The 72089-nt window shown below is 41.0% G+C and overlaps 1 protein-coding gene and 1 non-coding gene across 3 annotated transcripts; both read left to right on the top strand.

The window, feature by feature from the left end:
- The first annotated feature begins 9517 nt into the window (after positions 1-9517).
- Positions 9518-57595, top strand: FBXO3 (F-box protein 3). Of its 2 annotated transcripts, XM_056135507.1 has the most exons (12): positions 9518-9670; positions 15065-15154; positions 18667-18830; positions 28696-28810; positions 30398-30602; positions 35517-35562; positions 37272-37356; positions 38266-38388; positions 39806-39921; positions 41360-41550; positions 46476-46535; positions 56411-56547. In XM_056135507.1, exons 1-11 carry the CDS (start codon positions 9567-9569, stop codon positions 46497-46499), a joined length of 1263 nt encoding a protein of 420 aa, XP_055991482.1. In that variant the 5' UTR covers positions 9518-9566; the 3' UTR covers positions 46500-46535; positions 56411-56547. The 2 variants fall into 2 exon arrangements, with proteins under 2 accessions (XP_055991482.1, XP_055991475.1); XM_056135500.1 differs by lacking the exon at positions 46476-46535 and having other exon boundaries at positions 56411-57595.
- Positions 45883-46004, top strand: LOC130017279 (small nucleolar RNA SNORA28). The gene has a single exon (XR_008791374.1). It is a non-coding gene; the product is annotated as a small nucleolar RNA SNORA28 (small nucleolar RNA).
- Positions 57596-72089: the final 14494 nt, after the last annotated feature.

A 72089-nucleotide genomic window follows, 5' to 3' on the forward strand; every position in this document is an offset into this window, starting at 1 on the left:
CACTGTCCTCCCACTGTTCATCTATTTACTCGAGAGGGCACCAGTAACGTCTCCATTGTGAGATTTGTTGTTACTGTTTTTGGCATATACCACGGGGAGCTTGCCAGGCTCTGCCGTGCAGGCGGGATATTCTCAGTAGCTTGCCGGGCTCTCCGAGAGGGACAGAGGAATCGAACTCGGGTCGGTCACGTGCAAGGCAAACGCCCTACCTGCTGTGCTATTGCTCCAACCCACCATATTTCCTAAATAAAACATTTTTTTTTGTTTCATGATCTGGCTTCACTAGAAAATCTTTTCTGTGGGGAAGAGTCAGAAACCTGAAGGGACTGGGACTGACATCTTTTCCTGCCAAGAGCACAATCTCCACTCAGTCAGAGAACAATGGCTCCTCCCCAAACTCAGCAGGCCAAAACCAGTTTCCACAAGGAGTCAAGGCCGACTCAGAGATAATGTGTAAGCTTCCTTCACCGACTGGCAAGCCCAGTGTGGGCGCACTGTGGGAATCTATGCATACCTCCATGCATCCTTATCTCCCTGGGTGAGGTGGAGGTGGGCCACACAGAAGAGTAAGCGTAGTCTACCTCCTCTCTACGCACTCCCACACACCACACCTGTAACAGGTGCTACTCTGCTCTATGAAGGCTGTTAGGAAAATCCTTCATTAACTTAAATCATTTCTACACTGCTCTCTCTCTCTCTCTCTCTCTCTCTCTCTCTCTCTCTCTCTCTCTCTCTCTAAGAGAATAATTTGGTGAGTATTGAATAAGAAAATCTCCATTTTGGGACATAACTCGAAAAGACAACCACACAAAGGGTACTGCTCAACACACTTCAAAATAGTTACCAAACAGGACACGGGAAAAATCAGCCAAGGCAAGCTCCTAGTTCTGCACCCAAGGTTCAGACGCAAGACGTGGTTTTGAACACAGGCCGTCACCCAGATATAGGATGGTGGGAATAGAAAAAGGCTCTGCCTGTTCTCATGGGAGGCAGAGGATGCCCTTGCAGATGCCAGCCTACAATTGTGACACCAGAAGGAAACAAGTCAGCAAGAAAATACAGGGCACAGATAGCAAAAAAGAGATGCCTGTCAGCTCTATTTCTAACAATGTCTGCCTCACTTCAGCATCAGGCTTGATTACATAAGCCCAGATAAAATGCAAGACTTACTCAGGACACACTGTTCAAGAGGAAAGGTTCACTTGCCACCTCTATGAAAGTGCCCCAATTCTCTAGCAAACATTTTTTTAATAATTTTCTTGGTAAATTCTTTTTTAAAAATAATTTAATTTTTAAAAAATTAAAACACTGTAACCTACAAGTTGCTCATCAAACAGTTATTTCAGTCACTTAGTGTTCCAACACCACCAGTGTGACCTTCCCTCCACCACTCTCTCCAGTTTCCCTCCCAACTCCAACTTGTCCCCTTGGTCACATAACACATTTTCTTTATATTGCTACTCTGACAAAACTTAAAGAAATGGCATATAGAATGCTCAGAAAATAAATCAGTGAAAGCCAATTTGTGATTGCTGTATGATTTTCACCTGTATAAATAATGAAATTAGAACTATTAATACCGTAGCACTGTCCTCCTGCTGTTCATCGACTTGCTTGAGCGGGCACCAGTAACATCTCCATTGTGAGTCTTGTTGTCACTGTTTTTGGCATATCGAATACGCCACAGGGAGCTTGCCAGGCTCTGCAGTGCGGGCAGGATACTCTCAGTAGCTTGCCGGGTTTTCCAAGAGGAAAGGAGGAATCGAATTCGGGTCAGCCGCATGCAAGGCAAATACCCTACTCGCTGTGCTATCACTCCACGCCAGAACTATTAATACAATATAATAAAATGCCTATTCTCATTTACATAGTAAGTTTTCAACTCTGGAATCTAAACTATACTGCATTATGTTTTATTTTATAATTGGATCTCATTATGGTAATCAAATCTTACCTACCATTAATAAACCTTAAAAATATTATGTGCTAATGTATCTTGGAGTTTACATGAAATAGGTAAGGCCCACATATGTATTTTTTTCTCCCCCTATACTTTATTTAAACACTGTGGTTCACAAAGTTTTTCATGATGATTTGTTAAAGTAAGTAAAGTAAAGGCCCTCCCGTTGATCATCGATTTGCTCGAGCGGGCCCAGTAATGTCTCCATTGGAGACTTTGTTGTTACTGTGTCTGGCATATCGAATACTCTCGGTAGCTTGCCGGGCTCTCGGAGAGGGGCGGAGGAATCGAACTCGGGTCGGCCATGTTGGCTGCGTGCAAGGCAGACGCCCTACCCGCTGAGCTATCGCTCCTATTGCAACACCAATTCCACCACTATTATCACATTCCTTCCACCACTGTCTCCAATTTTCCCAACCACCCTTCAAGCCTGCCCCTATAGCAGGCCCACAGGAATTTATTTCATATCATGTAGCCAATACATATGCTAACAGAATGATCAAAAAATATTTTCTTAGGAGAAAATTAGTGTAAATTGTTGCATCTCACTGTGCACTGTAACAATGTCCTCCCATTGTTCATCAATTTGCTTGAGGGGGCCCAGTAACGTCTCCATTGTGAGACTTTTTGTTACTGTGTTTGGCATATCAAATACATCATGGGTAGCTTGTCAGGCTTTGCCGTGCAGGCGAGATACTCTCGGTAGCTTGCCAGGCAAGCAGAGAGATGGAGGAATCGAACCCAGATTGGCCAGGCCAGCCGTGTGCAAGGCAAATGACCTACCGCCGCGCTATCGCTCCAGCAATATGTATCTTACCATGGATCTTACCATGGATCTCACCATGGAGAAATTAAATCCTTGTATGAGGAATTACTAAAACGTTACAAGGTAAACCTTCTGTATTAATGTTTTTGTTATTTGAGATTAGTTGGCCTCTGCATTATTTCCCATCCAATCTAGTATGCTATTACTGGAATATCAGTGTTGTAGAGTTTGGATATGTAGTACAGCTGCAAATTCTGCTGCAAGCTCCAGGAAATCCAGATTATTCAATTATATGTTACAGCTAGACTTAATATTTTAATGGGGCAGTGACTTTGGGGTGTGGATGTGACTACTAAAGCTTTCAGAAGTATAGAAAGGTAGGGGGAGGTAGTACATCCCTATTCCAAGAAAACCTGGAGATTTCAGACACAGGGACCTGCTGTGTCTCCTGGTGAATTCTTTCACAGACCCACACACCTGCCACTCCCGACATAGCATACACTTAAAAATCAGAGCGTAGGAATAACCTAAAAAGAGAAGTAATGTTTCTAAGACAGGCAAGAAGTTTATTCGAATAGTACACATCCAAGGAGTCAGATGTAGTCATTTTCTAGAGTGATAGGCACTGTTCCTACACGAATTCTTAGTTATATTGTTACAGAAACAGTCAATAAAGGGGAAGCACAATCAGGCATTTCACAGAAGAGGGACAACTCTGGGGCGGTGATTTCCTGGAGGCATGGTGACACCCGAATATTCTCACAACATTTGACACTTTCTAAGCTGACTATATCTATTGTAAACTGTCGTGCGTGTGCGCATGTGCGCGCACTGAACTACAGAAGCAGCAATGTTCTTTCCACCATTGTTCATAAACCATCTGTCTGGCAGCCTTTCTGCGCACCAGCTCCTAATCTCCACAGCCCCTGTCTGTTTTCTCCTCCCAGAAATTCTGACAGCCTACACTGGGTTCCTCCAGGTTTCTGGGCTCTGCAGACGGAGGGGTGTTCTGACCAACCTCCAGCAGCTCTTCCACCCTGGGTTTTCCTTTTGGGTAACATATTTGTGTGGGAGAGCTGGTGTCTGACAATTCCATCTTAATCTCATCACACAAAGAGGTTTGGTGCTATGTAAGTGGATGTTTGAGAATCTGGAGAAAGTTTCATGTCCTTGGGTGGCCCAGATGGACAAGACCATTTCTAGGAACACTTTAGCATGAGACAGAGTGAAATGTGAACCTTCCCAGGGGATTGCGAAGACAATCACCACCAAAGGCAATGGTTTAGATACGAACTGTCAGGGGAAGGGCCCCGAACAAACAGGAGATGGGTATGTACATGTGATCTGGTTATCTGAACTATGGCACAAGGGTCAAGCAACCTGATGGCAATTCTCCAAGATGGCAAATGACTGACTGGGACTGGCAGCCTGGGGAGAGGGACCAGGAAGGGCAGTTCTGTGTCCAGACACATGGAAGAAATGCTCACCTTGCTTCTTCTTCCTGCTACGCCCCCAAGTATTCCTTGGGGATGTGACAGGGGGATGGTGGGGCATATCTCACTGTAGAGCACATGTGTTGGATATGTGAGGCATTGGTTTAATTCCCAGCACAGCAAAATGAATAAATAAACAAATAAATAAATAAATAAATAAAATATTAAAGCTTGTTTTTAAGCATGCATTTCCCCTTTTGTCTTTGGGGCCTCTGTGGCTTGCAGAGTAGTGTGGATTCTTTTGTTATTTTAGATTTTGGTATTTTGTTCACAAACGATCTGTGGTGTGTGGGGAGGGTGGGGGAGGGGGAGAGGGGTTGGGCCACACCCACTGATGCTCAGGGACTGCTTTTGGTGGGGCTCAGGAGACTATCCCGTTAGTCGTCGATTTGCTCGAGCGGGCGCCAGTAACGTCTCCATTTGTCCCTGTCGCGTGCTAGTGTAGCCCAATGGTATCTGTTCGCTATATTTGATGACTATATTTGATGTTTTGGCCCCCAAGACCTCTAATCATTCGCTTTACCGGATAAAACTGCGTGGCGATGTTCCAGCCACCACCATGCTGAGACCACTCTCCGCACACATGAAGGTACTGGCAGAGGGACAAATCCACGCGGGTTCCGGGGCCGAGATCTCCAAGCCTACTCGGATTGGAGTCGAGCATCCTCCACCCAGATCCTCCAAATTCCAGTAGGCGGGGGTCACACCCACCACCTGGCCCCCTGGCGCCGTGTAATCCCATCAACGGCCAAGACTCAGAGACTATAAAATACAGCTCTCCGAACCGCGCGGCCGCATTCGCGGCCGTGCGACATCTTATCAGGACATCTTTTTATGACATCTTATTATCTCATTCCTACTTTGGACAAACTTGCAGACTATCAAATATAGCCTGCCCACAGGGCAGAGTCTGGCAAACTTCCCGTGGCGTACCAAATATGCCAAATACCAGTAACAATGATGGGTCTCATTCTCCTAAAGACCCTTGAATATAATCTCAGGGCTAGGATGAAAGAGACGTTACTGGGGCCTGCTCGAGGCATTCGACGAATAACAGGATGATGAAATGAAAATGAAATGAATATTTGATGTTGGGGACTAAACCCTGATCAGTTGTGCACCTTACCCATTGTACTATCTTCCCAGTTTATGCATTTAATTTTTCCTTTTCTTTCCTTTTGTTTTTTGGGCTACAACTGGTGGTACTCAAGACTTCACTCCTGGCTCTGTGCTCAGGGCTCACTCCTGGGGAAGCCTGAAAAAGATATGTGGTGCTGGGGATCAAACTAGGATTGGCCTTGTGCAAAGTGAGTGTCTTACCCTTTTTGGGATCTCTCTGACCCTTATTTTGTTTTTATAAAATATTGCATTAAAGTATTTATCTTGCTCACTAGGGGTGAGTTTTCATTCTTTCCTCTTAAAAATAATCTCTCAAATTTTGTGTCCCACTAACACCAGGCGAGTGTTATTTTTTTTTCTTTTTGGGTCACACCTGACAATGCTCAGGGGTTACTCCTGGATCTGCACTCAGGAATTGCTCCTGGCTGTGCTCGGGGGACCATATGGGATGCCAGAGATGGAACCCAGGTCGGCCTCATGCCCTACCTGCTGTGCTCTCTTGCTCTGGCCCCATGTGTGTTATTCTTAGCTTAATCCCGTAACTTTATTTTTGTGTTGTTCTGCATTAGATATTAGTTATCCAAGTAAAGGGGAGGAAATGCATCAGAATAAAAGAAAAAAATGCAGTGTTTTTGAAACTGCTAGCTCTTGGATTTAAAATAAATAGTCCACCTGGGGGAGAAAGCAGATAAACTTAAATTAGGGTCAAATACTTTTAGAAATACTTACCTTACCCATAAACAAATATGGTTGCCTCGTGAACAAATGACTACCTTATCTTTAGCCAACCAAACTGAATTTAAACTTCTAGTTCACTGAACATCATGGTAGACCCTGGAGTTATGAGGGTAAAAAAGATTGTTCATAGTCTGAGGAGAAAGACAAAGAGAGATTAATGAATGTGAATCCATTGACAAGCATTCTCAGTAATATATCCATCACTCATCTGGAAGTACAGGGATAAAAAAAGAGGGCTTTTTCACTTTTGTTTTTCTGCTTAATGACTGTCTCATTTTACCTGTGGAATTTTAACTTATGGAGAATGGCATGGAGATACCAAAGAAGATACTTTGTTTTTTTCTAGAAAGGGGGCCACATAGGCCATGCAACTCCATTGGCTAGAGAGGCAGAAACAGATATAAAGGACAGCTGAAGCCAGTTGATTGGCATTTTGCCTGAAAAGGCAGGATAAAACAATGTAATCAGCTTTGGAGCATCTAATTTGAACAATCATTATGGTCTGGGGCTTTAGGGGTTCTCTAGATGTCTGATACCTGACTGGCATAATATAGGATATACTAGCATGGTAACTGTGAGTTTGATAAAGGCTGTGGCTACCCCACACATGAAAAGATTTCTCCCAAGTTGTTTGTTATTTTTGGAATTAGCCCAGCTAGGGTAGTTCCTTCCAGGGACCCCCACCTCTCCCTATCAGCAAAAATTTTAGGATGTCAAAACATGAGGTGAAGAAAATAAAATCATGTCTATACAGTGCATAGGAAAGGGTTATAAATGCTAGCTAGACAAAATCATCCATATAACAGTATGATGGAGCCAGTAAATGAGGGGATTTTCTTTGGGGAAGGTGGCAATAATTTCCACTTTTTTAGACAGTTGGAAGGAAACTTTCTTTGGGATATGGGAAAATTTAGTGATGCTGTATAAATGGCCTGGGAAATTCACATTTATTGAGCAAAATTAATTGCCCATCTTTCCCTAAGTATCAGTCTTTATATATATATATGTATATATATATATATATTTATTGGCACAGGGTAGGAGGCTCTGCCTTGTTCTCTCCCAGGAGCTGAGTGTGATAATCTCTGGATCCTGGCTGTTGTTGGAGTTACACGGCAGTTGGTGGGTGTAACTGTCTAGTTACTGGCAGGTCCAGTCCCAAACCGTGCAGGCTTGGAGATCTCAGCCCCGGGTCCCACACACCTGGGTTCCTCTGCCAGTTCTTTTATGCATGAGGCTCATGCAAGTGTGTAGAGAGTGGTCCCAGCATGGCCTTGGCTGGGCCCTGGTGGTCTTCAGCTGTTGGGCCCTGGTGGAGACAGTCAGGCACAGGGTAGGAGGCTCTGCCTTGTTCTCTCCCAGGAGCTGAGTGTGATAATCTCTGGATCCTGGCCGTTGTTGGAGTTACACGGCAGTTGGTGGGTGTAACTGTCTAGTTACTGGCAGGTCCAGTCCCAAACCGTGCAGGCTTGGAGATCTCAGCCCCGGGTCCCACAGCTCCTACCCTGTGCCTGACTGTCTCCACCAGGGCCCAACAGCTGAAGACCACCAGGGCCCAGCCAAGGCCATGCTGGGACCACTCTCTACACACTTGCATGAGCCTCACGCATAAAAGAACTGGCAGAGGAACCCAGGTGTGTGGGACCCGGGGCTGAGATCTCCAAGCCTGCACGGTTTGGGACTGGACCTGCCAGTAACTAGACAGTTACACCCACCAACTGCCGTGTAACTCCAACAACGGCCAGGATCCAGAGATTATCACACTCAGCTCCCAGAAGCGCGGCCACATTTGCGGCCGCGCGACATCTTATCATCTCATTCCTACTTTGGACAAACTGGCAGGCTACCAAATGTAACCTGCCCACATGGCAGAGTCTGGCAAACTCCCCGTGATATACCCAATATGCCAAATACCAGTAACAATGATGGGTCTCATTCTCCTAACCCTGAAAAAGCCTTGAATATGGCACTCTTAAAAAAAAAATCTCAGGGCTAGGACGAAGAAGACGTTACTGGCACCTGCTCGAGGCAATCGATGAACAACAGGGTGGTCGTGATCATGATATTTATTGAATCACTATGGGAAAAGTTACAAAGCTTTCAGGTTTAAGTCTCGATCATACAATGAACAAACACCTTTCCTTTCACCAGTGTGTTTTTTGTTTGTTTGTTTGTTTGGTTTGTTTGCTTTTTTTCCCTTTTGAGTCACATCCAGCCATGCTCAGGGGTTACTCCTGGCTCTGCACTCAGGAATTACTCCTGGTGGTGCTCAGGGGACCATATGAGATGCTGGGAATCGAACCCTGGTCGGCCACGTGCAAGGGAAACGCCCTACCTGCTGTGCTATAGCTCTAGCCCCTTAGTACCATTGTTGAACAAGGAATTTTCCTGTTTGCTTGTGTTTGGGGGGCCACCCTTTGCGGTGCTCAGTACTACCTCCTGTCTCTGTCTTCAGGGATCACTCTTAACTGTGGTGCTCAGCGGACTCCAAGATTAACTTGATTTATCCCATCCCATCAACTTTGCATTGACCCATAGGCTGCAAAACCTCCGTGACGACCAAATTGAGAGCGATTGAGTCTCTGATTCAATCAATAAGCACCTTTTAGTGGGGGAAGGGGTTGCAATTCTGTCCCTGATAGTCACTGCCCCTGTTTTCTAGGAGTCTCCCGCCCGTCAGGAATGGAAGAGCGGAACTCTTCCAGTGTAGAGGAGACAAGGCTGCAAAATAACAGTGACGACCAAGTTGAGAGCGGTTGACTTCTGGATTCAGTCAATAAGCACCTTTGACTTGGGGGCAAAGGGCTGCAATTCTGCCATGGGTGGTCACTGTCCCAGTTTTCCAGAGTCTTCAGGAATGAAAGAGCAGAGCTGTCTACAGCCGAGACAGAGTCCAGTTGTTATGCTAGGGCACGTGGGGCGAGCAAGGGGGCGGATCATGGGATGGTGGACGAGGAACAAGGGTCCTTCAAGCATGAAGAGGAGGCGACAGGATAGTAGTGAAGGGTAGAGGACTGAAGTGTGCACGTAGTGGGGCCAGTCTTGGACAAGGAGCTTGTGAAATACCGCTTCTAGCAGAAGACCTGCTAACAAGGAAAAAGAGAGGGAACCTGGGCAAGTTCTAGGGACTGGAAACGGGAGGAGAGAGCTCGGTAGGTCCGAGAGAGAGCGAGCTCAGCAGCAGCAGGGCAGCAAGCACCGCGCTGCAGCGAAGCGCAAAGAACCTGGAGCGCCCCGCAGCTCGCTCTCTCTAGACCAGCGCCCGCAGGGGGCGGAAGAGGGCGGGCGGGGCAGGGAGGCGGCGGTGGGCGGAGTCTCCTCGGACCCCGCCCCGGACCCCGCCCCTGGGCGTGGCCGCTCCTGCGGTTACATAAGCAACCTGTGCCGCCGCCGGCGGCGGCGGCGGCGGCGGCGGCGGCGGCGGGGGGGCGGGCAGGCTGGGGGCGGGGCTGGGGGCGGGGCCAGGCCAGGTCGGTAACGGCCAGGCAAGATGGCGGCCATGGAGACGGAGTCCGTGTCGCTGACCCTCGAATCGCTGCCCACCGACCCGCTCCTGCTTATCTTGTCTTTCTTGGACTACCGGGATCTGATCAAGTAATGGGACGTCGCTCGTGCCCATGTGCGCGGGGTGTCAGGGGGCTGGGGGGCCGGTGAGGGGCGCGGGGGGAGGTAGGGGAAAGAACGCGGGCCAGGCAGGTGAAGGAGGCCCGCGGCCAGCCCGAAGGTGACCACCGCGTGCCTGGGGCTCCCCGCGCCCTGCAGGGCCACTCCCGGGGCGCTGGCCGACCCGGGGAAAGAACAGGGCTCCCCGACACGCGCTCTTCCTCGGGTCCCGGCCCGGGCCCGAGGGGGGCCGCGAGCACCCAGGCCGCAGAGAGGCCCCGTTGCCAGGCGGGGTGGGGGTGGTGGGTGGGTGGGTGCAAGGGGGAGGTGCTGCGTCCCGGGGCTCGGCCACCGCCACCCGCCGACCACCTTGCGCGCGCCCCTCTGCGCCAGCTCGGGCTCAGCGCCGGCCGCTGCCGCCGCCGTGTCCGAAACCCCGCGCGCTTCTCTCTGCTCCGCTCTGCCCTAGGCCTTGGGAGACGGGGTCAGGTTTTGGGGGGCTAATTGCAGGGTACGAGACACCCCCCCTATACACACACACCCGCCACCAGCGCCTCCCACCAGACCCCTCTGGCGCCCTCCCACCGCCACCCTGCACCCCTCGGTGGTGCGCTAACGCAGCATCGTTATCCTCGGGCTGGGCTCGTTGGGCACTTGGAGGCTCCCCTTAATAGTTTTTGCTCTCAGCCTTTACTTTCGGTTGCATGGAGAAATTATTATCATCATCATCAATCATCATCATCATCATCATCATCATCATCATCATTATTTGGGGCGTTTTGGTGCGTGCTTTCTTCCGGTGGCCCGACGGTCCAGGGGGCTGATCTTGTCACCGGGGCGCTTGGGTTTCCCACATTACCAAGCCTCGCTTCCAAAAATAAACACCGGTTGCTGTTTCGGGTGGCGAAATGCACAGTTCCTCCGGCGCTTGGGACTGTCTCGGGCGGCGGGGTGGGAGAAATGGCGCTGTTGACACCCTTGCCATGGCTGGGAGAGGCATGGCTCTGTCTTTCTTGTGCCACCATGTATTATTTCAGCGCAGTCGCCCTCCTTAAAGGAGGACAGGCTGGGCGAGATTTCGTTTGTTTTGTTTTTGGATTAAGCATCCGGATTCTGAGCCAATGGATGACGGGGCTCGAGTTTCAGAAATAACAGTTATTGGTAGATCTCGGTGGACCCAGCTAAGCGGCGGCGACAGGGATACTTCCAGTTTTGTATTATGATTTCTGTTCTCTCACTTGCCTAGATAATAGCATTTTCTCTACTATAAAGCAGAAATGAAGTTCTGGAAGAAGGCTATTTTTTTTTCCTCTTTCTCCCCGAGAAGCCTTTTAAAGCACTTGCTGGTTGCTCCTCATTGGGACTATTTTGTTGCTTTAGAATCTCTTTAAAATTTTTGCTGTCGTATTCGTTTGATGTGTGCCCTAGCTTGCTGACCTTTCTAACCTATGATGCCACTTGTTTACAGACCATAACCTGAACTTCTGGGAGCATTTAAGGCCCTTACCTCTTGGCAGGAAACCAGGCCACTCTGGCCAGATTAGACCCCTGTCAGCGGTTCCACTGGCTTGTTGCATTTGCTCTGGTGGCTTGAGCTCTTGACCCTTTCAGGAAGGGACAGTCTTGCTGGTGCTGTTGCCGTCTTCCCGGCCTCCTTTCTCAGCCCGAACAGATAAAATGTCTGTAGGCTTGGCTTGGCTGATGTCTCTTGTGGCCTGTTTACCTCCGCAAACGTGGCCCTGCAGCTTGGGTGCAGAAACTGCCTCCTTTGGCCTAGGACTTATCATTTATTCAGCAGAAAATTATTTTTGAGAGCCTGCTGTGTGGCAGCCTGTCAAATGTAGGCAAGATTAAGTCCCTCCTGTCATGGGGCTTATCGTTGAGAGGACCAGGAGAGACAAGTGCATAAATTAGAGGAGGCACCATGCAGAATGGGGGAAGAAAACAGTTCTGTGAAGGGGAGGGAGGATTGATCCAAACGGGAAGAAGCCGCCAGAGAGATCCTCAACAACGTGGGGTAGTCCTGCGATAGTGTGTGCAGAAGTTGATGAGACAGTAGCACGACCTGTAGGAGGAGCTGGGAGCCTGGTGTTGCAGGAGGTAGACAGTGACTCACAGGCAGCGGCTTCCAAGGAGGCTGGTGAGATCATGCAGGACCTCGTGAGCCAACATGATGGAGATCGATTTTCCTTTTACATGCTTCCGGTAGTTGAAGTTTGGAAGAAAAGCGACATAACCCCTCCACACCTGTTTGTGGAAGTAAACTATGTTGCGTTAGTCTGTGTTCATGAGAGAAACAGGACAATTGACGGTGTTTATGTGTATGTGTGATTCATTGTAAGGCATTGACTCACAAGTTAGGCTACTGAGAACTTCCCTAGGATCTATTGTTTGCAGGCTGGAGACCCAAGAAAGTTGGTGGTATAGTTACAGGGAATAAAAGCCGGAGAGCTAATGGTTTACATTCTAGTGTGCTTCTCCATTCTGAGGACCAGGACAAGGAGATCCAAGTCTCAAGCTCACCCAGCCAATCAGAAAGCAAATTTAACAAACTTCTTTTTGAGGGGTGAGGGTTTGAGCCACACCCAGCAATGCTCAGGGGTTACTCCTGACTCTGCGCTCCGAAATCATCCCTGGAGGTGCTTGGAGGAACATATGTGAAGCTGAGTGCAGGGCAAGTGCCTTGCATTTCGTATTATCCTACCTCTCAACAAACTTTTTGATCTAATCAGGCGCTCAGTGGATTCCATGATCCCCACCATCACTTCCGAAGGTCACATTATTTACCTAGTTCACAAATCTTTTCCAGGATGAGCTTCACAGCACACTCAGCAATAATGTTTTACCAGCTCCCTGGGCATCCCTAGCCCAGGCAAGTCGATATATATTCATCACAAATGCCATAGAGTTTTATTCAGAGAAAGGTTTCCAGTGTTTCCGAACTCTTTCCAGCACCTAAAGCCCATGTTTGCCAACTGTCCAGCCCGTTGCTGTTTTTAAGATTTTGGTACTTATGAGCCAAATTGGATTCTGTTAGATTAGATTAGTCATTCGAGATTATTGTGTAATTCCAGCTGCATGGTTTGACCCTGGGATTGCCTGAATCTGAGGTTGTACAATACCCTCTCCATTTCAGGTTGATGTGTTGTGTACTATTCATTTTAGCTCGCATTGTGTTAGCGGGATTACATGAGGCACTTTTTATTAGTTTGTTTTGTTTCTAGGGATTAAACTTAAGCTCTCACACATATAGAGATTTGTTCTTACCACTGCTCTGCATACCTGGCTCATGTGGCAATTTTTAAACAGCCTTACATCTTAAGTACAGATTTTACCCTAAGGCATCTGAATCACTTTAACAGTAGGTTTTGATGTACATTAAAATCACCTTTAGTGCTTATTCCAAACAATGTTCTTTCTATGTTGTTGAATAACTCTTGAGATCACGGAGAGGGAAGAGATCAGATAAAGAGGGAAATGGACGCTAAATTCACAAAACTGCAGAGATTCCTATTTACAGATGTTAAGCTCAAAATTTTGAGTTTGGCAGAAAAGGGTAAGGACGATGCTTGTGGAAAATGTGAAACCCAAGACTGAGTCAACAGACTGAAGCAAATGCCAGCAGGAAACCTAGATTTGATCCCTGACACCTCGTGGTCCTTGGAAGTTGAGCCAGGAGTAGCCCCTGAGCATTATTAGGTGTGCCCCTCAGTTAGAAAACAATGGCTATTAGATTTACCACAATTGGTCTTTGATGTGCCCCACTATCACCTTGACAGACCCCATGTGATGATGTTAATTGATTAACTAAATGATTGCCCAAGTGAAATCTTTGAAATGCCATTTTCAGTAACTTGTAATTCTTTTCTGAAGGATGGGAATTTATTTTGCTAATTTTAGGCTCATTTTTTTGTGCAGATTGTTATGTATGGTAGGATTTACAGTATTGGAGTAGTATTGTATTAAAGATCTCTGTAGGTAAGAAAACTGATTGTAACATTCCATTTTTGTTGTTTTTGATGTTACCTGGGATTGAACCCAGAGCCTCACACATGCTGATATTGCTGAGCTATACCCCCTGTCTAGCGTTCCATGTTTTGAGTAGGGGATACTAACTTGAGTAACTATGAATATTGATTCAGAACTGTTAAGAACTTGCCATGCCTGGTAGGTTGGTTCTTCAATCATTGCTATAATTAACCTCCCCCCCCCCTTTTTAAAAAAAAACTTTTTTGTCATTCCTATGGTGATCATGGCTTACTCTTGGCTCTGACTTTAGGGGTTACCCCTGGTGGGGTCAGGAGACTACATATGGTTGGGATTAAAGCCAGGTCAGCAGTGTGCAAGGCAAGTGCTCCACCCATTTTGTTAATTTCCTGGCCCCTAAAACCCATTTTAAAAATTATTTGGGGGAACTTGCCTTGTACATTACCAACCCAGGCTCAATCCCCAGCATCCCATATGATCCCCCAAGCACTGCCAGGAGTAATTCCTTAGTGCAGAGGCAGGAGTAACCCCTGACCATCGCTGGATGTGGTCCCCAAACAAACAAAAATTTATTTTTTGTTTTTGAACCACACTCAGTGGCTCAGGGCTTATTTCTGCTTAGGGATCACTCTTGGTGTTTGGGGATCATATGTGCCTAGGATTAAACCTGAGCTTCCACATAAGGCAGGCTCCCTGCACATAAGGCAAGCTCCCTGCCCACTCTACTATCTCTGTAGCTCCCTTAAGCCCATTTTAACTGTAATATTTCCTTTAAGAAAATAGGGGGGCTAGAGCAATAGCACAGGGAGCAGGGTGTTTGCATTTGCACATGGCCGACCTGGGTTCGATTTCCAGCATCCCATATGGTACCCTGAGCACCACCAGGAGTGATTCCTGAATGCAGAGTCAGGAGTAACCCCAGTGCATCGCCGGGTATGACCCAAAAAGAAAAAAAAAAAAGGGATAGCTAAAACACTTCAAAGGCCCAGGTGTTTGGTGTCTAATGTCTCATAGAACTAAGAAAAAAATATCCTCCAAAGTAAAATCACTTCTTTCATACCTTGAATAATTTTTCTTCACATATATAGAAATAATTACTGCCCTAGTAATGGAGGGAAATGCTTTCATTTGGAATTAACACAAATGAGTTATGTTTTTATGAATTTTCGTATGAAAATTCAGTGGTAGAACTTTGGGGTTTGTGAACTCTAATGGTTAAGATTTTACTATTCATTTGCAAGAAATTGCATTAGCTAACTTGCAGGTTTTAGAAGATTATGGGTAGAAAGTAGAAAATAAGAAAAGCGATAAATTGAAGCTTAAGGTGAAAGATTCTCATCTTTGTTTTTGCATTGTCTTACTTTCTTTTATCCTAACTCTGAATCTGGATACTGCCAGTTGTTGCTATGTCAGCAGAAGACTTAGCCAGCTCTCAAGTCATGACCCGTTGTGGAGAAGACATTGTAAGAAATACTGGCTGATATCTGAGTGAGTATTCATGGAGTATGTATCCTTAAAAATCATCCTCTTGTTTCCATAACATCAGTCTGTCCTCTCTCTTTATCTTCTTGGTGCCTATTAGCAAATACTGTTGTTCTTTAAGCGTCTGTCCTTGTCCCACTGTTCTTCCCCTTATGTGAATTCTGTTGCACTTACTGTTATTGTTTATCATAACTACTTTTTTTAATGTAGGAGTATCGCTATTTATTCAGCCATTGATTAGACTGATAGAATTGGGCATGAACTCTACCTTTTTTTTTTTTCCTTTTTATAAATTTATTGAATCACTGTGAGAGCAGTTACAAAGCTTTCGGGTTTAAGTCTCGGTCATACAATGATGAAACTCCTGTCCCTTCACCAGTGCCCATTTTCCACCACCAAAAGCCCCAGTATACCCCCCCCCCCCCATCCCACACCCTCCCCCTACCTGTGGGGCAGAAGATTTCCACATTACTCTACTTTGATTACATTCAATATTTTGACACCAGACTCACCATTATTATTTGGGATTTTATCCCAACACTCAGATCTGCTGAAAAGGTAACCATACACAATTTGTTTTCTATTGCTGGTTATGAATAATATATGATGTCACAGCCACAGTAGTGGCTGCACGATTTTGGAATTCTGAAATTTTAACAATTAAATCTGGAGGGATTTCTGCCAAAACCTGCTGGGTTCCGAGATTTGTGCCTGAGTCTCTGGGAGTATGGCCGTTAAGCAGCTTGTTCAGGAGCCAGAGAGGCCGTTCGTGGGCAGCTACCCGGGGTCTCGTTGGGGAGGGGAGGAAAGGGCCCGTTCCACCCCCATGCCATGAGGCCCCACGTGTCTTGTCACTGCGGGCCCAAACCTGACTGTCCAATGGCCTCTGGAGGATGGCGGCTACCGAGCCACCAGGGGTAACAGGACAAGGCACAAAACCCTACATAACTACTTTTTAGTGCGCTGAACTCCCAAACTTTAATGTCCATCCCTGAGATCCCCCCATTGAGCGCCACGCTTGTTTGTATAACTGTCTATTGGAACTTTCCATTGGATAAACCCCCCACTCCCACCTAAGGGTCCCCAGAACTCAACAAATGTAAATAACATTTAGCAGAATAAAGCTGGAGATGTAAAAGGTGTGAGTTGGAAACGATGAAAGGATGGGAATGCTGTTATCCTTGGTTGGAGTTGGTGAAAGAAAACTAGGGGTTTAAGTGTTCTTAAAGTTGCAAGCTACTTACAACAACTAAGAATTGGAGATATTGTACACTGGGAGAGGAGGAAGAATGGCAAAGAGGAATTTTTTTTTTTTCTTTTTGGATCACACCCGGCGATGCACAGGGGTTATTCCTGGCTCTGCACTCAGGAGTTACTCCTGGCAGTGCTCAGGAGACCATATGGGATGCTGGGAATCAAACCTGGGTCGGCCGCGTGCAAGGCAAACGCCCTACCCGCTGTGCTATTGCTCCAGCCCTGCAAAGAGGATTTTTAAATGTTGGTTTGTTCTTGGCTTTCACTTGGGAGCATCAGTAGATAGTTGTACATTTACAAGGTAAAGGTAAAGGCCCTCCCGTTGATCGTCGATTTGCTGGAGCGGGCCCAGTAACGTCTCCATTGGAGACTTTGTTGTTACTGTGTCTGGCATATCGAATACTCTCGGTAGCTTGCCGGGCTCTCCGAGAGGGGCGGAGGAATCGAACTCGGGTCGGCCATGTTGACTGCGTATAAGGCAAACGCCCTACCCGCTGTGCTATCGCTCCAGCCCGGCAAGCTACCGAGAGTATTCGATATGCCAGACACAGTTAACAACAAAGTCTCCAATGGAGACGTTACTGGGCCCGCTCGAGCAAATCGTACATTTACAAATCAAGAACCAAAAGACATAAACATTTACTTATAGAGGTAACTTTAGGAAATAACAAGTTTCCTCTGAGGGGTTACTCTTAGAAAAGGAGATTAGTTTTTCATTATAAACCCTTTGGCACATTTAACTTTAATGATATGTACATTATATTTAAAAAATACTTTTCATCTAGATCTTCCCACCCATGAACATTTAAGCCAAACCATAATTACAATTCTGTCTGGTTTTGGTGATAATGGCGATAGGGGTTTGGAACTACTTGACCCCTCATGGCTGGTGGCTCCTCCTGGCTCTGTGCCTCAGCTCAGGGTCAGTCCTGGCACCGCCAAGGGGCTTTGAGTGCCCGAAAGTACACCTGAAAGGCGTGTGCCCAGCGCTTTGAGCCATCTCTCTGCCCTGCTCTTTGAAGTCAGGTCTCTTTTAAAACTCTATAGTTGATAATGTTTTTAGGAGTAAGCTGTAATTCATACCCCATATACTAGTCACATATTTTATCAAGAATTAAGAAATTTAGGGGGGGAAATTCAGTAAAGGGATGGCCGATAAACACATGAAAAATTACTCAGCATCACTTCTTATTAGGGAAATGTAGAGCAAATCACAGTGAAGTGCTACACTGGTGAGAATGGCCTCTCTTAAAAAGAGTGGAAGCAGCGGCTAAAGGTGAGGATGTGGAGAAAAGGGAACCCCGGTGCACCCTTGGTGGGGTATAAATTAGAGCAGCCTCTGGAAAGTGATATGGAGCGTCCTTACAGACAAGCAGGGCACTTCTAAACATTTATCTGGAATGAAAATACTCATTCAAAAAGATATTTGGACTCCTTTGTCCCTAGCAGCATTAACAAAAACATGAACTCAACCTAAATGCCCATCCACAGATAACTAAATAAAACTATGGTAGATATATTTGCCATTAAGAGATAAGAAATCATGCCTTTTGGAACAAAATTTGAAGTGATCATGCTAATTAAAATAAGTAAGGAAATGAAAGACATTATCACATGATTTTACTTTATGTGGAATTCTAAAGCATATGAACTAGCAAAAATGAAAACTGACTAGAGCCATAGTTCAGTGGGCTGGGTGCAGGCTTTGCATCTGGGAAGCTTGAGATCTATCCCTGGGACCCACATGGTACCCCAGCTCTGCTGGGTCATCTTGAGTTGAAAGTGGCTCCAAAACAAAACAACCAAGCTAATTCTCTGAGTTGGAGAGAGGGTATGAGAGGAATAGGTAGAGGAACTTTGTCTTGGAACAGCACTAAAGCTTTGGTATTGCATATGGTGAGTCCTGTATAGATAAAGCACGTAAAATTAATACTTCTGAAAAGCTTTAGTATTGTAAACCAATCAGAAACCAGTTTCAAAAAGGAAATGTTATTAGAAAAAGAGAAAATACACAAATTTACCCAGGCTTTTCTATTTCTGATAAGTCTTCAAAATGAGTAAAAAACAAGTGATTCAAATCCCACTATGCCAACAATAACTCTGATATTTTTTTTGATGTGTGAATCACTTTTATCTAGTCTTGCTTGTGACTAAAGTAAATGAAAAGAAAGGTGAACGTAGTGAAATTCCTAACAAAGTCTTTTGGTGTCTAAATTCATGCTAATTTAATCTTAGAAGACTTTTAATCTCATTTTCCCATCTAGGGAAGAGAAATCACAGAAGAATCAGTGCTGGAAATCTCTCTTCATAGATACTTATGCTGATGTTGGAAAATATATCGACCATTATGCTGCTATTAAAAAGGCCTGGGATGATCTCAAGAAATATTTAGAACCCAGATGTCCTCGTATGGTATTATCTCTGAAAGGTACTGGAAATAAAGAATCCCTTCTCCCTATTTTAGTTACTATGGCATAAATAAGCAAATTTAAATAATTTTGAATCTATCTGTATTAATATGTGCTAATTCAGCATTACCTGTATTTTATATTTTGCATCTGCCAAGGAGATCAAATGCCGTTGTTGCTATAGGATTCTTTGCTCTAGTGCTTCCCTATTTCTGCCTTTCTTCATCACCCACATGATTATGTATTCGGAGGAAACACTGAACTCTTTTTTTTTTTTAATTTTTCTTAGTGAAACACCATGAGGTACAGTTGTAGACTTACAAATTTTTGTGCTTGGGTTTCAATTATACAGTGATCGAGTACCCATCCCTCCAGCAGTGCCCATTCTCCACCACCCCTAATCCCAGTATCCCTTCCACCCCCCATTCTCCCATCCCACCCTGCCTCTGTGGCAGGGCATTCCGTTTTGTTCTCTCTCTCATTTTGGGTGCTGTGGTTTGCAAAAGAGGCACTGAGTGGCAATCATGTTCAGTCTATAGTCTACTTTCAGCATGCTACTCCCATCCTGGGACAATCCTCCCAACACCCATTATTTGGTGCTCCCTTCTCTATCTGAGCTGCCTTTTCCTCTAGCATGTGTGACTGGCCTCCAAGCCATGGAGTAAACCTCCTGGTACTTATCTCGGCTATTCTTGGGGGAAACACTGAACTCCTAATCCTTAAACTTGTTTTAGGTATGGTGAATTCAAAATGCTGACATTGCTTAAGGACAATTTTTGTGATTTCTTAAATCTTTTTTTTTTTTTATTAAAAAGCTACCTTTTGGGATCAACTCTTGTCTTTCCTAATTTTATTTAATTAATTAATTAATTTTTTTGCTTTTTGGGTCACATCTGGCAATGCATAGGGGTTATTCCTGGCTCTGCACTCAGGAATTACCCTGGCAGTGCTCAGGGGACCATATGGGATGCTGGGAATTGAACCCGGGTTGGCCACGTGTAAGGCAAACGCCCTACCTGCTGTGCTATCACTCCAGCCTCCTCTTTTCTGATTTTAGTACAAGTAAATATTTGCTTAATATGCTTAGTATTGGAGAAAGACTAATAAAGACCTGAATCTTTAGGAGTAATTATAGTACAATAGAATAGGAAAAACATCCCTGTTTTAACCTGTAGAGATTAATAAAAACTTAAATTTGAACTGAGGTCTCTCTGACCCTAGAATCTATGCTCATCTCCAATGCTGTTATTGTCCAGTTGTGTCAGGAAATGTTAACAGACTCTCATAACTCCTACATGTTATAGATACATTGCTACTTACGTGGTTTTGCCTTGAAGTTGTAAAATTTTTTCATACTGCTTTACTAAAAGGAATTTTATTCATTTGATTTTGCTCTGCTAAAATTGGGATAAGTTTTTCTTAGATGCATATCTTTTGAACTAAGATCTTGAAACAGCATTCCTTTACATTTCACATTTCTATGTAACTTCCCTGCAAATAAGATTTGCTTGTAAGTCATGAGCCCATGAGCTAGGTAATTAACACTGAATAACTAGAAGGTAGAAGAGAGAATAATTTAGTAGAGTGTCAAGATTTAAAGGAAAGTACTCTTTTACTTATTTTTTGGCCACACTTAATAGTGCTCAGAGATCACTCCTGGAGAGATTCAGGGGCCCATATGGCATGCTGGGGATCAAACCCAGTTTGGCCATGTGCAAAGCAAATATCCTATTGCTCCGGTCCCTAAAGGAATGTGCTCTTGATTAATGTTTGCAATCATTGTTTGTTTTTTCTTGGAAAAAAGCATAAATAATTTCAAGAGGTAAATAATTCTGAGTAGGTATTTGATGCTGATAAATAAGATAGGTAAGATTTCTAAGAACTATAAATAAGAGCAAGGTACTCAGTTTTATTCGTTGTATTATTTCATTTAATTTGCCAAAATTCCTTGAGATTGACAATCTTTTATAGGTGAAACCTAAAACACAAAAGCTAAGTAAATTGTTTGCACCAAGCAGAAAATAGAGCTAGATTCTGAATATAGGGCTGACCGCAGAACTGTGGTTTTAATAGAAGCTGAAAGGGGAGATGTATCCTGTTTCATTTAGAATCTCTTAGCACTCTTAGAGTGAAGAAAGATTTTTCAGTGTAGCATCAGGCATTTGGAATATGAGAATCTAGACGTGGTTCTTCTTTTAGGCACAGCTACCAAGAAATGAAGAAATTAAGAATGTATAGCAGCCCCTTTCCTTTTTGGTTTTTCTTTCGTACACTCAATTTGGTGTTCCCAGGCTTCTGCTCACTCTTTTGTCCCTAGTGATTGGATATGAAGTCAGGGACTTCCTTGACAGGGCCTGTTTTATTCCCTTGCTCTCTGGTGCTTTGCCTTAAGTTGGAATAGGATAAAGACTCTTTGATATGTGGATTGATGGGGAATTTTAGGACAATGAGTTTTAGTACTGAATTAGGAACTCATCTACTTACTTTAGGGACCGTAGTCAATATCAAGGTTATGGAGTTGGTAGAGAGAAAACTAGAGATCAGATAGGCACTGGGGTTTGAAAGTTTTTATGGAATATTTTGAAATGGTTCTTTGTTAACAGATCTTTTACCTATCTGAGGATATATATCTTTAAATTTTAAAATTATGTTTTGTGTTAATTTATAACTTTAGAATTGGGAAGAATCTTAGGGATTAATAAAACCAGTGGTTAGTAAACTTTTACCAGGTAGTAAATATTTCAGTCTTTGAGGGATAAATTATTTCTGTCATAACTAATTGTTATTGTGAGAAAGGAGACATAAATAACCAAATGTCATGACAGTGTTTAAAGAAAAACATTTATTTAAAGAACCGTGTAGTAGGCTATAGTGTACAGTCCCCAGTTTTCATACTAGTCCCTTCATGTTGTAGGTGGAAGAACAGGCTCAGAGAGTTTGGCTGACGTATGTACAGTTTCATAACTAGGTAGGGACAGAGACAGACCTCTAACAGAGGTTTCTTGGCTTCAAGTAACTTTCTTACCACTTCCGCATGCAAGTTGGCAAGGGAGCAAGAAATATAAGTGATCTTTATTACACACTTGACACTTATTTAATTCTTACTATAATTCTCTTAGGTAAGTGATATTCTCCATTTTGAAGGTGAGGAAACCGGATTATAGAGCTGAAATAGGGACCAGAACAATAGGAGAGAGAGTAGAGTTTGGACCTCGAGTCCAACCCAGGTTCTATCCCCAGCATCCCATATGGTCTCCCCTGAGCACCACTAGAAGTAATTCCTGAGTGTAGAGCCAGGAGTGACCCTGAGCATGGCAAAGTGTGACCCCCCCCCCCAAAAAAAAGTGGAACTAAAAATTTTGTCTCAACAAAAATCTGTTTTTGTTCTTTGAGGTTTCATAATATACAGCAGTATAAATATGAATGTTTTGGGCATACAGTGTTATTGCATCTCATCCACTACCAGAATACCAGTATGCTTCCACCACTGTCCCTAGGTACTTGCTCCCTCTCTCTCTTTCCCTCTCCCTCTCCTTCTCCCTCTCTCTCTCTCTCTCTCTCTCTCTCTCTCTCTCTCTCTGTTACCTCAGCAGACTGAGTTCTATAGGCAGAACCTCAAGATTTGATTTTCCATCAGTCATTATCTGTTCTTTTCTATTCCACATACGGATGAGGACATCTGGTATTTGCCCTCCTGACTCTCTTAGCTTAGTGCCCTTCAGTTCCATCCCGAAAGGCAAGATTTCATCTTTTCTTATACCTGAGTAGTGTCTATTGTGAATACATACTACAACTTCTTTATCACTCTTCTATTGTGGGGCACTTGGGTTATTTCTATGTGTTGGCTATATTTATATATATTTATTTATATATATATATAAATATACAATATATAGCACTGTAGTGTACATCATTGTGCAAACATCTTTTTGAATGAATGTCTTTGTGTTCTTGGGATAGATGCCAAGGAGTGGAACTATGGGGTCATTTGGAAATTCTGTTTTTAATTTTTTGAGAAGTCTCCATAGTGTTTTTCATAAGAGGTGGAACCAGCCGACATTCCTGTCAACATTGAGTAAGAATTCCCTTTCACCACAGCCCTGCCAGCACCGGCTGTTTCAGACTATTTGAAGTAGGCTATTCTAACTGCTGTGAGGTAATATCTCATTGTTATTTGATTTGCATTTCCCTCATAATCTGTGATGATGATGTTGAACACTTTTATATGCTATTGGCCATATGTCTGTCTTTGAAGAAGCGTCTGTTCAGCTCATCTTGCCATTCATTTTGATGGGGTTGTTTGTTTTTTGTTGTTGAGTTTTGTGAGTGCTTTATATATCTGGGATATTAGCTTTCTTCAGATGTATGAGACGCAAATGTTTTCTCTCATTTCGTGTCTTTTTATTTTAATATTTCTTTCACAGTGTGGAAGCCATTTAGTTTGATGTAATCTCATTTATTTTTGTGTTTCAGTTTTCTTCACCAGTTAACTTGAATCAGGAAAGACACCTCTGAAGTCAGTAATGGGGTTAATTCTGGCTGTGTTTTCCTGAATGGCTTTGGTTCTAATATTGAAGCCTTTAATCCGTTTTGAATTAAATTTTGGTTGTGGTGTGAGATAGGGGTTCAATTCTCTTCTATACATGCGGTTAATCAGTTTTCCTGGTGGTGATTATTGAAGAGGCTCTTCTTACTCCACTTCATACGCTTAGCTCCTTTGTTGTAAATAACTCACCATACATCTAAGAATTTATCTCCGGCTATCAATTCAATGCCCTTGGTGTGAGAATTGCCTTTATTCCAGTATCACAGTTTTGATTAGTTTGGCTTCATAATATAAAGTCAGGAAATTCAATTCCTCCAATCCTATTATTTTTTTTTCCCTGAGAATTACTTGTGCTATTTGGGATTTTTTTTTATTTGCATCACCATGAGTTACAAAGCTTTCATATTTGAGTTTAAGTCATACAATGATTGAACACCCATCTTTCCACTAGTGTACATTTTCCACCACCAATATCCGCAGTATCCCAACTCCCCAGACCTTGTCCCCTCCTCCCCCTGATTCTATGTCAGACAGTTTCCCTCTTACTCTCTCTACTTATGGGCATTAGGTTTGCAATACAGATACTGAGAGGTCATCATGTTTAGTCCTTTATCTTTTAGCACATATCTCCCATCCTGAGCAATATATTTGGGATATTTGACGATTGGTTCCACATGAATTTCAGAAGTCTCTGTGACCTTGAAAAATGTGGTGGGAATTTTGACAGAATTTATTTAATTGACTCTATAGTGTGTGCAGAGGGTGTTTATTTTATCACTTAACTTACTTAATCACTTAATCCCCGTAATTCATCGATTTACTCGAGCGGGTGCCAGTAACGTCTCCATTCATCCCGGTTGCGTGCTAGCGTAGCCCAATGGTATCTGTTCATTCTAAGAACATGCAGAGCCTCAAACCGATCATTCGGGGTCTTGACGAAGAAGTCTGACCATCTTGTAGGTGGGCGTCCATGTGATCTTTTGATGTCCCGTGGAATCCAATCAGTAATGGCTCTAGTCCATCGGTTGTCTGTAAACCTCATTACGTGTCCAGCCCATCTGATTTTTGATGTTCTGGCAAATGAGACAGCGTCCCTGATTCTTGAGCGTTGACGAAGATCAGAACTCCGGATTCTATCCCTCATTTGAGTGAATTGTGATATTCCAAGCATAGCTCTTTCGATTCCTCTTTGAGAGACACGAATAGCGTTCTCATCCTGTTTTCGTAGGGTCCAGGTCTCTGAGGCATATGTTAATGCAGGAAGAACAGTGGAATCAAAGAGATGTGCTCGTAGCTGGAGGTTCTTTGTCCTTTTAGTTATTTCTTCAACGCTCTTGAAGGCATTCCAAGCCGCTCTCTTCCTCCTGCGCAACTCAGGTGCCAGGTCATTTATCATGTTGATTTCTCGACCTAGGTATATATAACTGTTGCATTCGGAGATGGTGGTTCCATTGAGAGCGAATGGAGCGTCAGGAACAAGGAAGGCTGTTTCTCATAAACATTGTCTTCGTAAGATTCAGCTGTAGTCCGACCTTTCCACATTCACGGTCAAAGTCGTTCAGCATTTGTGCCGCTTGGCTAATGTTTGGTGTTATTAGAACGATGTCATCAGCAAAGCGGAGGTGGTGTAGTTGCCGACCATCTATCTTCACTCCCATGCTTTCCCATTCCAGTCGTCGCATGATGTTCTCGAGGGTGGCACTGAAGAGTTTTGGTGAAATGGTATCACCCTGCCGAACCCCTCTCTTGATATGGATGATTACTTCTTTGTAGAATGGTGAGATCTTGGTAGTGAATCCGCAATAGAGCTCACGAAGGATCCTGATGTATTGAGTTTGTACGCCCTGATTGGCTAGGGCTTCCATAACCGCTTCCGTCTCAACAGAATCAAAAGCCTTCTTTAAATCAATGAATGTTAGACAGAGCGGCATCTTGAATTCCCGAGAAACCTCAATGAGCTTAGTAATCGTGTGGATATGGTCGATGGTACTGAATCCTTTTCGGAATCCGGCTTGTTCACATGGTTGTCCTTCATCTAGTGTTCTGCTAATCCTATTCAGGATGACTCAAGTGAACAGTTTGTAGATGACAGACAATAGGCAGATTGGGCAATAGTTGCCAATGTCGTGGATGTCTCCCTTTTTGTATAGTAGTACAGTCCTGCTGGTTTTCCATTGCCCTTCTGGAAGATGTGATAGATCCATCATGATGTCGGAGGGCAGTCATCTTGGTTTTGTAGTTGGTGAAGGACAGGCGGGCATTACGAATGCTTTTCCCAGCTTCTGCCGCATCTACCAGTACTGCTGCTCTCTTGTTTTTGAAGTCATCCTTGATGGCTTCTCTGCACTGCTTTGCCAGTTCGGATGTTCGCTTGTGGTTGCCTGAGGCATGTGCCAAGCCACGTTGGCGAATAAGTTCAAGAGTGTTCGAAGAAAGGCGTTTTTTTGTGGTTATCTCTCCCTTGGCATTCCTCGCACAATCATGGAGGTGCTGAATCTTTCGATCGTATTCCTCATCAGTGTTGTCAATGACGGCATCTTCCCATGTTGCCGCAACAGAGCCAAAGAGCTCCCAGTTGGTGGTCGTTCTGGGAGTCCTCTTCTTAAACCTTGCATTCTTTTCTCCTCGTTCTGTGAGGTAGAATTTTGCACAAAGAAGACGGTGGTCTGATCCCGTTTGGAATTTTGGGACAACAGCAACATCGGTTAGGCAAAAATAACATCAGTTATTTTTTATATTTATTTATTTATTCTTTTTGGGTCACACCTGGTGATCCACTAGGATTACTCCTGGTTCATGCACTCAGGAATTACTCTTGGCAGTGCTCAGGGGACCATATGGGATGCTGGGAATCAAACCCGGGTCGGCCCCGTGCAAAGCAAATGCCCTACCGGCTGTGCTATAGACCCAGCTCCCGGATGTTTATTTTAATAGTTAATTCTTTGCACCTGTGAACTTGAAATATTTTAAAACTTTCCTTGTATTGTATGTTCCTTTAATAGTGATTTATAGTGTAATAAATATATATATATAGCTTCATAGTGATTCAGTAAATAAGGCTTTCACCTCCTTTGTTGATTCCCAGGTACTTGATGTTTTGCACATAGTTGTAAATGGATTTTTGAAAAGTTCTTTTTCTTCTACATCATTACATATAAAATTTGAACAAAATTTTTTGTATTATTTTGCAGTCAGCTACTTAACCATATATGTCATTGTTTCTACGACTTTTTTTGGGAAGACGGGGATGCATGTAGTTAGTCTTTAGGGTTTTTTGTTTGTTATCTATCAGTAGTGATAATTGAAATTATTTTACTATTTGACCTTCTAATTTCTCTTTCTTGCATAATTGCATGGCTAGGACTTCTAAATTTATGTTGAATTATAGTGGTGAGTGGGGACATCCTTGCTTTGCTTCTGTTGTTGCAGATCTTCAAAGCTGAAATAATTTGTCAGACATCACAGTAGCTGGTAGAAGTATTTGAACTGGTTATGCTTGGCTCCCAAATTCTGTTATGGTAGTATGTCTTTCTAAATCTCCATTTTATTCCATTATAAACATTTCTTTACATATTCTTCTTTCGCCACATTTAGTGGTAGTTTTTACCTTTTTACTTTTTCCTCTTTCAAAAAACATTCTTAATAGTTATGGCAACCGTGACCCATAATGTTATGAATGTTCATTTTTTCATCCAACTTCAAATTAGGAGCTATTCAATTTATTTTCTTTTACCCTAAAATTTTTTTTTTTTTTGGGTGTGGGGTGAACCGGGGTGGGCATACGTATTTTAATACCCGCAGGTCAAGAAGTAGAAAAACTAAGCGTTTCTAGGAGCCTCCCCCTTTCTTCTCCCTTTTCTCTCTCTTTGAGTTGTGGGGCCCAGGCCCAGCGGAGTTTGGGGCCCATCAGCAGAGCAACCATGTTGTTGATTGCAGATACATCATTTATCTCATTTTGGAATTTAAAAAGAATGTCTGAAGCTGTGTTATTATGTGTACAAAGTTAGATATATATATCTCTCTCTCTGGGAATTTAGCCTGTTTGCCATTGCAAGAAGTCCTTCATTATATATATGGTTTTTTTGTTTTGTTTTGTTTTGTTTGTTTGTTTGTTTTTTTGCTTTTTGGGTCACACCCGGCAATGCTCAGGGATTACTCCTGGCTCTACACTCAGGAATTAATTCTGGTGGTGCTTGGGGGACCATTGGGAATCGAACCTGGGTTGGCCACGTGCAAGGCAAATGCCCTACCTATTGTACTATTGCTCTAGCCCCAGTCCTTCATTACTTCTGCTGATGCTGTTTGCCTCACAGTTTATTTTGTGTGATTTGAGTAGTCTATCCTAGCTTGCTTTTCTGTATCTATATCTCTTAAGATGTACCTCTTGGATGTGATTGTATGTTTGTGTTTGTATGTTTCCCCCTCCTTCCTTATTTTTTTTTTTTTTTTTTGGTGTGTGTGTGGGGGGAAGGTGGTGATTTCTGGGTTGGGAGGACCTGGATCACACTATTGTGGAGGTGAGGGTCAGGGGATGTCACACTGGCAGTGCTGCTGAGATCATTCTTGGAGAGGGTTAGAGGGGTGACACTGGGGATGTAGTTCATGACCTCAAGCTTCTAAGGAAGGCATTCTACTCTATTGCATGTTTACCCCTCAGTCCTTCGTTAAAAAATCTGTTTGTCAACCTGTCTCTTAATTAGATTCTTTCATCTTTGCTTAATGTGATTGCTAGTGTTTTTGAGTTTAAGTATTCTTTCTGTGTGTGTGTGTGTGTGTTTTTCTCACCTTTATAGCTATTTTCCTTTTTTGTATTCTTCTGAGATTCTTTTATTACATCATACCTCCTTAATGCAAATTTTTTTAGTGATTTCCCTAGAGATTAAAATATAGAAATTTTACTCAATTCAAGTCCAGTATAGATTAGTAATTTTACCTCTTCTTGGCTGATAAAGACCTTAAAGTTTTTATTAACTCTAATTTTCCTCCTATTCTTATTGTAGTATAGTTTTTGTCATTCCGACTTTCAACATAGTTTTATTCTGGATGCATTATTATATGTTCTTTGTTATTTTAGATTTACCTTTGTATTAACCTTTTCTGGTAGCCCTTTGTTTCTTCCTGACTCTTCACGCTTCCATCTGGGATAAAGGGAGCTCCCCATTGGAGGAAGCAGGTGGATTCCAGCAACTGCAATGGAGTCTGCCAGCTGACAGAGAGCATGGATGAGAATTTTATTGCTCTAATATTATTTTTCTTTTTAGTGGGTAGATTATTTTTCTCTTGGATTTAAGACTTTTTGTTTATAATTTGTGTGTGTGTGTGTGTGTGTATTTTTGCAGAGGGTGCCCGAGAAGAAGACCTCGATGCGGTGGAAGCTCAGATAGGCTGTAAACTTCCTGACGATTACCGATGTTCCTATCGTATCCACAATGGACAGAAGTTGGTGGTTCCAGGGTAAGATATTGACTCTTTTGGTGTTTTTTTATGGGGTTGGGAGGGATTCTCCTGGTGGTGCTTGGGGGTCCAGGCACCACCCACCACTATTCAGCCTAGCAGTGTAGGACTGATGGTATGGTGCTCCGGCTTAGCCATACAGTGGGCCACCAGAGTCACTTCAGTGATACCAGGGGCGATAAATTAAGTTTGTGGAGGCCATATATAAACCATGAGCTTCACCTGTTTGAGCGATCTCCTTGGCCCAGTTTTGGTTATTTTAAATAATACAGGATACCTTCTAGAATGAAAATAAACAAGTTTTATTTATAGTTCCTTCCCTTTTATTATTTATTTTGCATTATTGAATATTGAACCCAGGGCCTCATTCTTTCGAGGCATATTCCCTACCACTCAGCCACATCCTTGACCTTTGTAGTTGCTCTTGAAGATAAAGAATGGAAGAACTTTATTTTTTCTCCAGTTTGTTAAGACAAGACCTGTAGCTTGAATTTGTTTTTACCAAAATGAGTGTTATCAAAAAAATAATTTCTAGGAAGACATTGTTATAAATCACAATGAAATCTGACTGGGGAGTTTGGACCTGTGAATCACAGAACATATGCATATAGGTAAATTTTTACTGAAATGGGTCGGATCATTGGCATGTTTATCCCGTTACTGGCCAGGATAATAGCTTGGAGTGCCTAAAACAAATTCTCTGTGCCATACATGTCAAATGCAGATATTTGTATGGAGCTACACACATGTAATGACAGTAAATTTAGTTTTGTTCTAATCAGGTGTAACCTATAACTGAATGGTCTGACTTAAACATCCTTTTAGAAAATGATACTAATTATAGACTGCTTTTTTTTGAAAGCATACAGTGTAGTAGAAATAAAATTTAGTCACATATTTAAAAGATGTATTCTTTGACTCCTTTTGTTCTTTTATGAAATTAAGCGATTTCAGAGTCATTGCACTAGTGAAAGTCAAATAAGATTTCTGGGAATTTTTTTTGGGGGGGGCACATCCGGTGATGCTCAGGAGTAATTCCTGGCTCTACATTTAGAATTACTCCTGGCTATGCTCAGGGGACCATATGGGATTCTGAAGATCAAATCCAGGTTAGCTGCATGCAAGGCAAATGCCCAACCTGGCCAAGTACTCTATGGCGTGCTGGGGATCGGACCCGGGTTGGCTGTGTGCAAAGCAAAAGCCCTACTACTGTACTGTCACTCCAGCCCCTTTACAAGCAAGATTTTTTTAATGCCAGCATTTATACATTTAAATCTTTAGTTTAAGTCACATTTTTACTATTTACAAGTTTGGGTTTATTTGCTTCTTTTAGGTGTGGCTTTAGGAATCGAATTTATGGCCTTGCCTCACACGTGCAAGGCGAGTGCTCTCCCACTGATCCACATCCCAGCCCGAGAGTTTGAATTTAATACACAGCAATAACAGTACTTTGGGAGGGTAGTGATTTCTAACTGATAAGTGAATCTATTCTTGTAATGTTATCATTTTGAAATTGCTGTTCTTCAAAAAGATGAAGCACATCTGTTTGGCGCGGCAATTGATTAAACTTTGAGTCTGTCTTCTCAGGTTGTTGGGAAGCATGGCGCTGTCTAATCACTATCGTTCAGAGGATTTGTTAGATGTCGACACGGCTGCTGGAGGCTTCCAGCAGAGACAGGGACTGAAGTATTGTCTCCCTTTGACTTTTTGCATACATACTGGTTTGAGTCAGTACATAGCAGTAGAAGCTGCGGAGGGCCGAAACAAAAATGAAGTTTTCTACCAATGTCCAGTAAGTAGCAAGTGTGTTTAATTGAGGCTTAAAGATGTGTTCTAATGAGTGTATAAGTGTGTGCATTCAGCATGTAGATGGCTAGAGAATATTATGCATTTTAATTCTGGGCTTATCTAGCTAGAGGGTAAATATTTGTACATCATTTAACCATCAGACAAACACAGTACACACAGGGAAAGCTGAAATTTGTGATAATTCATTTTACGTTCAAGGAAAATGAACGAGTTTTTGCTGGTGTCACTGTCATTTTTGTCACTGTCACTGTCCTCCCGTTGTTCATCGATTTGCTTGAGTAGGCCCAGTAATGTCACCATTGTGAGACTTGTTACTGTGTTTGGCATATTGAATACATCACGGGAGCTTACCAAGCTTTGCTGTGTGGGTGCGATTTTCTCCGTAGCTTGCCGGGCTCTCCAAAAGGGGCAGAGGAATTGAACCCTGGTCGGCCGTGTACAAGGCAAACGCCCTACCACTGTGCTATTGCTCCTAATTTTAAAAAAATTAAGCTTTGAATTTCTTTCAACTTAAGTTCTGCTTGTAGTAGAAACATTTGGAATTTTTTCTTCGATTGAGTTGTCAAAAAATAAGGACTCTGTGTATAATTGAAACCAAAGCACAAAAAATTGTAAATCTACAACTTTAAAAAAAATAAAATAAAATAAAGGGAAAAAAAAAAATTCTAAGGAAACCCAAGCACAAAAATTTGTAAGTCTACAACTGCACCTCATGGTGTTTCACTAATAAAAAAAATAAATTTATTAAAAAAATTAAAAAAAAAAAAATAAGGACTCTGGGGGACTGGAGAGATAGCACAGTGGGTAGGGCTTACACGCGGCCGAACCGGGTTCGATTCCCAGCATCCCATATGGTCCCCTGAGCACCGCCAGGAGTAACTCCTGAGTGCAGAGCCAGGAGTAACCCCTGTGCATTGCCAGGTATAACCCAGAAAGCAATGTATTGCAGAATCTGTGGTATTTTGTTTTGTTTTTGCAGTGCTGGGAATCAACCCAGGCCTCACACTTGCAAAGCACATATGACCTGCTTTTGAGCCACAATCCTCACCCATCCCCGGCTTTGATTTCATTCTTATTTCTTTAGTTCTTGTAATTTTTCATTTGTTAAGCTTTTGTTTTCGTATTTGCCTAGATATTCACTTTTAAGTTAGAAGTGGAATTTAAGTAGAAAATATTTTTTACACTAACCAGAGATACATGATTGCACATAACATTTAAAAACAGTTGAAAAGCTTTTATAACTTTGAAGATTTTTCTAAACCTCATGCCTCTTATCTCATTTTTGACTTAATTCCTCTGTAGGCTTATTGCCTGATGACTTGGTTTTCTCTATTTACTAATGGAAGTGATGGACTGAGAGTGTGCAGTTGTCTTGGCTATGAATCCAAAGCCCTTTCTTCTAGAATAGGGCATATATTATCTGAATTTAACTTTTGAATTCTTTTCTTGAAAGAATTTCTCTTAAATTTATTTTAACAGGAATAATGTTTTAACGGTTGTTAAAAGAAGAGCCTGTCACTTTTTTTTCTTTTTTCGGGAGTCAGGCGGCAGTGCAGGGGAGGGCGAGGGTTCTATACATGGTGATGTTCAGGGGTTACTCCTGACTCTGCACTCGGGAATTATTCTTGGCTGTGCTCAGGAGACCATATGGGGTGCCCTAGAATGAATCCTGGTTCAACCCAATGTTCAAGGCAGGGCCCTACCCAGTATACTGTCACCCTGGCCCCAAGCCTGTCATTTTTCTAAGAGCTGTATAGAAAGAATCTAAATGTAGAAGTCATAAAGGCAGAAACTGCAAAGTGTGAGGAATTTTCAAGTAACTGGTTAGAACAACTGTTGCTTTTTTTTTTTTTATCTTTTTTTACTAGTGAAACACCATGAGGTACAGTTATAGACTTATAAATTTTTGTGCTTGGGTTTCAGTTATACAATGATCAAGTACCCATCCCTCCACCAGTGCCCATCCTCCCCCACCACGGGTCCTAGCATCCCTCCCACCCCCCATCCCCCCTGTCCCACCCTGCCACTGTGGCATTCCCCCTTGTTCTCTCTCTCTTCTTTTGGGTACTGTGTTTTGCAAGAGAGGCATTGAGTGACAATCATGTTTGGTCTATAGACTACTTTTAGCATGTCTCTCCCACCCTGTAAGGGTCTTCACAACACCCTTTATTTGGTGCTCTCTTCTCTATCTGAGCTTCCTTTTCATCTAGCACATGTGGCTGGCCTTCAAGTCATGGAGCAAAATTCCTGGTACTAATCTCAGCCATTCCTGGGTGTTCGTCTCCCATTTTGTTGCTTTATGTTCCCCAGGTGAATGCAATCTTTTTGTGTCTATCCCGCTCTTTCTGACTCATTTCGCTTAACATGATACTTTCCATGTAGTACCACTTGTATGTAAATTTCATAACTTCATCTTTTCTAACAGCTACATAGTACTCCATTGTGTAAATGTACCAAAGTTTCTTTAACCAGTCATCTGTTCTCGGGCACTCAGGTTTTTTCCAGATTCTGGCTATTGTAAAGAGTGCTGCAGTGAACAAACAATTGCAGATGTCACCTCGACTATACCTTCTTGCCTCTCTGGGATATATTCCCAGGAGTGCTATAGCTGGGTCAAATGGGAGATCAAATTCTAATTTTTTGAGAATCGTCCATACTGTTTTCCAAAAGGGTTGGACCAGCCGGCATTCCCACCAGCAGTGAAGGAGGGTTCCTTTCTCGCCACATCCGCGTCAGCACCTGTTGCTTTTGTACTTGTGGATGTGGGCCAGTCTGTGTGGTGTGAAATGATATCCCATTGTTGTTTTGATCTGCATCTCTCTGATGATTAGTGATGTAGAGCATTTTCTCATGTGCCTTTTTGCCATTCGGATTTCTTCTTTGCGAAAGTTTCTGATCATTTCCTCGCCCCATTTTTTGATGGGGTTGGGTGATTTCTTCTTGTGTAGTTTAACCAGTACCTTGTATATCCTTGATATCAACCCCTTGTCGGATGTGTATTTGGTGAATATTCTTTCCCATTCTGTAGGCTGTCTTTGTATTTTGGTCACTGTTTCTTTTGAGGTGCAGAAGCTTCTTAGTTTAAGATAGTCCCATTTGTCTATCTCTGTTTTTACTTGCTTGGCCAGTTGCGTGACATCTTTGAAGATACCATTAACTTCAATATCGTGGAGAGTTTTGCCAACTTTGTCTTCAATAAACATGGAATCCAGTCTGATGTTGAGGTCCTAAATCCATTTGGATCTTACTTTTGTGCATGGCGTTAGGCAGAGATTTGAGCCCACTTTTTTGCATGTAGCCGTCCAATTTTGCCAGCACAATTTATTAAAGAGACTTTCCCTGCTCCATTTCACTTTTCTTGCCCCCTTATCAAAGATTAGATGATTATATGTTTGGGAGGAGATGTCAGTATATTCAACTCTGTTCCATTGGTCTGCAGCTCTGCCTTTGTTCCAGTACCATGCTGTTTTGATTATTATTGCTTTGTAGTAGAGCTTGAAGTTAGGTAGGTTGATTCCTCCCATTTTCTTTTTCCCAAGAACTGCTTTAGCTATTCGTGGGGGCTTATTGTTCCATATAAATTTCAGGAGTGTTTGCTCCATTTCTTTGAAGAATGTCATGGGTATCCTTATAGGGATTGCATTGAATTTGTACAGTGCCTTGGGAAGTATTGCCATTTTGACAATGTTGATTCTCCCCATCCATGAACAGGGGATATTTTTCCATTTCCTCGTGTCCTCTTTTATTTCCTGAAGTAGCGTTTTGTAGTTTTCTTTGTACAGATCCTTTACTTCCTTAGTTAAGGTGATTCCTAGGTACTTGATTTTCTGGGGCACAATTGTGAATGGAATTGTTTTCTTCATGTCACTTTCTTCTCTTTCACTATTTGCATATAGGAAAGCCATGGATTTTTGGGTATTGATTTTATAGCCTTCCACTTTACTGTACAAGCCTATTGTTTCTAGGAGTTTCTTGGTAGAGGTTTTAGGGTTCTCTAAGTATAATATCATATCATCTGCAAATAGTGAGAGCTTGATTTCTTCCTTTCCTACCTGAATGCCCTTAATATCTTTTTCTTGCCTAATCGCTATTGCAAGTACTTCCAGTACTATATTGAACAGCAGTGGAGAGAGTGGGCATCCTTGTCTCATCCCTGACCTTAGGGGGAAGGCTCTCAGTTTTTCCCCATTGAGGATGATGTTTGCTGTAGGTTTGTGGTAGATGGCTTTAACTATATTGAGGAAAGTGCCCTCTATCCCCATTTTGGCAAGGGTTTTCATTATGAATGGGTGCTGGATCTTGTCAAATGCTTTCTCTGCATCTATTGATATGATCATATGATTTTTATCTTTTCTTTTGTTGATATGATGGATTATGTTGATTGATTTCCGAATGTTGAACCATCCTTGCATCCCTGGGATGAATCCCACTTGGTCATGATGTATGATCTTTTTGATGAGTTGTTGAATTCTATTGGTTAGTATTTTGTTGAGAATCTTCGCATCCGTGTTCATCAGGGATATCGGCCTGTAGTTTTCTTTTCTTGTGTTGTCTTTGTTTCCTTTTGGTATTAGAGAGATATGGGCTTCATAGAAACTGTTTGGGAGAGTTTCCGTTTTTTCAATTTCCTGGAAAAGCTTGAGAAGAACTGGCAATAGGTCCTCTTTAAATGTTTGGAAAAATTCGCTAGTAAATCCATCTGGACCTGGGCTTTTGTTTTTGGGAAGACTTTTGATTACAGTTTCAATTTCCTTGATGTGAATAGGTCTATTCAGGTACTCTCTATCTTCTTGATTTACAGCTGTTGCTTTTATGTCTTACCTTGTCTCTGGGAATGAACAATGAACAATTAGCAATTAATTAAAAATATATATTTAATTTTCTTTTTCTTGTCTAGGATCAAATTGCTCGGAATCCAGCTGCTATTGACATGTTTATAATAGGTAGGATAAATAATGTTTTTCTTTTTTCTTTTGTAATCATTGAGATACATTAAAATATTTACCCCCAATATTTTCATAAGCCATAAGAAACTTAATTTTTTTCTCATTGCATGAAATTTAAAAAATGATTTGAAATCTACTGGAAAAAAAGCTACTTCTGAAAAATATAAAACTACCTTTTGTGAATTTTAATGGCTTTTCCATGTGACTCCTTAATGTTCCACTAATGGGATAGTGATTATTTAAATATGATAACATTTGTGAAATATATTGTTAGAACAGGCCATTAATAGATAATAAGAGTCTGCTGTAGTCTGCCTTCTCTCAACGAATGTCTTTAACGTTTTGAAGATGTATATACCCTCAGACTCAATTTTACATTGTTCCTGTCTGTTGTTTCCTAAAGGGAATAATAAGATGCTCTAAATTTAGCATTTCATTTTCAGTGTGGCAGAGTGCAAGAACTAGGTTAATAGAAATAAGGTGACAGAGGGAATCATTGAGCAACACTGATTAAAGAAATAATATGTACTTGGCTCTGAGAGTAAATAATGGGGATGTGAGATATTTATCTAGAAGGGAAAAAAAATAATTGATGTAAATACAGGGCTGGGGAAGCGGAGCTTGAGTCTGGCGCCTCAGACCACTTAGCCATCAGCGGTAGGGCCTTGCACGCAGCCAGCCCGGCCGAGCCAGGTTTGATTCCTCTGCCCCTCTCGGAGAGCCCGGCAAGCTACCAAGAGTATCTCGCCCGCACGGCAAAGCCTGGCAAGCTACCTGTGACGTATTCAATATGCCAAACACAGTAACAATAAGTCTCACAATGGAGACGTTACTGCGCCCGCTCAAGCAAATTGATGAACAACGGAAGGACAGTGTGACAGTAAATACTGGGCTATTGTTCTGGACACTAGATCACAGATAATTTGGGCTATTTCAGTTTTCTTTTTCTTTCTTTTCTTCGTTGAGCTGGTCACAAGACTATGGAGGTAGGACCTCTGTGTGTGTGTTTGGTGCAGCTGGACTGCTTTGAAACTGGCGCACGGCCAGTGTGCCTTTACTGTGTTCAGAGCCTGACTGATGCGGAATTCTGTGCCTGGGCCCCACCCCGATCACCTGAGTATAAGTGCTGATGTTTCCCTGTGCTTTCTTCTTAGACATAGTGTATTATATCCTTTGGTCCTTGTGTCCTAGAAGTTACAGACAGAAGACTTTGTTTTCTTTTTCAAGTATTTTTGTTTCTATTGCTACTTTTTGTGGGGAGTGAGGAAAGCCATACCAGACGGTGGTTAAGGCTTTCTCCTGGCTCAGTGCTCAGGGATCTCTCCTAGTGGGGCTCGGGGGAACCATGTAGGGTGCTGGGGATTGAACTCGGGTCTGCCATATGCAAGGCAAACTCCTTCCCCGCTGTCCTCTTTTTCTGGATCCAAGATTTCATTTCCTTGATTAGAACATGCTAAATTTATAGATCTGTATTTAATTGTAAGGGCCAAAAGTGATTTGAAGGCATTTAACGGTTCCGTAGTTGGAATTAAGAGAAAACTGAGATTAGGAATGACATGATAGGACTGCTAAAATTATAAATATTTATAGTTTTGATTGTGCACTTTAAAATTCAGCACAGAGAATTTTTAAATCATTTTCTTGCTTCCTGTATATATTTGACAAACCTCATCTGTTTTCTTTTCCTCCCTTTTCCTGGTTCCTAGGTGCTACTTTTACCGACTGGTTTACTTCTTATGTCAACAATGTTGTATCAGGAGGCTTCCCCATCATCAGAGACCAAATCTTCAGGTACTTCACTTGAGGGTTTTGTCTTTAAATTGTGTGGGTGTTTTGTTTGTCTTGCCCACACCCAGCTGTGCTCAAGGCTTCAGGAGACCATATGGGGTACCAGAGATTGAACCCAGATCAGTTGCATGCAACGCATGCAACTTACCTGCTGTTCTATTGCTCTGACCCCTGAAATTGTTTTAAATTAGAAAAATGTCAGCTACAGATAATGTGATAGTTTCCCAATGTTAATTACAAAGTTGTTTCATTATTTGAAATCTCAATGTTTTTTCTCTTTCAAGCCACAAAAAGAAGAATCTTTACACAGACTGTGTTTTTCTTATTTTTAAAAAGTAAGAAGGAAAAATAATTGTGATTTTAAAAATCAAAGCTGTTTGCTAAGTAATATTTTGCTAACTTAATCTGACAAAAATTTGCAATTTGTTAATGGACTATCAAGGTGTGATACATAGTATTAGAGTTAATAGCAGTTTACAGCAACTTAAGTGACTAAAATAAAGGATTAATTGTATATTCCTAGCTTCTAGAATAAATATGTAATTGCATCTTTATTGTCAACCACTGTTTATTGGCTTTAACTGCATTTTCATTGTCTTAAAAATTTCCTTCGCTTTTTTGTTAATAAGACAAACCCTTTTTCAATTTCCAGATTAATTACTGATTCATTATTAGAGCTACTGATCATTAAATTTCAATTGCTGTTATTACCAAGACCCAGACTCTTCAACATTTATGAGTTTATGTGTAATTCCATGGGTTTTTAAAAAAAAGATTAAACACTGAATCATATTTAAGATTCCAAATATGAAAGTTTTGATCTTAAATTTAAACTGTTCCATGTTGTGCTTTCAATTATTTTTAGAATTGAATTAATCTATATTAAAATGTTAATTTTTTAAAATTTCTTAGATATGTTCATGATCCAGAGTGTGTGGCAACTACTGGGGATATTACCGTTTCAGTTTCCACATCATTTCTGCCAGAACTGAGCTCTGTGCATCCACCCCACTATTTCTTCACCTACAGAATCAGGTGAGGAGTTTTAATGGTATTGCCTGTCAGCTAACAGAAGGGTATTTATGAACAAGATGTTATTGTCTCATTTGAAATGACATCAAACACATTTTGATAGACGGAGCCTTGCTAAAAAGTATGGAGGAATGTACATGGTGGAAAATTTCCCCTGCGTAGTATTTGTAAAGTACCTTGAATTTACATTAACTTCTAAGATATGTAAGAAAATTCTTGAATACACACTGTGCTTAAATTACTGTGCAGGTAGTTAAGTAAATTGGGCTGGTCAATTTTAGTTATCATAAAAACTCCATATTAGCATTGTAAGGCATTCCAAAGCATTGGTATTGATCAAGATAAAATTTATACATTATAAATTTCCTATCTAGCATATTTAGTAAATATGCTTACTATATATCAGACCTGATGATAAATGTAGAATTTTGTTAGAAAATACTAATTAGAAGTTCATGATGCTCTGGTTAAACAATTCCTTGGTATACGTACTCAGGGTCCTTATTTTTGGGATATATTTTTAGATAATAAATGCACATATATATACTGGAATTATTTTATTAGTGCATCCTATCCAGGAAGCATCATGGGATTGCTTTTATTTTGTTTTTGTGCCATAACCTGGCAGTGCTCAGTTTACTCCTGGCTCTGTGCTCAGAGGTCACTCCTGGTGATGCTCAGCAGACCATATGGGGCACGAGGGTTCGAATCAGGGTCTGCCACGTGCAAGCCGAGCATCTTGCTTGCTATACTATCACTTCAGCCCCCAGGAAGCATCCTACTCTTTTAGTTCTGTTTATGGTCGTTGTAGTTGTTTGGTATTTTAATTGTTTTTAGGCAGCTTATTCCAGGGATTAAAATATGCATAAAATAGTAAGAGATATTTCTGCATGCATATGCAGTGTACAAAAATAAAATCAGAGACAGACAGTTGATTCCTAGAATAAAAGGGGGGGAAATAAGAGTATGGGATAGAGTGAGATGTGATCCCATTTCTTACATAGTGACATTTTGTTTTAGGTGCTTTATGAATTAATGGAAAATGGAATGAAGGGTTGCATGGCCTTGAATTAGAAGAATAAGACTGTCAGCTTTTTTCATTGCAGTATGTTTTAGAAATCATTTTGCACACAGATCATTATTTGAGTAGCAAAAATTTGCTGTCATTTTTGGTTTATAAACTTTTCTTGCCTGTTCTGTTGTTGATCCTTACCTTAAAGATCAAGTGTATAAATTAAATGAAAGGGTTTTTATGGGAAAGAAGTTATACTGGTCAAATCCTTTGGGAACTGAATAGAAATAGAAGCTTAACGTGGACTTTGGTTTGGGTTTAATACAGTTTGGAGATTTCTTCCGAATAATGTAGCTTTTAAACAAAAGAAGTCAAAAAGGGTCCTTACCAGTCCTTTCCCTTTTCCAGGATTGAAATGTCAAAGGATGCACTTCCAGAGAAGGCTTGTCAGTTAGATAGTCGCTATTGGAGAATAACAAATGCTAAAGGTGATGTAGAAGAAGTTCAAGGACCAGGAGTAGTTGGTAAGTACCCAAGATTTGGATATTGCTTGCTTCCTAGAGAGAGCATCTAAATTAGATGTTTTTGGAGAGCTTACAGATATCGTGAGCACAGCTTAGAAAGTGCATGTTGTAATTGGTAACTATAGTACTTTGATACATAAATATAAATCTTTAAGCTTATTATTCTCTTGGTTCAGTAGGATAAACATAATTATTCTAAAATTATTGCAAGCTCAGTCAGGTATTGAGTTTTCATTTTACGGATTATCTGGGAATTTTTTTGAATTCTTAATTCTTTCCAGCTAGATAGTTATTCATTACCATAGTCTATAGGATTATAAGACCTAGAGGAAAAGATAAAACACCATAGTTTTTGAAATGTTGGGGAATAAATTAGTGCACAATTTTAGTATTTGGCATTCAGTCAACTCCAGTATGATTTACCGCTGACATTTAAAAATTTGAATTATCTTGTGCACGGCCCCAGGTTCAATATCCAGCATCCCATATGGTCCCTTGAGCACCGCCAGGGCTAACTCCTGAGTGTGGAGCCAGGACTAACCCCTGTGCATTGCCGGGTGTAACCCAAAAAAAAAAAGCAAAAAAAAAAATTTGAATTATCTTAAACCATGTCTCAGATTTCAATTTCTTTAGATTTACTTTAGGATAAAGCATTATATTTGTTACATACTTTCATTATCTAACCTCTGATTATACAGAAATAAGTTTAAAGTTGTTATAATTGATTGCTCTGAAGAGTCATAATATCAGAGTCATCCTGAATTTGATATTAAGAATATTTTATCAAAACTTTATATAAACTCTTCACTGTTGTTTTCAGTTTCCTTTGGTGTAAGAATTTTTTCTTATTGAATGCCATTCTGATTGCACTAAATGCTTAAGATACATCTTCAGTTCTATATTTTAGTCTCTTGCCACTTTATTTTTGGTTTTGGAGTCACCCCTGGCAGTATTCAGGGCTTGCTCCTGGCTCTGTGCTCAGAGAATCATACATGGTCCTGGACTCTTACTGGGGTCAGCTACATGCAAGGCGAGTGCCTTAACCCCTCTCCTTTCTCTCTAGCCCCATCTTTTTTTTTTTTTAAATATTGCCATATTTGTTAGAACTAGTTTTGACAATTTAAAAAAAATTACCCATGTGTTCGAGATGGTATCTGCAGTGTCTCATAACATGCCACATAACAGAATAGGAAATATTCTGTTCAGGGAATTTTTTTAAATCTACTGGTTTTTCTACCCTCCCCCCATCACCACCCCCTCCCCCCCACAAGAATCTGGTGAATAAAAAAACATATATAATATCCTCATTTTCTTCTGTTAGTATTTTGTGATATTTCCTTTTAGACTAGTTTTCTGATTACACATTTATTTTAAATACTTTTGCTGTAAAGTAAAGCAGTTTTATATTTTGGTTTATTGTTAACTGTTTTCTCTGCAGGTGAATTTCCAATTATCAGCCCAGGGCGTGTATATGAATACACAAGTTGTACCACATTCTCTACAACATCAGGATATATGGAGGGATATTATACCTTCCATTTTCTTTGCTTTAAAGACAAGATTTTTAATGTTGCCATTCCCCGATTCCATATGGCATGCCCTACATTTAGAGTGTCTATAGCTCGATTGGTAAGTGAAATTTTTCCCTGGTGGTGATTTACATGTCTTTGTATAATTTTCTGAATAGGGAGTTCTCATAGATTAGCCAAACAGGTGTAAATGGTATTCAGAGAACCCTAGATATTTCTAGGGGAAGAGTCTTAATAATAGGGGTGGGGTAGGAGGCCTTCCTTAAAAAAGGCCCTTTTTGACCTCTTTTGTTTAAAGCCACAGTATTTGGAAGAAATTTCCAAACTGTGTTAAACCCAAATCAAAGTCCACATTAATTTTCTGTTTCTACTCAGTTCCCAAAAAATTTGACCTGACTACCTTGTCTTTCCCATAAAAATGCTTTCATTTAATTGTACAGTTGATCTTTAGAGTAAGTACCAACAACAGAATGGGCAAGAGAAAAGTTTATAAACCAAGATGACAGCAAATTTTTGTTACTCAAATAAAGATCTGTGTGCAAAATGATTTCTAAAACATGGCAGATAAGTGAGGCTCTGTATTTTGCAATCGATCGATCTCTATTGATGTATACTTTTTTCCCTGTTTGTTTTTAGCAGAATATTTTAAAGCAGTTTTAGAGTCAGTGTAAATTTGAGTGAAGGTATAGAAATTTTGCATATGCCCTGTACATGCGTAAGACTCCTTAATTATCAGTATTTCCTACCTGATTAGGACATTTTGTTACAACAGATGTTCTTCAGTGACACTTTAGTTCACAGTTTACTTTAGATTTTTCTCCATGACATGTATTCTTCCTTTTAACATATTTTTCATTGTTTTCAAAATAAATTATTTGGCCTTATGCAAAAAGTCACACTAGATCAGTCATCATTGGCTTCACCATAGTTCATTAAGTCCCCAAAAGCGATTTTTACATTATTTTTGCTGTACTGGCAGTTTTATAAAAACAGTGCCAGTAGGCTTGCTCCTCAATGTTCTCCCTTGAACATGTATCTTGCTTGAACGTTTCTGTGTCTCTTTGCTTGCTTGCTCTTTCAGGTTTGTGGTCTCTTGAACACGGATTCCTTTCCTTCTCTCCCCTCTTCACGTCTAAGTTTCATTTGATAAAAAGCTGTCTTGCTTCACTAAAAATAAAAAAATAAAAAATAAATCCAGTATTCAGTAAAGACCATTACAGAAACCATTACCATTAATGATAGGCATGCTTGTATCAGTTTCTCTTAGGGATCATTTCTGAAGTCATTGAGGTGGGTGTATTTTAAAATCTGGATTTTGGGACTGAGACTTTGGCTCAGGTGGTAGTAGATAGATGTGTGAGGCATGGGTTTAATTTTCAGTGCCACAGTTTTGTTCTCTGCCACCCTCCAACCCCTCCCAAGCTCCAGTATGATCCTAGTAGATCCTGGACATCGCCAGAGTTGGACCAGGACTCTTTTGCACTTATGTTAGCTTCCCAAAATGAAAAGAAATCTTGGTTTTTAGAACTATTTTAATGACATCCTGAGGTAACCTCAATCATAGGGACTATTAAAATGGCTAAATAAAGTGACCAAGTTTTAAGAATGCAATAGGGATAGTATATGAATCACATACCTGGCATACAGTTGAGTCATAGGCGTAGAATATTCATAAAGTGCCCTGTGACTCCTGGAATGCCACAGCCCTCATGGATAGTTCTGAAGTTAGTCTGGGAAGAGGAACATGGTTATGAGTGGATCAGCCTCCCTTTTGGAAAGAGAAGGATGATGAAAACCACCTCAGATCATTGTGCTTGTGGTCTGGTAAAAAGAATCTGCAGTCGGGTTTGCAAGTGAAATTTAGGTTCCTTCGCGTTGCAGAAATGTGCCTTCTGTGCATTTTTAGTACTGAGAACTGGGCAGTTCTTGGAAAAAGGAAACGGAAAATGGATTTTTCTCTTTCAGGCTAGCCCAGTGTGACACTGCTCTCTTCTTATCCTGAAAAGTTAACGTAATTCATCAGTGAAGCCTTTTAGAGTTGGAGTTCTTTTTGTGGGAACATTTTGAAATAGAAATTGAATTTCTCGAATGTTCAGATTTTCAGTTTTACACTTGGGGGTTCTTTGGAGCATAAAATTATTCACAATGTCCCCTTGATCTCCTTTTAATGGCTGCAAAAGCTCTAGTCACACATTCTTTTCTGTTCTTACAATAGTAATTTATACCATCTTTGTGTAATCAGCTTAGGTGGGAGCTTATCACTTTTATTCATACGCAGTGTGCCAAACACAGTAACAGCAAGTCTCACAATGGAGACGTTACTGGATCCACTCGAGCAAATCGATGAACAATGAAAGGACAGTGCAATGCTTAAAGAAATAATTGGTTTTACTGATTTTCCTCTACTGTTGATTCTATGTTTCACTAATTTCTGTAGTTATCTTTGTTTCTTCCCCATGGTATACTTTGGATGTGATTTACTTTTTTTCTGGCTTCTTAAGGTAGAAGTTTACATCTTGATTTTGATTAATTTTATAGTTCACATTATTGTTTTTGATTAATTTCACAGTTGTTTTTATATTACATTTTCATTAAAATTTCAAAATAATTCTCATTTCCCCTGCAGAATTCATTTTGAACATCTAATTTTACTGTAAATGTGTCTGTTTCCAAACCACTGAAGATTTTTTAGTTATCATGGGATTGATTTCTTATTTTGTTGGCATAGACAATTCATTATGCATTTCAATCCATTTAAATGCTTTTTTGTTTGTTTGGTTTGGTTTTTTGGGCCATACCTGGTTGTGCTTAGGGACTACTCCCAACTCAGTGCTCAGTGGTCACTCCCATGGTGCTCAGGGGACCATGCCGTGTTGGGAATCCAATCCAGGGCCTCACACATGCCAGACAAGTGCTCTATCATTGAGTTACATTCCGATCTATCCTTTCAAATGTTTCATGGCGTAGCATTGTGATTTATCTTGATACATGATTCTTGTATATTTGAAAGTAACATAAAGTCTGCCAGTTGGAAGACTAGTATTAGAGAAATGACAGTCATATAACTGACTTTTTGTACGTTTTTCTACTGAGTGGATTTTTTTAGTTTAATCTGTTTTTAATTCTGTCTTTTGTTTCATGTGTTAATTTTTTTTTTGCCCTAGTTCCAGTGTTACGGTTTTGTTCTTGCAGAGCTTCTACACCATCCCTACCCCCAGAGTGCCAGACTCCCTTCCCCTTTATCTCAAGTTCCCTTCTCCACCCCTCATCTCAGAGCCCTCAGATCACACGCAGCTTGCGGTATCTCAGTGTTGTTTCTATTGAGGATTATCTAAGCCCTAGAGTTAGTTCTCTATGCTCTGCAAATGAGTGAGATCGTCTGGTGTCTGTCATTCTTTTTGCCTCACTTCACTTAGCATAGTCTCTTCTGTATGCAGAAAGTTGCACATTTCCTCAAAATGTGGTACCACTCATAGTATCCCATTGTGTGCATAGGCCACAGCTTCTTTATCCACTCATAGGAACATTTTGAAATAGGAATTGAATTTCTCTAATGTTCACATTTTCTGTTTCACTCTTGGGGGTTCTTTTGGGCATAGAATTATTCACAGTATCCCCTTGTGCCCTATTAGGCACACAGGTTGTTTCCTGATCTTGGCTGATTACCAATGCTGTGATAAACATAGGTGTGTATATGTCCTTTTGGATTAAAGTTTTTGTGTACATGGGGTTGATGCCAGGAGTGGAACTGCAGAGTCATGTGGAAGCTGTTCTTAATTTTTGGAGAAATCTCCAGACTGTTTCCAAAGAGGCTGAAGGAACAGTTCCACTGCAGAAGGCTGTGTCTTCTAATCACTGTAGTCGCTTGGGGTCCCCATCACTGGTATATTGTGCATCCTGCCAAACTACTCCTCAGCCCCTGCCTGGTTGGGCTGGTCATGGGAGACAAACACACAAGGACTGTCGAAGCTGGGGTAGCCATCGCTCCCCCACGGTGGCTCCCAGCAAGTGAACCTTTGTTTAAGGTAACAGGGACAGTTAATAAGCACATCAAGATTCAGTAAGTACATGAAGAGCTGAGACCTGGGTATTTCACATAGCAAATCTGCAGGCACCCTTAAAGTATAGAGTAACTTCAAGATCATTTCCTATATAATTTTTGCCCTAGTTGCCCTCCACAGCTAAAAGACCCTAAACTGTTTTATTGTTTGCTTTTCTGGGCACACTTCCTGTGCGCATGTTTGCAGTCACTATTCCTCATCTCTCCTATTCTTTCCTGCTCTCCTGTACTTTCCTGGGTGCATGTTTGCAACTTCATTCTATTCTAAGGCCTAAACTACTTCACCCAGGGGAATCTCCCAATCTTGGAATTTTTTGTCAGGGGGATGATTTCTCACACATTAGCAGCAGAGGAAAGTTCGTTTTTTGTTGCAAGCCACTCAGTAGCAGATGATCAAGTGTCAGGCGCAATTTGCGCTTGCGATAGCAAGGCAGTCTAACCTATTCCGGTGCTCTCTTCTCCATGAGACAAGCCATTATATAGACTTCAACAGCATTAAAAAATAGTTCCTCGTTTTCTGGCAAACCACATCCTTGCCAGCATTTATTGTTTCTGGCCTTTGTGATATAGACCATCTCACTAGTGTGAGGTGATGTCCTGTTGTCATTTTGATTGCATTTCCCTGATAGTGACTGAGCATTTTTTCATATGCCTGTCAGCTGTCTTTATGTTATCTTTGCCAAATAGCCTGTTCATCTCCTCTCCCCTCCCCCCTTTTTTTTTGATGGGGTTATTTTTGTTGTTGTTGAGCTTTGAGATTGCTTTTTATCTTCAGTATTAGCCCTTTGATGTGTGATACACAAACATGTTCCCCCATTCAGTGGGGTATCTTTTTATTTAGGCTCCATTTCTCTTGCATTGCAGAATTATTGTTTGTTTGTTTGTTTGTTTATTTATTTTGAATTAACCCCATTTGCTTACCTTTGCTTTTGTTTTCTTTGCCAATGCGGTCATATCATTTGAAGACTCCTCCGAGGTCAAGATCTTAGAGTCCTGCCTGTGTTTTCCTCGTTGTATAGAAACAGGTTTGATACCAAGGTCTTTAATCCATTGACTCACCCTTTGTTTATGTTGAGATAGAGGTCCAATTTAATTTCTTTGGCTATTCAGTTTTTAGAGCACCATTTGTTGGAGTGGGTATCCTTGCTTCATTTCATACACCTAATCCCTTGGTTGTAAATTCACTGCCCATATATTCTGAGGGTTTGTATCTGGGCTCTCAGTTCGATTCCATTGATTTGCGGGTCTGTCTTTGTTCCAGTACCATGCAGTTTTTAGTACTGTGGCGCTAAAGTAAAGATTAAAGTCTGGGAATACAGTACTTTCCATATTCTTTTTTCTTAGGATTGCTTTGGTCATTATGGGAGTTTTGTGGTTTCGTATAAATTTTAGAAGTATTTGTTTTATGTCCTTGAAAAATGCTGTGGGAAATTTTGGTGGGGATTGCATTGCATCTGTAAATTACTTTGGGTAGGGTTTTCATTTTAACAGTTTTGATTTTTTTTCAATCCATGAACAAGAAGTAGGTTTTCTTTACCTAGTGTGTTATTTATATCAGAGGCGATTTATAATTTTCACTAAATTATAGGTCTTTCTCCTCCTTTATTAAGTTGGTTACGAGATACTTGAGTTTTTGAGGACATGATTATAAATTGGATAGTTTTAACATTTAAAAAAATATATACACATATATGTATTTTTTTGGCTTACCATACTATTAATGATGGTTTCTCACACACATAATTCTGACATCACACTCATCACCAGTGTACCCATCTCACTCCCCCAAGGACATCATGCCTAAATTGGATAGTTTTGAATTTTTTTTCTCTTTTGCATCATTGTTACATAAAATAATACAATAGATTTCTGTGTAAAAATCTTTATAGCCTTAGTATATAAGTTTATTGTTTCTACAAGTTTTCACTGAAGTCCTTAGGGTTTTCTGTGTATAATACCATGCCATTTGCAAATAGTGATAATTTAATTTCTTCTTTACCAATTTGAATTCTCTTGACTTCCTTTCTTATCTAAATTCTGTGGCAAGGACTTCCCATACTAAGTTGAATAGTAGTGGTGAAAGTATAAATCCTTTCCTTGTGCCTGATCAGAGAGGGAAGTTTTTCCCCATTAAGGATATTAGCTGTGAGTTTATTGTATATGAATGATCTTTACAATATTGAGATAAGTTCCTTCAGTGTTCATTTTGCTGAATGTTTTCACTATGAATGCTTCTTACCTCTTTACAAATGCTTTCTCTTAGCATCTGTAGAGATAATTTTATGGCATATGTCTCATTTTATTAAAGTGGTATATCACATTAATTGATTTGCAGATATTGAACCATCCTTGCAGCCAGCATGATCATGATATGTGTTTTGCTTAAGACATTGTTGCATTTGATTCACTAGGAGTTTATTGAGGATCTTGACATCTGTTCATCAGGGATATTAATCTATGTATATATGTATATGTATACACATATGTACGTGTGTGTATACATATACATATATGTGTGTGTGTTTTCTGTTAGCTTTTGCCATCAAAGTGATATTAGTCTCTTTTTTTTTTTTTTTTTTTTTGCTGGGGGTGGGCTACACCCAGCAATGCTCAGGGGTTACTCCTGGCTCTTCACTCAGGAATCACTCTTGGCAGTGCTCAGGGGACCAAATGGGATGCCAGGGATTGAACCCAGGTCAGCTGCATGCAAGGCAAGTACCCTACATGATGTACTTTCACTCTGGCCCCTGATGTTAGTCTCTTAAATATTGATAAGTCTTACTCTGCTTTCTGGAAGAGCTTGAGGAACATGGGTATTTCTTTGAGAATTTGGAAGAACTCTTTCTGAACCCCTCTGTTTCTAGACTTTGTTTTTGGGGAGATTTTTAATTAGTATCCTGATTTCTCTGATGGTAATTGGTATAGTCAGATGTTCCTGCTTCCTCTTGGCTTAGTCTTGGGTGGATTTTGTTTGTTTTGCTTTTCCTTTTTCCTTTTGGATTTCGGGTAACACCCAGCTATGCTCAAGGTTTACTCCTGGCTCTGTGCTCAGGGATCACTCCTGGCAGGGCTGGGAGACTATATTGGGTGCTGGGAATCAAACCCAGATTGGCTGCATGCAAGGCAAATGCCCTACCCTTCTACAGTCTCACAAGCCTCAGTCTTGGGAGGTTTAAGACTAGAAATTTGTTTACCTAGATTCTTCAGTTTAGTAGTATAACATCCTTTGTAGTGATCCTTCTTTTTCTCCCTCTCCCTTCCTCTCTCTCCCTTTCTCTCCTCCTTCCCTCTCCCTCTCTTCCTCTCTCTCTCCCTCCATGCAAGGCAGAAGTTCCATAACCACTGTCTCTGGACCCCTAGTTTGTAGTAATCTCATACACTCTTGTACTTTTGGTGTGTCTGTTGTAACTTCTCCTGTTTCAGTTCTGATCTGATTAGAGTTTTCTGTCTCTTAACTTTGTGAGTCTAGCCATGGTTCATTCTTACTGATTCTTTAAAACAACTCTTGGTATTATTCATCTTATTTATTGTTGTTGATTTTTATATTATTGACTTCCACTAAGATTTTTTCCCCTCCTTTTTTTTTTTTTTTTTTTTTTTTTGCTTTTTGGGTCACACCTGGCAATGCATAGGGGTTACTCCTGGCTCTGCACTCAGGAGTTACTCCTGGTGGTGCTCAGAGGACCACATGGGATGTTAGGAATTGAACCCGGGTCAGCTGTGTGCAAGGCATACGCCCTACCCACTGTGCTATCTCTCCAGCCCCTCCTTCTTTCTTTAGACTCCATTTTTTGTTCTTTTTTTCTAGAGGTGTGAGGTTTACTCATTCACTTGCTTCTTTTCTTATTTCCCTATGAATGCCCAGATGTTAGGAGCTTCCCTTTTAGTATAGCTTTTACTGTGTCCCATAAGGTCTGGTAGCTCATGTCTTCATTCTTGTCATCCAAGAATCTCTTTATTTCATTTTTAACTTCTCTTCTACCCAATGGTTGTTCAGTAGTGTGTTCAACTTCAAGTGCCTGAGTTTTTTCTAACTTTCTTTTGTAGTTTATTTCCAGCTCCAGAGCATTGAAATATAATGTCAAGGAAACTTGACATTACTTCTCTTTTCTTGAATCTTTTAAAAAGCTTGTTTTATGTTCCAGCATGTGGTATATTCTTGAGAATGATCTAGCTATATTAGAAAATAATGTATGCTCAGCTTTTGCTGCATGCTGGTCTCTGTATATGTCTATTAAGCCCGCCTCTTCCTACTTTTCCTTTAAAACTACTGTTTCCTTGTTGATTCTTTGGTTGATCTATTCATTGGTAAGAACGTGGTATTAAAATCTCTTACTGCTGTTGTTTTGCTCGTCATGTTTTCCTTCAGGGCTGCTAGTAATTGTCTTAAGTATATTAATGGCCATTTGGTGTATATGTTAATGGTTGTTAAATTTTTTTAGTGTATAGATCCTTTTGCTTATTATATAGTGTCCATTTTCATCTTTCATTACCTTTTTTACATTGAATTTTATATATGTGTATATATATATATGCCTTTATGAATGCTTTTTAGCCTTTCACTTTGGATCACATGTTCATATTCATACTTCTTACTCAAGGATCACTGCCGGTGGAGCTTGGGGGACCCTATATGGTGTCAGGGATCAAACCCTAGTTAGTACATTGGTCAAGCCACTCTGCCACTGTACTATCTTTCTGGCCTGAGATTGGTGTGTTCAGGCCATAGACATTAAAATTATTGAAAGGAACTTAATAATGTCATCTTTTGTATGGAGTTGGGATATTTCTATATGTAGCCGTGTTTCCTTAGTTTTTTTTTTTTTAATGAGATATTTGGTGTCTCTTGCAGGGCTGGTTTAGTGACCAAGAACTTCTCTAGCTATTCTTTGTCAGTGGAATTTTATATTGCACCATTAAATTTGAACAGTAAATTAGCTGGATGAATTATTTATTTGGATGCCTGTTTTATTCAGTGTGTTAAAGATAACATACCATTTCCTTTCTGGCCTGTAGGGTTTTATTCAAAATATTTGCTGTGATTTTTTATTTTTAATTGAAACACCATGAATTGCAAAGTTTCAAATATATTCACAATGGAGTTTCAGGTGGACAGTGCTCCAACACCAATCCTGTCACCCTTGTCCCCATCAGTATCCCAGTTTCCCTTCTGCCCCTCAGCTTGCCTCTGTCCCCTGTGATTTTTTTTTTTTAATGAAGATTCCCCTATAGGTAATACTTGATTTTGTTCTTGCTTTTCTCAGGATAGTATCTTTAGCTTGTGCTGTTTTAATTTTGTTGTGTTTTGGTATTTTTCTTCTTGGGTTTTTTTCCTGATTGGTACTTTCTGCTTCTCTGGATCTGGGAATCTAAGTTTATATATATATATATGGGCTGGAGCGATAGCACAGCGCTAGGGCATTTGCCTTGCACGCAGCCAACATGGCCGACCCAAGTTCGATTCCTCTGCCCCTCTCGGAGAGCCCGGCAAGCTACCGAGAGTATCTCGCCTGCACAGCAGAGCCTGGCAAGCTCCCCGTGAAGTATTTGATATGCCAAACACAGTAACAACAAAGTCTCCAATGGAGACGTTACTGGGCCCGCTCGAGCAAATCGATGAACAATGGGAGGACAGTGACAGTGATATAATTGAATCACGGTGAGATACAGTTACAAAATTTTTCATGATTGGGTTTCAGCCACAGAATATTCCAACACTGACTCTTCACTCAGTTGATCTTTAGATTGGGTGAGGTTTTCAGCTATGATTTTTTTTTTCCACAAAATTTCTTCTGTTGTCTCTTTCCTCTCCTTCTGGTGCTGCATAATTTAGATGTCATTTCTCTTCACGCTGGCTCATAGATCTCTGACATTTTCTTTTTTTGTTTGTTTTTGTTTGTTTTTCAGTTGTACATATTAATGTACCATATTTGATTGATTTACAAACTTTGGAAACAGTAAAAAATGTAGAATAGCTGTTTCTCCTCATGACTTAAAAATCAGTACAAAACAAACAGCAAATCCAAGTTAATATCAAGATAAATATTGAAATATGCTTTCTTCTATATGTCTGACATTTTTTAAAATTTTTTTGTGTGGTCAGCATGGATTCACTCCTATGCTTCTGCCATTCTGCTGCTTATTCCTTCTGTTGCATTTTTGTTTTTACTTTGTTCTTAAGACAGACAATTTCTGATTGTATTCTCCTCACTTGTTCCCTGTTGGAACTCTGTTGTTACAGTTCAGTGGTGAAGCCTAAACTGCAGGCTCCCTTTGAAATCATCCTGATTAGATAGGACTTCTTTGCTGGAGGTCTTCCCAAGGCTCCTGTATTGCTCCATAGTGCGTGCAGATTCCTCTACTACTTCTGCTGTGTCTGATGCTTTGGCTGCTTCTCCAGAATGGGGTGGGGGTTGGCACACGGGAGCACAGGGAGCCCGGGGAGCTCCTTATCCGAGAGGGGGTGGGTGGGGACCTGCTCCCACTGCTCTGTGCCTTGAGGCAAGAGCTACTTCTCTCGGGGAGGTTTAGTTGGAGATGTTGGAATTTCTTTTTCATATATTTTGAATATCTGTAATTAATCTGCAAGTATGCCTAGGATTGTTGTCTTTTAATGATTTTTTAAAAAATAAAATTTCTTAAAATAATCCTTGTTTTAAAATGCCGTATGTTCCTGACCAGAGAGAGATTGAAGCCTTTTAGGTTTGGGCAGGCAATCCAGTTACACTGAATTTACTTTGACCCTTGTGAGGACTTTCTAATGTTTGTTAGTTTGCCGTAGTTTTTACTAAAGAACTGTGGTTTCCAAACATTTCAGTCTATGACCTCCTTTAAGCTGTGGAAGTTATTGAGAACTCCAAAGAACTATTGCTTATGTGGATTATTTCTGTATATGTCATGTTGGATATTAAAACTGAAACATTTTAGGAGCCCTCCAGAGAGACAGTGCAGGGATTAAGGTGCTTGCTGTATATGCAGCAACCCTGGTTCAATCTTCCATACCATATATGGTCCCCCAGACCCAACCAGGAGTGACTTCAGAGCACAGGACCTGGAGTCTGCCCTAAGCACAACTGAGTATGGCTTGAAAACAAAACAAAATAAAACAAAGGAAAAGACTGAGAAGTTTAATACATGTAAGTTAACTATTTTTATTAAAGTTTTAATTTTACAATTTTTTTATTACAGCAATACTCATTACATATTCAACCCTCACCTAATGGTTGTCACGTACTGAGTTTACATTTCCTCTCAAACACGAAAAAAAAAATTTTTTTTTGGTAGGAGCACTGCTATTTATTTAGCCACTGATTAGCTGATTGGGCATGAACTCCACCTTAATTTTTAAAATTTTTTTTTTAATATTTATTGAATCACTGTGGGAAAAGTTACAAAGCTTTCAGGTTTAAGTCTCGGTCATACAATGATCAGACACCTTTCCCTTCACCAGTACTCATTTTTCACCACCAAGATCCCCACTATACCCCCCTCCCACCCCTTCCAATGCCTGTGAGGCAGATGAAGTCCACTTAACTCTTCTCTACATTAATTACATTCATTATTTGGACAAAAGATGCACCATTATTGTTTAGAATTTCCCCCCAAACAATCAGAGTTGCTGAAAAGGCATTGTGAAATATTTTTTTTTCTTTAGCTGGTTATGAGAATCATATAATGTCATATAAGGATTTTGGATTTCTGCAAAGAGCCAGATCATTACGAGATTGGTTTCTGTGCATCTGGTGTTATGGCCGTGCCAGAGAGCCGCTCATGGGGGTAACTCGTGACCTCGGTAGGGCATGAAGGACGTGCTGGTACCGCCCCCTTTCCCATGAGACTGCAGTTGCCCCGTCACCGTCGGCTCATACCTAGCTTTCCTATAAGCTCTGAGGCAGTGGCCACCTTGCTGCCTGTGGGGGGAGGGGAGGCGGAAGGGAGCAACACCCTTTCCCTCCTGGAGAGGCATGGCGCCATAGTTTAACACATGGTCCATTCACTTTTCTTTTGCAAGCTGCTGGGCTATGGAGTAAGTCCTTTTGCCTCTGGAGCCATGGCCATGCCAGAGAGCCGCTTGTGGGGGGCAACTCGTGACCTCGGTAGGGCATGAAGGACGAGCTGATACTGCCCTCCTTCCAATGAGACTGCAGTTGCCATGTCACCGCCTGCTTATACCTGGCTTTCCAATAAGCTCTGAGCCGGCGGCCACCTTGTATGCAGTCCAGATGCATTTCTGCCAAAAGCCACTGGGTTTCAAGATTTTTTTCTGAGTCTCCAGTATCACGGCCATTAATCAGCTTAATCAGGAGCCAGAGAGGCCGTTTGTAGGCAGCGACTTGGGTCTCATTGGGATGGGGAGAAAGAGTCGGCTCCACCCCCATGTGGTGAGGCCCCGTGTGTCTCGTCACTGCAGGCCCAAACCTGACTGTCCAGTGGCCTCTGGAGGATGGTGGTCACCAGGCCGCCAGGGGGAACAGGCCAAGGCACGAAACCTATTCCCACCTGCAGTGGCCCAGTGCCAGTAACCTACTGCAGGAACAGGACACATTTCTGCCAAAAGCCTTTGGGTTCTGAGATTCGTTTGAGTCTCTGGGATCATGGCCATTAAGCAGTTCGATAAGGAACCAGAGAGGCCATGCCTCCAATTATATAGCTGAGCCAGAGGTGGTTTGTGGGTGTGTCTCCCACATGCCTAACTTTTGGCCGTTTACTTTCTTGGTAAACTTTGCCCCAAGTTTTTGGGGTCTGGCCAAAGGCACAGCAGCAATTTTGGGATATCTGAAAGTCTGACATTGCCATCAGGTGCTGATGCACTTACCTCACAGGTACAGATTGACCTTCTGGTGGCACCATACCCCCACGAGAAAATTTTTTAAGGGAGAAAAACAGTTTCTATAAGACAGAGCATAATAAAGACATGCTCTGTCTTATGGAAACTGTTTTTCTCCCTTAAAATTTTTTTTATTAATCTTTTTTATTATAGTTCAGGCAACATGGTTACAATGGTGTTAAAGTTTATGTTATTGTACACAGCTACTGTACCCAGCACCACCACCAAAATGCCTGTGAGTCTTTACCACTGTCTTATGTCACCTGTAATCTGGTCTTCATTTACACTATCCCTCCCCCACTTCTTGTTACTCAGTTTTGTGATCCAGGGCCCATAATTTGTTTGAAACTGTCAGTCCCCATATTTTGACTTTCTCTATACCATAGATGAATAAGATCATTGGTACTTGTCCTTCTGACGTATTTTGCCTAACATAATACCTTCTAGTTTAGAGCTGCATAGTATTCTGTTATGTATGTGTGTGTATATATATATCTGTATATACATATATATATACACACACACACACACACACACCATAACTTCTTTATCATTCATCTGTCATTGGACATTTGGGCTGGACACTTTTTTGCTAAGGATAAGAAATCAATAAAAATGAAAATTTGAGATTTCTCATCAACATTGTTTGTGTTTTCTCTTTAACTATTAGTCTTGATATATAAGTTAAGTTGTTCTTGTTTTCTTTTCTAAACACCATATGATTAATAGGTTTAATTCTTTCATTGGTTTTATACTTTGATTTCACTTACCATTTGTTTGGTTGATCTTTTACTTGTAACTTGTAACTGGATTTTTGTTGTTGGTTAGAGACTCTGCTGACTTGTATATTTCCAGTCTTGTCTCTCTTTTCTTTCTCTGTTCTGCTTCGTAATTTTTTCCTCATTGTGGAAGAAGTTCTGTTGAATTTTACAGCCTTTATTCCCTAGTTTAAAAAAAAAATCCAAAAATGAAAATAACATTGGGCCGGGGAAATAAGTCAGAGACTGGAGTTTATGCCTGGTTGTGCTCTGCCCAGAGTTCCAGCTCAGCACAGCATGTTCCTCACCCCCTTCACTGGCAGCTAAACCCCTGTGACCCCTGAGCACTCACAGTGGCCCTGGGGACTCCCAGCATCCACCAAGCCCTAGCCCCAGTGCATCCTCAGACCAGACCATAGAATGTGATTGTCAGGACTTGCCCAGCTGGGCTCACCATAGCCAGGAGTGGACCCTGTGCTGGAGATGCCGCCCTCAAAAAGAATGTTTTAAGGCATTTATGTATATTGTTTCAGCACTTGTTAGTAGTATGCTAACTCAAAGCACCATTCATTTGACAGATTCTAAAGAGCATTTCCTTTCTTCCACATTACTATTCAACAGAGATTTATTAACTTACCTATTAGGTACTGTGGGAAAAGCAGTGAAAAATACAATCAGATCTCTACCTTGGAACTCATATTCTAGTGGGAGAAGACAAAGTATGGCAATTAGTACATGCTTAGTAATAAACAAGTGCTCTGGATAAAAATCAGAGCAAAGAGGTCATACCTGATTGTAATTTCCTCTCTGTTTTTGTTTATTTGGTTTTTCATATGGCTGGCACCAAACTCAGGACCTCACACATGCAGACTTGTGCTCTGCTGGTGAGCCACAGTCCTGGCCCTGCATTCTTCTTCCTGTGAGCTTGTAAATCAGTAAATCTTGTCAATCTACTTCAGTGATCTAAGTTCAGTAACATTTCGTGTGGGATGCGTAGGTATAGCGCATTTGTAGCCTTGTAGTAATTACAGACTGCCATGTAAAAAATAAGTACTATCTTACCAAATATTTTCACCACTAAAATTATACTAAGTAGTTTTTAACTGTGATAGAATATGTAGTATAGAATCTTGTATTAGCTTGTGCGTTATGCAGAGGTCTATAAAGGTTCTATAAAGGTTCATATTTTACATGTCTGGTGGTTTAGATTCTAGTTGAATGAAAATTTGCATCAAGGGAAGATAAAACTGATGGAAATTCTTAGGAGAAACTTTTTTGTTGTTGTTGGGGTTTTTTTTTTTTTTTTGCATTCTAGGAAATGGGTCCTGATGAGTATGAAGAAATGGAAGAGGAAGAAGAGGAGGAGGAGGAGGAAGATGATGACGATGATTCCGCTGATATGGACGAATCAGATGAAGATGAGGAAGAGGAGAGAAGGAGAAGAGTCTTCGATGTTCCCATTCGCAGGCGTCGCTGCTCTCGCCTCTTCTAGCTTCATGCTGCTGGAAGCGCTGAATGATTCCAGCCTGTTAAATAGATTTCCGAATAATGTAAATAACTAAATTGTTCTCAGCATATAGCAGGAAAACTAGCATGAAATATTGTTCCAGGCCTTGGGTTCTATGCGACACTTTTTAGGAATTGGGTTCTTTTGGTTTTGCTTTGTATTTTTGAGATGAGGAATTGGAATTCTTTCTTTTTCTTTCCTGGAAGTCAATGAGATAATAGGTCTCTAGCTAAGGAATAGACATTTCTTTGTTTTAAAATATTTTATACTTACTTTATAGTTGGAAATGGGAGGAAATTGTTCTGAATAAGGATTTAAAATGTAGCAGCAATACCTATACAAGGATAGAGAAAAACTATGTGACTGAATGATTCTGTACAAAGACTTCTTGCAGTTGTGAGTTATTTAGAAATGAAAAGAATTTTTAATTAGGCTAATCCATTTAGTGATTCCTATATATTTTTTACTCACAGGGGACTTATTGACTAAATAACTTGAATGCTAGTTGTTTGTCCTTTCTTAGACAATCTATCCTTGAATTAAAAAATTTCATCACCACAACCTTGAATTTAGGGTCGGCATCACTATGACCTTGATCTTGAATTTAGTCTTCAACTCTCCTGACCTTTAAAGTCTTCGCACTATGACCTTGAATTTTAAGTGCTTTAATACTACGATCTTTATCATATTGTTCACAGATGTATCATTTTTGAAATGTAGTGTGTAAAAGTATGTGTTGTATTATTTATTAACAAAAGATTCTTCACAATGTCTCATATAGTCAAAATTTGTAAATACTGCTTCTGTTTTGTTTCTCCTTTATACACTTGACTGTCTAACTTTGTGATAAGTGACATGAGTTTTATGTTAAGATTTAGTATGTTTTCCTGAAAAATGAATTTTTCCCTCCTGTAATTATATAATTGAGAGTTTGGAATGAAACGCCTTTCAGGTGTCAAAAGCTCACATTTTAAAAACAAATTTTGGTTCTGATTTTGTATTTTGTGTGGCTTCCTATTTTCCATAAACTAATATTAGTAGTCAGCTTTTGTTGGTAAGCAGGTAAACGAGATCCTTACTCATTGACCTGTTACCCGAGTCTCTTATAGTCATTTGTTGGCTTCACTAACACATTACCTTGCAGACCTTTGTTTTCCTGAAGATTAATTTTTTTATCAGGGAAATTGAACAAAGCAGGGGTGAACACAAGCTTTAGCAACTGTCATCAGGGACCATGAAGGCTGACATCCTTTTCTATTGGTATAAGTCAAAATTTCCAGAGCAGAGTTAGTAGTTTTACCTAGCTTTTATTCATTTGTTTATTATTACTTTTTGTGTGCCAAGGACCAAACTTAGATCTCATGTATATAAGCTATGTGTTTGACTGCTGAGATATACCCCCACTCCCTACTTATTTTTAAAAATGGGTTATTTTCTGGTTGCCAAATCGCTCTCAAGCCTAGCTCTCCCTATATTTAATCAACACATATTTCCAAAAGGTGTGCTTTTACTACAAGAGTAGTTTAAAATGCACTTTAGCTGAAGATAAATCTGCCCTTAGTTTTCCTTGCTATTTTTATTCTGTAATCTGGAGGACCTTTTGGCTCTCAGTTTTTCATGATGCCCCAAGTCTCTGTATCCATCCAAACCTTGCTTATCAGAATGCTTCAAGCTAGTTTATCCTCTCATCAAAATTTATATTCCCTTCTGTGTTATAAGAATGGCCTGTAGTTTGTACTTAGATTTATTTAGTTGATAATAATCTTGAATATTATTTCATTGGAAAGATCATGTCACCTATGAAAGGGATTGAGAGGCTGGCTAGCATTTACTTTGGGTGGGTGAAGTCCATTTCCCTTTCTGAGGTTTCTTGAGAATATCACCTTAAAATGAGTTTATGCTGCATGTTAAATTGTTATTCCTTTGTTGAAAGCTGATGTGTCCTTATGATTCAGATAATTATAAAAAATAGTTTAGGGGCTGGAGCAATAGCACAGCAGGTAGGGCGTTTGCTTTGCACGCGGCCGACCTGGGTTCGATTCCCAGCATCCCATATGGTCCCCTGAGCACCACCAGGGGTAATTCCTGAGTGCAGAGCCAGGAGTAACCCCTGTGCATCGCCAGGTGTGGCCCCCCCAAAAAAATAGTTTAAATTTGGGTTAGGGATTTGTTTTTCTCATGAAAAACCACAGGCAACTAATTTATCTAACATGATGCTACAGTGGTGTCAGCATTCCAAATTTTTTTCATTATTCTTTTCTTCCATCCTGAATACAAGATTCATCTTAAATCTCACTTCATGCTTGCCAGCTGATGGTTGCAGTCCTGTTCTAGGGAAGGATAGTGAAAGTCAAGAGTCAGACATAAAATTGGCGAGGCAATAGAGTAGTAGATAGCCACTCTGTGAAGGAAGTAGGAAAGGGGCAGGATGCAGAAATTTGTATGGAAACCTACTATGAAAGAACAATATTGGGAAAATAAGATACAGTAGACCTAAGTGAGGGCGGTAAGCATTACAGGTAAAGTGAGGAGGGAATGAACTTCAAATACCAAAAGGTAACAGTGGGTGGGAGTTAGATGGGAGAAAGTAGGACAGAATTGATTCCCAGTTTCCTTAATTTACCAAAAAAATAAAGGAACCCCATGCCCCTGCAGCCAAATCCCAAAAAACACCACAGTAAAAGTAGTTGAATTGTAGATATAAGCAGATAGGCGTTAGACACCTCTCACAAGATGTAGGGCATTTGTGTGAGCCGCTAGTTGGGAAGTTTGAATATGAAAACCAAGGGTGAGATAAGGTTTTACAAATTTGATTTGCAGATAACCAACAAACATATCTCCCTAAGCGGGGAACACTAGATCTTGCGAGCGGGGGGGGGGGGGGGGGGGGCGCAGGGGGGAATGGGGGTAGAGAGCTTTCAAAGCCCAAGATTTCTTGGTAAAACTTGAGAGCCCAAAGACCCAGATGTGAAACCAAGACAGCAGAATGACAAAATCCAAGAGTTTCAAAGGGGTAGTGAGTTAATAGGATGTGTAAAAAGTAGTGGAAGTGAAAGAGCATGTAAACAAGCCTTCACACGAAGTCAGTATTAAATATTTTACTAGACACTTTTTATCAAAGCAAGTGCTGAATTTAGACTCATGGTATACAGAGAAGATTCAGGCATCACCAAATGTAAACCATCTCCTGACATCCCAAAGCCATCAAAGAATGTTGGTAGATGGCATATGTCTTAATCAGTGATATGATTTCCACCCTCACTCTAGTTCATTGTGATTGCTCAAGCTGGGACTTTTATCTCCTGTTTTTCTCCCCTTCTGTTTCAGCATAACCAGTCCAGGGAGGACCTTCTGTACTGAGTAACAGAGTGTCTCCTGGCCTCCACAGAAGTCAGTCTTTTGGACTGAAAGACTGTCCTCCGAGTATTCTGGTGTACTCTTCGGTCTGTTCCCTATTCTCTTCCCACGGTACTCTTTAAGAGGGGGTGGGATGGAAACTTCCAATTGTACCCTCAAAGGAAAAGAATCTAAATGATGGTTCTGGTCCTAGACCAGCCTATGTGAGTTTTTAAATTCATACTGAGGTTAGCTTTGCTCCAAACAAGTCACAAGGCACAGATATGACTGACAGGAGGGTAGTAGGGACCCCAAGAATAGAAAGGAGCCTTGGGGCTGCCTAATCTGACAGCAGAGACAAGCGGGAGCTTGGCAGAGCCCCCAGACATTTGAGTAACTTGTAATTTTTTTTTAAGTAGGGAAAACCAAAAGTGTTAGTTTCATTTTCTAATTTTTTGATAACAAATTTGAGGACACCATGCTGATCCAAGATCTGAAAGGTCTTAATATCTTCACAATAGTTAAGGCTGTGGCTCTTCTCTGAATCTGGAGTGGGAACTTTCATCACTTTGAGTATAGTCGATGTCCATTTCCCTGATCAGGGCTGACTGCTGTGGTCATTGCCACAGAGAGCACGAAGCTACTGGGTTTTGTACTGTCAAAGTGAAAACTAGCAACTGCACACCCAGCCCTGCTGTAAAGGAAGCATTCTCTTACGCTGACTGTTGTGGAAGATAAAAGACCCAAATAAAATGCCTATTAGTGTGAGGAGAGCGACTATCTGATGGAATTCATGTTTGACAGCACAAGTATGGCTTGTATACATACGCATCTATACATATGCATTAATAATAGGTTTTCTAACACCACAATCTCCACCCGTGTCCACTTCCCCCCACCATTGTCTCAAGTCACCCCCACAAGCTCCCCACCTTCACTGCATCTTCCATATCTCAGGTTATGTTGGTTTAGGTCCTTTGTTATTTCCTTGCTGTGCTGCTTTATATTCTACGTATGGAAGAGATCATTCTATGTTAGTCCCTCTCCTCCTGACTTTGCTCATTATGATTCTTTCCACTTCCATCTGTGTTGTAGCAAATTACATGATTTCGTCTGTTCTTATAGCTGAGTAGCAGTCCATTGTGTGTATGTATCATTGTTTCTTTATTCAGTCATCTGTTCTTGGGCTCTTGCATTATTTCCAGAGTTTGGCTATTGTGAACATTGGAGCAAAAGTCTTCTCTAAACAGAGTTTTTGGGACCTTGGGATATATACACCAAAGTGGGATTATTAGAAACTCGATTATTAGTTTTTTGAGAAGCATCCATACTATTTTCCATAAAGGTTGAATTGGTCAACTCGTCTACCATCAGTGGATGAGGTTCCCCCACCCCACTCCCATCCATACCCAACATTTTGTTTTTGTTCTTGTTTTTTTGTTTTGGAGCCAAACTCCGCAATGCTCAGGGGTTACCTCTGGCTCTATGCTCAGATATTACTTCTGGTGGTTCTTAGGGGATACCAATGATAGAACCCAAGTTGGCCACCTGCAGACAAGTGCCCTAACCTTTTGCTATCTCTCTGTCCCCCTGTTTGAGTTCTTTTCTTAAAATTTTTATTTTTATAAAGTTGTTCACAAATATATTACATTCAATATTTCAACACCTATCCACACATTACACCTTCCCACCACCATTATTTTGAATTTTCCCACCACCACCCAAGCCTGCCCCGAAGGCAGATGTTAAATAATTTATTTTTTGTTTCTTGTTATGAATAATTGACTAAAAATGATCTGAAAAGGTTTCCTTAGAGGAAAGTGTGTGAAAATTGTTGTTTCTCACTTTGGAGTCATTAAGCCCCCTATATAACAGATCACTAAATGGTGTTACAGGTTGAGTCTTGTGTGCTAACAAGACATACACACACACACACACACACACACACACACACATATATATACACATACATATGTATATATACACATACACCTATATGTATGTATATATATGATTTTTTATAAAGATCGATTACCTTCTACCTTATCCCCCATCAAATGTGTTGTGCTACTCTTGGCAAATCAGTGGCATAAAGTATGAGATGTTGCATGGCCTTAAAAGTGGTTTTACACTCCAGGAATTCTAAAATTTTATATAGGGTGCTAGAGCTGGAGTTAAATTTTTTATAAGTGGATGGTGATTTGGGGATCCAGCATCTCTGCAGCATGTTGCTCTCTTCTAAGATTTATTTGTGAGTCTTTGAATCATGGCCATAATTGAGCTTATGCGTTTGTGCTCTTTTTGATGTTGCTAGTCTAGTTGGTTAGAGGTGATGTCATCGTTTTGATTTTCATTTCCCTGATAAGTGATAGAATTTCTTTTCATATATCTATTTGTCATCTGTATGTCTTCTTTGAGGAAATTTCTGTTCATCTCCAATTTTTTGATGGAGTTGATTAAGTTTCCAAGTATATTATATAAGAAATTAACAGATGAATGATAGGCAGATACTTTCTCTGTGGTGTATCTTTTTATAAAAAATTTTTTATTAGTGAAACACCATGCAATACAGTTGTAGACTTACAAGTTATTGTGCTTGGGTTTCAGTTATACAGTGATCAAGTACCCATCCCTCCAACAGTGCCCATTCTCCACCACCAATCATCCCAGTATCCCTCCCACCCACCCCCATCCACCCATCCTACCTCGCCACTATGGCAGGGCATTCCCTTTTGTTCTCTCCTTTGGGGTGCTGTGGTTTGCAAAAGAGGCATTGAGTGGCAATCATGTTCAGTCTGTAGTCTACTTTCAGCATGCATCTCCCATCCTGGAAGGATCCTCCCAACACCCTTTATTTGGTCCTCCCTTCTCTATCTAAGCGGCTTTTTCCTCTAGCATGTGCGGCTGGCCTTCAAGCCATGGAGTGAACCTCCTCGTACTTATCTCTATTCTTGGATGTTAGTCTCCTATTTTGTTACTTTATATTCCCCAGATGAATGCAATCTTTCTATGTCTGTCCCTCTCTGACTCATTTCACTTAGCATGATACTTTCATTGTAGAACCACTTGTATGTGAATTTCATAATTTCATCTTTTCTAACAGCTGCATAGTGTTCCATTGTGTAGATGTACCAAAGTTCCTTTACCCCGTCATCTGTTCTCAGGGACTCGGGTTTTTTCCAGATTTTGGCTATTGTAAACAGTGCAGCAATGAACATAGAAGTGCAGATGTCATTTCAACTATATTTTTTTTCCTCTCCGGAATATATTCCCAGGAGTGGTATTGCTGGGTCAAATGGGAGCTCAATTTCTAATTTTTTGAGAATTGTCCATACTGTTTTCCAAAAGGGCTGAACCAGTTGGCATTCCCACCAGCAGTGAAGGAGAGTCCCTTTCTCGCCACATCCACACCAACACTGGTTGCTTTTGTTCTTTTGGATGTGGACCAGTCTCTGTGGTGTGAGATGATATCTCGTTGTTCTGATCTGCATCTCCCAAATGATTAGTGATATAGAGCATTTTCTCATGTGCCGTTTAGCCATTCGTTTTTCTTCTTTGAGAAATTTTCTTCTCATTTCATCACTCCATTTTTTGATGGGGTTGGATTTTTTCTTCTTGTGGAGTTCAACCAATGCTTTGTATATCCTTGATATAAATCCGTTATCAGATGGGTATTGGGTGAATATCCTTTCCCATTCTGTAGATTGTCTTTGTATTCTGGTCACTGTATCTTTTGAGGTGCAGAAGCTTCTTAATTTAAGATGGTCCCATTTGTTTATCTCTGTTTCCACTTGGTTGGTCAGAGGAGTGTTGTCTTTGAAGTTACCATTAGCCTCAATATCGTGGGGGGTTTTGCCGACCTTGTCTTCAATGTACCTTATGGATTTTGGCCTGCTGTTGAGAGCTTTAATCCATTTTGATCTGACTTTTGTGCATGGTGTTAGGTCGAGGTCTAAGCCCATTTTTTTTGCATGTGGTTGTCCAGTTATGCCATCACCATTTGTTGAAGAGGCTTTCCTTGCTCCACTTCACATTTCTTGCTCCCTTATCAAAGATTAGTTGTTCATACATTTGGGGTTCTATGTATGGATATTCCACCCTGTTCCATTGGTCTGCAGCCATGCCTTTGTTCCAGTACTATGCTGTTTTAATTATTACCGCTTTGTAGTAGAGTTTGAGGTTGGGGAGGGTAATGCCTCCACACATTTTTTTCCAAAGAATTGCTTTAGCTATTCGTGGGTGTTTGTTGTTCTATATGAATTTCAGGAGTGCTTGATCTATTTCTTTGAAGAATTTCATGGGCATCCTTATAGGGATCACATTGAATCTGTATAATGCTTTGGGGAGTATTGCCATTTTGACTATGTTAATTCTTCCTATCCATGAGCAGGGGATATGTTTCCATTTCCTCATGTCCTCTTTTATTTCATGGAGTAGCGTTTTGTAGTTTTCATTGTAGAGGTCCTTTACCTCTTTAGGTAGGCTGATTCTGAGGTATTTGATTTTCTGTGGCATGATTGTGAACGGGATTGTTTTTTTCATGTACTTTCCTCTGTCTCATTATTTGTTTATAGGAAGGCCATGGATTTTTGGGCATTAATTTTATAACCTGCGACTTTACAAGTCTGTTGTTTCTAGGAGTTTTTTGGTAGAGGATTTAGGATTCTTGAGATACAGTATATCATCTGTGAATAGTGAGAGCTTGATTTCTTCCTTTCCTATCTGGATGCCTTTAATGTCTTTTTCTTGCCCAATTGCTATTGCAAGTACTTCCAGTACTATGTTAAACAGAAGTGGTGATAGTGGGCATCCTTGTCTTGTCCCTGATCTTAGAGGAAAGGCCCTTAGTTTTTCCCCATTGAGGACAATCCTTGCCATCGGTTTGTCGTATATGGCTTTGACTATCTTGAGGAAAGTACCTTCAAAACCCATTTTGGTGAGCGTTTTCATCATAAATGGGTGCTGGATCTTGTCAAAAGCTTTGTCTGCATCTATTGATATGATCATATGGTTTTTATCTTTACTTTTGTTGGTACGATGGATTATGTTGATTGATTTCCGAATGTTAAACCATCCTTGCATCCCCAGGATGAATCCCACTTGGTCATGGTGTATGATCTTTTCAATGAGTCATTGGATTCTATTTGCTAATATTTTGTTGAGAATCTTCACATCTGTGTTCATCAGGGATATTGGCCTATAGTTTTTTTTTGTTGGTAGTGTCTTTGTTTGCTTTTGGTATTAGGGTGATATGTGCCTCATAGAAGCTGTTTGGGAGAGTTCCTGTTTTTTTTCAATTTCCTGGAAAAGCTTGAGGAGAATTGGCAACAGGTCTTCTTTAAATGTTTGTAAGAATTCTCTAGTGAATCCATCTGTGGTGTATCTTTTCATAATGGTCTTTCTTTGTGGTGTAGAATGTTCTTAATTTGATGCAGTCCCATTTGTCTTTGCTTCCATGTGTTTGTCCATTGGCATTAAGTCATTGAAGATGCCTCTAGAGTCAATGTCATGAAGTGTTCTGCTTGTTTTCTTCGATGTGATTTATGGATTCAGGTATAATATTCAATTCTTTAATCCAAGAGTGAAAGAAAGAGGAAACTGTCATCTTTTGTTTACAAGCAAGACATAGGATGTGCTGGGGCTCTTATCAAAACACCCTAAATTCCACAAGTCACACCTCTTTTTTCCTGGAGAACAATTTCCCAGAAACTTGGTATGCCTTTATCTTGATCTGAATTAGGTCTCAAAGCTTCAGGGAGTGAAATCTCTTTGTAAGTAGATCGACAGCGCCTTGGAGAAGAGCTCAATGCCTCATCTTCTCTGATTGGTTTTGTAGCGGTTTGATCCCCAGTGCCTCCTCATGCTCTGAGAACATCCTTGTGACTGTGCTGTTTGGGAAACCCCACCCCCAAGTCACCCCCAACTTCTAGCACTGCAGTACAGGTGCCATTTCCATGGGCTGCATCAAGGGATATGCAGAAGCTGCAACTGACATGTGCCTCACGGCGAACATGACAACAGCAGATACACAAGTGCCAGGTGTTCAGGTGGGCAATTGTCAGTGGTCACATATGTGAGCTAAAGTGTCTTATCACAGCTAAAACATGGCAACTTCAGATATGAAAACAGGTGGCTAAGTGGGCAATTATCAGTGACCACACGTGTGAGCTAAAGAGTCCAATCACAGACCAGAATGTGTGAGGACACGACAGGAAAAAATAAATGTAGATTCTATTGTTTAGGTACACCAGCATACTTATCTACAACGGGTACTGTTACGTCACAGTGATGAGAGCACAGATTTCCAGTGTCATGAATCCTTTAACTGGATAATGTTATGCCACATATAAGGTACCAGATTCTGTGAGAAGAGCAAGAAACACTGTATGTCTGCAACTAAACCTGTGCTATGACAGGTGACCATCCTTGGGTGTCTCTGTTATGTTTTTCTTAAATAATGATATTGGGGGGCTGGAGCAATAGTACAGTGGGTAGGGCATTTGCCTTGCATGTGGCCAACCTGGGTTTAATCCCTGGCATCCCATCTGGTTTCCCAAGTACTGCCAGGAGTAATTCCTGAGTGTAAAGCCAGGAGTAACCCCTGAGTATCACCAGGTGTTACCCAAAAAGCAAAAGTAATAAAAATAAGAATAAGAATGTTGAATTTGATTTTGAAATCTCAAAATTCATCAGCCTCTAATTCTTTAGGCTCCTAGGAGCAGTAGCTATACTCATGGACATTTGGGGAATGTGGTGGAAATGCTGTCTATATAAAATCTGCCCCAGTGATCTCAGCCTAATCATTTGTACCAGACACTGAATTCACAAGCAGTCTTCCCCTCAGAGCTGAGCAGTGGTTGAGAGCTCAGAGCTAGGTTTAAATGCTGCTCTATGTTGTATCAATTTGGAGATTGGCTTATTGGTTTTTATGGCTGTTGAGACAAATCACCAAAATCTAGTGGCTGAGATTTATTAATCTTAGAGTTATACAGATTTATTAATCTTTCACTTCTGTGTGTCAGAAGTCAAATGTGGTTCTCTCTCTGGGTTCAAACCATGGCGTGGGCAGGGCTAGAATCTTCCCTGGAGGCTCTGTGGGAAAATTTGCTGCCTTCCTCATCCAGGTCATTGGCAGACTTCAGTCTGCTTGAGGTTGTTTCAGAGAAAACATTTTTTGGCTTCCAGCAGTCACTTGGATGCCTCTGCTGTAACCCCTTCCTCTGATTTCAGAGAGTGCCATCTTCAGCCACATTACTGATGAGATTACAGTGTTGAGATTAGCTCTCTCCTCGGACCTTTTTCTTTCTCGGCTTTGTTTTATTTTATGTTTTCACAGTGAGATACACAGTTACAAAGTACAAAGTTGTCCATGATTGAGTTTCAGTCACATTATGTTCTAAAACCTGTCCCTTCACCAGTGTACATTTCTCACCACTAATATCCCCAGTCTCCCTTCCACTCTGCCCACTCCCCACGCCTCTATTGCAGGCACTTTTTCTTTTGTTTTGTTTTATTTTGGGTTTTTGGGCCACATCAGCAGTGATCAAGCTTACACCTGGTTGTGGGCTCAGAGATCACTCCTGGCGGGGCTCCAGAGCACCATATGGGAAGCTGGGGATTGAACCCGGGTCAGCCACGTGTGAGGCAAGTGTTTACCTGCTGTGCTATCACTTGGACCCCTCTCTTTAAAGCTTTTTCCTTTTCTGTTTGCACAACTCTCTCCTGACTTCATCTCCAATGTGGATTTATATTTATACTCTCTTTCCCCCCCTCTCCCCCAATAATCCAGAATAATTACTATAACCTTCATCTCCTATAAAATCTCATCGCAGCATGGGTGTCTAGATTCATAGTCTCCAGATTGGGATATCTTTGCAGGAGGGGGCACTTCTTCCAACTGTGGCATACAATTTAGCTTCTTCAGTCTCCTTTTCTTATCAGTGGAGCAAGACATTAAATTTACTTCACAGCATTGTGTGAGGATTGAACACGGTAACACACCACCCATCTCCTATTTCCCCACTACCCCCCTCCACAGAATTTGCTCACTCCGTGGAAGTGACAGAGAAACAAGAACATCCCCGAGGGCTGGAATCCACTGACACTGAGACAGTGTAATCTGTGGGGCTTTGGGAGAACAAGCCCTTACACCTTCATTACAACTATAGCTTCTGGCACAACCTGTTAGGAGAGATGCTTCCATCCTTAGGGTTGTCACCAATGCCAGGCCCCAGGTGGCTGCAAGGAGTGTTTTTGTTCAGTTTAGTCCCTGTTTAAAAAGAAAATCTTTTTTTTTCTTTTTGATAGAGCAAGTAGACCACAATATGAATAATTTTTGAAAAAGGGGTGATGTTTATTTGGAGATTGAATAATTTACTATCTTTTTTTTTTTTTCCTTTTTGGGTCACACCCAGAGATGCTCAGGGATTACTCCTGGCTCTGCACTCAGGAATTACTCTGGTGGCGCTTGGGGGTATGCCAGGATTAAACCTGGGTTGGCCGCATGCAAAGCAAATGCCCTACCTGCTGTACTATTGCTTCAGCCCCAATCTGTTATCTTTAATTTTTAGTATGCTTGAGAATTTTCATCTAAAAACTGGAAGAAAGAAGAACTCATTAAAATAGCATCTGTCTGTTTTACATTATTGTTTCACTGCCCCATTGCTAAAATTTCTTTTTGATTTTACAGCTATTATTCTGAGCACATTCTCCTATTTCCTCTTCATATAAGGTAGAATATTTGTGAGCATTTGTGCATCCAATTATACTATGTTTTCACTTTTTTCCCGATATAGAGAAGACATTGGAGGGTTGGATACATAGTACAGTGGATGGGACTCTTGCATGCATGCCATATGATCCCTCAGCCACCTGATGAGGAGAATGAATCTGAAATATCTGCCCTAAAATTAACTTGAGAGTCACCCTGGGCTAAGGTAGAGGTGCAGCAAAGGTGCACATGCTTGTGGACTTTTCCTAAGCCATATAATTGTTTTCACAGATAAACTATGGGCTGGAATATCAGACCCTATTTTTTTCAGTAAGGAGTCCTAAGGCCACAGTAGTCATGGAAAAATACCAAAAAAAGAAAAAAGAAAAAGAAAAAAAAAGGAAAAAAGGAAAGATGGAAAGGTTGAAAGGTTTAGTAAGATAAAGCAAAGACAAGACAAATGAAGAGGTATAATGCGTTTTTTGGTGTGTGAAGCAAGGTATATTTCTAATTAGTTTATTTTAAACATCTTTTTTAAATTTTTATAAAGTTGTTCATAATAATTTATTACATTCAATATCCCAACACCAAACCTACCACCATTATTTCAAATTTTCCCAACCACCACCCAACTTGTCCCAATAGCAGGCCTTAAATAATTTATTTTGTATTGCTTTTTGTGAATAATTTGCTAAAAATGATCAAAAAAGGTTCACTTAGAAGAAAGTGTTATATAACAAGAGATACTGTTATATCTCACCCTGGAGACATTGAGTCCTTGTATAAGAGATTACTAACATATTCTTACAGGTTGAACCTTGTGTGCTAAATTTTTAATTGAGATTAGTTGCCTTCTACTTTATATCTTAGCCAGTGTGTGCTTTTACTCCTGGTACTTCAGTGGCATAGAGTATGAGATGTTGCTCCAGGTATTCTAAAATTTTAACTAAAGTGTTATACCTGGAGTTGAATTTTTTTTTAATTAGTGAATCACCTTGAGGTACAGTTACAGACTTAAAAATCTTTCGAGCTTGCATTTCAGTCATACAATGGCCGAGTACCCATCCCTCCCTCAGTGCCCATTTTCCACCACCAATAATCCCAACGTCCCTCCCACCACCCCAACCCCGTTCCCTCCACTCACCCCACCTCTGTGTCAGGGCATTCCCTTTAGCTCTCTCTCTCCTTTTGGGTGTTGTGGTATGCAGTAGAGATATTAAGTGGCCAGCATGTTTGGTCTGTAGTCTACTTTCAGCCCGCATCTCCCACCCAGATCAGGCCCTTCTGGGACCTTTTACTTGGTGGTCCCTTCTCTATCTGAGCTGCCTTTTCCCCCAGCATGCGAGGCCAGCTTCTAAGCTGTGGAGTAATCCTCCTGGTACTTATCTCTACTTGGAGTTGAATTTTTAACTGGATGGTGACTGGGGTTCTCTCTGCAGCTTGTTGATCTCCTCTGAGATTGATTTGAGAGTCTCTGGATCATGGTGGTTTAATGAACTTATATGGTGCCAGAGGTATTTTGTAGGTGTGACTGCCAGTCTCCCGGAAGAACAGGGGGAAGAGGGGTGGTCTCCTATTCCCAGATCCATGAGAGCCTAGAGATTTTGGTCACAAAAACCTAAGTTTTTCAACAGGTTCATGTATGGATGAGGCTCATCCGAGCCTTTGGAGATCAACCGTGAGCACAGTGGCGATTGGGTTCTGGAGGTTTTTGGCTGCAGGGGCTCAGTTGGGGTGAGTCAGTCCCCCACTCCCCTATCCGGTGGAGCCCTGGATATGAGGTTTAGCCTGGCGAGGGGTCTGGAGGCAGCAAGATAGTTTTTATTGAACAAATCATTCATTGAAAAATGCAGGCAGGTGTGGGGAGAAGAAAGGAATAGGCATTAAAGAGAACATGGGCTTGAAAGAACAAGCAAGCAAAGGGAGACAGAGAGATAAGCAAGTGAGGTATGTGTTCAAGGATAACACAGGCTTGTCCAGGTGGGAGAAGCAAAGAGATGTAGAGACAAGCAAGTGAGAGAGATGTTCAAAGAACACCATCTTGAGAGAGTAAGCTGCACAGTGAGGCTTTTAAGGAGCTAAAAGTCATGACCAATTCTGAACCCTGAATAGCATTATATAGAGGTTCTGCAATTAACTCAAAATTTGGTATCTACAGACAGAAGTATTCGGCTACTCCTAGAAAAGACTTGTAGTAGCTAGATAAGAAGAGACGAGGGATTTGCAGGAAGAAGGCTATAGCACACATTCCCTGTGAGAGGGAAAAGTCCAAGTGGGTGACCGTAACACAGCACATACAGGGATAGACTTGATAGCTTCATTCAAAGAGAAAAATGAGAAGAGCTCTGGTGTCCTGGATGCAAGTGGGCTTATTGGGGAAACACAGAAGTAAGTCACCCGCATATTGGAATATGAGGCAGAATTAAAGCAGAGAAATCTTTTTGGCCAAGGCTTGTCTCAAAAAGTGAGGCTTGTATCAGAATCTATGTAAAATGATCCAGGTATGTGATGTAAAGTGTCTCATGACTGAATCAGTCCAGATGAAAGGCAAAGGGGTTTGAAGTGGGAATCAAGTGAAATAGTAAAATCGTGCATCATTTAGGTTAATGGTTGAAAACTAGGAGGCAGTAGAGGCAATGGTAGTAAGGAGAGTATATGAATTGGGAACCATGGGGTATAGAAGACTAATAGCCTTGGTAATGGTACGAGGTCCCAGGTGAGTTCAAACAAGTTCTCAAGCTTCTTTACTGGGAGAATATGTATGTTGTAAGCCAGCATTCTAAAAGGCCAGCTTGCAGGAATTTGTTAAAGAGGTGCTTAAGGCAACTCTTATCCTGTAAAGAAATAGGAAAGAGAGTCTATATGGGTTAAGAAGAAGGGAGGTAGGTTCATGGTTTATTGCCTTACTTGGAGTGAAGGTGTCCCAGTGACTGGGAAGGGGTAGCTCTTTGAATGATAAGTGGGCTGTGCTTGATTTTGCTCTGTAATTGGAGATATCAGAATCAGGATGAAGATATTTCACAGCACAGATAACTAATCACTGTATGAACACAGAATGCCATCAGGAGCACCTAGGATGGAGATAGTTCTAAAAGTGAGGTGTGGGGTTAACTGGCAGGGGAAAGTAGAATCCAATTTGGTCACGAGTGCTCTTCGCCAAGAGTGGGGTTGGACACAATGGGGTAACGAGAAATGAGCATGTGAAGGGAAAAATGGATACTGAGCAAGGTAAGTCAGGGAATTTTAGTTGGAATATAATAATAATATCAACTCCTCTAATAGAGATGGAGGAAGGCAAGAGAGATTGCCAAAGCTCAGATAGGGCAGAGAAAGTAGCCTCAGATGAAGAAAACAATAGCAGGCTCAAGGGCAGAGAGGTAATACAGGGGTTAAAGTGTTTGCATTACACCGTCCAGCCTCAGTTTAACATCCAGCGCCACA

This window comes from Sorex fumeus, unplaced genomic scaffold, assembly GCF_029834395.1.
Source record: "Sorex fumeus unplaced genomic scaffold, SorFum_2.1 ptg000007l, whole genome shotgun sequence".
In the NCBI taxonomy this organism is placed as follows: domain Eukaryota; kingdom Metazoa; phylum Chordata; class Mammalia; order Eulipotyphla; family Soricidae; genus Sorex; species Sorex fumeus.

Coding starts and splice junctions, on each gene's coding strand:
- FBXO3 (XM_056135500.1), top strand. CDS start 9,567: ATGGCGGCCATGGAGACGGAGTCCGTGTCGCTGACCCTCGAATCGCTG. Junction 15,155..18,666: donor AAATACTGGCTGATATCTGA/GTGAGTATTCAT, acceptor TTTCCCATCTAG/GGAAGAGAAATCACAGAAGA. Junction 38,389..39,805: donor TTCTTCACCTACAGAATCAG/GTGAGGAGTTTT, acceptor TCCCTTTTCCAG/GATTGAAATGTCAAAGGATG.